Here is a 53,696-nt window from a genome sequence, read left to right on the forward strand (position 1 = left end):
GAATTAGGAAGAAAACCCCAAAACTTAGAATAAAAAAGCCTAGCTGGGATCTGGGTTGGTTTTTGGTGTGTCCTCCCCTGCCCCGGGGTGTTTTTTTTTCCCTGGTCCCAGCTGCTCCATGAGGCAATGTTGATCGCCAATGTTTGGACAGGGGTTCGGCTCGGGCCTGGGTTTTCACAGGCAGGGTGATTTTTTCCAAGGCTCCCGGGAGCGGCGTTCCTCTGGAACGCTCCCCTGGAACCTGGTAATTGCCAGTCAGCACAGGGAAATATGTTGTTCGGTGGACGGTGTTTGGAAGACAGTTGAGGATTTTGTGGGCGAAGGGTGGGGGGAGTTGGACTAGATGGCCAGCGTGGAGTAGGCCAGGGTTGTGAAGTGCGTGACTGTAATTGTATTTGTCTGTGGTAGGTTCGTAAAATATTTGGTTGCTCTTTGTAGCTTGTGATGTAAATATATTTTTCAATTTCTGGTTTTCTGTCGAAGTGTGGAAGTGGACGGTCTGTCAAGATGAGCAGAGCTCCCTTGTTTGTTGCCCGGGAACGGGGATCGTGCAGCTAATATCACCTGAGGGAGTAAAGCTTCTGGATGTGCAGCGATGGATGTAATGGGAACAAGGAATGTGGAAAAGACCACTCCGTAGAGAATTGCAGGTACTGAATAGCAGCATTTCTTCTTAAGGTAATGCTAGATTTTTGGAGTTTACATGTATTTGTAAAAATAAGGATTAAAAGACGACTAGAACTAATAGTGTCAAATATTTGACGAGTGAGGCCGTAAAGTCTTTTCTATATATTGTAGAAAAAGAAGGTTGTAGAATTGGACTTTAAATACTGACATAGCTGAAAGTATGTGGAATGAGTAATGGACCAAATGAAGCACTAACAACAAAAATGAAAAAAATGTAATTAGGTCTCGCTGTGAGAATCACAGTACTAATGTCAATCAGAAAGGCAAGTGCAGAGCGAAGCATGTGTCCATAGGTAAACTTAGCTGTTGAAGTAAGTGAAAGTGTCTGTTGGAATTAGGCATCCAAGGGCGAGTTGTAGATACCTTGAGGTAAATGTAGCTGCTGCTGAGTTAATGGAAAGGGGGTGCATTCCTGGCTCTAGTGATTGCACAACTTTGAAATTGGTTCTGTAGATCCATAACTGTGATAGGGGCTTGGGTGCGGTGTGGCGCCGAAATGGGCTTGGGCATCCTGTAAGTTTGAAATTTGCTCGGGTTCTGTGTGCTGCCGAATAGGGCTCAGTCAATGTGTTACTTTTCTCAAAGTGGCTGAGGTACTGTATAACTCTGAAATGGGCTTGATTACTGGATAAGATGTTTATAATATGTGTGTGTGGGGTTTATTCGGTATCTCACTGTCCCCATTGTCCTTCCTGTTCTTCTCTTTCTCTGACCCTTTGTGGTGCTCCCTACTCTTTTCATTCATGCCTTCTCTCTCTCTGCAGGGGTCCTAATGTCTCTCTCCCCCCTCCCCATCCTCCTGTGTTTTCCATAGTCTCTCTCTATCTCTTGTCATTATTATCATCTGTTGCTCTGTGTTATTTCCTGTCCCATCGTATCATGTTGTATCTATTCCTCTTGCTTTTTTCTCCATCTGTCCAGATCCCTGTCCCTCTTTTCTTCTATTGCTGTCCCTCTGCCCTGCTTCCTCTTGCCATCTTTTCTGTATTTCTCTCTGTTCCCTTCCCTCTTCCATCCTTTCTAACTGTATCCCCCTCTCCAGCTAGCTGTCCCTTCTCTTTTCTCTCTTCCTCCATATCTCTCTCACAGCCTGTCAATCACAGTTGTTTTTTCCTCCAGTGCTGTCCTGTTCTGTCCCTTGTTTCTCACTCTCGTTCTGTCATGCTCCCTGTGTCTTCGTTGAACTCCTCCATCTCTGTCCTGTAGCCTATCATTATTTTTTTCCTCTGTCATCCCTTTGTTCTTCTTCCAGTCTTTGTGTCTCTCTCCCTTTGTTCTCCCTCCCTTCCTTTTTTTCCTTTCTTGCTACATCTCTCTTCTGTACCACAAAAGCACAGAGGGTGTTTAGTAACAGAGAAGAAGGATATAGGCAAAGGCAAAGGAAATTAATGGCTGTTATTCGGGAAGAAAGAGGAAGAGGGCCTAGACGAGACTTGCCCCGACTGGGCAAGGATCAATGCGCTTTGTGTAAGAAATTCAGTCATTGGAAAAGGGAATGCCCAAGGAACAAGGAGCATCAGAGGGCTCAAACAGGAAGAACGGTAGCCTCTGTGAAGGGAGACTGACGAGAACCTGGGGAATCTACCCTAGCGGATCCACTGGTTATAATTAAGCTAGGGAAAACAGAACAAGAGGTAGAATTTTTGGTAGATACAGGAGCAACATACTCGGTTTTGAATCAGGCTTTGATGCCCCTGGGAAATGATTATGTCACGGCGAAAGGAGCGACTGGCCAAAGTGAAAAGGCATAATTTTGTAAACCTTTAGAATATAAATTAGGAAAACAGTGGGGCATTCATAAATTTTTATATATGCCCAACTCCCCAAAGGCACTTTTGGGAAGGGACTTGTTGGAAGCATTGGGAACAACAATTGTGTTCAAGAAGGGAGAAATTACTCTGGAGGTAAAAGATCAGCAAAATATTCAAATATTGAGCCTAACCTTAACCAGTCTCCCCCTAGAAGAAAGCATTAATGAGGACATCTTAAAGCAAGTGTACCTGGGGGTATGGCCTACCGATGCACCTGGAAGAGCAAAAAGTGCTCCACCTGTTGAAGTTAGGATCAAGGAAGGCCAAAAGCTGGTAAGAATTAAACAATATCTCCTAAAGAAGGAAGACAGAGAAGGAATCCGGCCGGTGATAGAAAAATTTTTGTAGTTGAGACTATTAAAAGAGTGTGAGTCTGAATTCAATCCCCCTATATTACCTGTTCGGAAGCCCGATGGGTCATATCGGGTGGCCCAAGACTTACGGGCGGTGAATAAGATAACTGAAGATCTTTACCCGGTAGCGGCCAACCCATATACCCTGTTAAGCGTACTAACACCTGAATTGACTTGGTTTAGTGTTTTAGATTTGAAGGATGCTTTCGTTTGCCTCCCTCTCCATGAAGCCAGGCAAAACTTACTTGCATTTGAATGGGAAAACCCCAAGAGCGGTCGAAAGACCCAGCTCACTTGGACGGCCTTGCCACAAGGATTTAAGAATAGGCCTACCGTTTTTGGCAATCGGTTTGCGAAAGACTTGGAATCCTGGGAAGCCCCGTCTGAGGAGGGGAAGCTGTTGCAGTATGTGGATGATATCCCGATCACCACCAAAACAGAGAAAGATTGTATGACGTGGGCGGCGAGTCTGTTGAATTTCCTGGGACTTCAGGGGTACCGGGTATCCAAGAAAAAGGCACAGGTAATGCAAGGCAAAGTGAATTATTTGGGCTATGAAATTAGTGCGGGACAAAGAACTTTGGGACAGGCCCGTAAAGAGGCAATATGTCAAACTGGGAGACCTCAGACAGTAGAAGAGTTATGGACTTTTCTGGGAATGACAGGGTGGTGCTGATCGTGGATCGATAATTATGGATTGCTTGTTAAACCACTGTATGCGTTGACAGCCACTGAGCAGAAACACGTTGAGTGGAATAAGGAGACCGAACGAGCCTTTGAGCTACTGAAAAAGGCTTTGATGTCGGCCCCGGCCTTAGGACTCCGAGATGCGAGTAAGCCGTTTCTTCTTTACTCCCATGAGAAGCAGGGCATTGCCCTGGGACTATTAGCACAAAACCTGGGCCCGTCTCGACGGGCAGTTGCCTATCTCTCTAAGCAGTTAGACACGACTGCAAAAGGTTGGCCTGGATGCCTGCGGGCGGTTGCGGCTGTGATACTAAATACAAAGGAAGCCCGAAAGTTTACTCTGGGCCAGAAGATGACTGTTCTGGAGTCTCACGCAGTATCAGCAGTACCGGAAGCAAAAGGCAGACGCTGGCTCTCTCCACAGAGATTCCTGAGATATCAAGCTATATTGGTAGAGCAGGATGACGTGGAGATTGTAGTCGCTAACATTGTCAACCCAGCTTCTTTTCTCAGCGGGAACCCAGGAGAGCCGGTACATCGTGACCGTTTGGAATCGATCGAAGTAACACGCCAGTCGCCCAGACCTGAAAGACGGCCCCATGGAAAACGGGGAAACTCGCTTCACAGACGGAAGCAGTTACGTCCTAAACGGTAATCGACACGCGGGATACGCCGTCACCGCCAGCCAAGAGGTAATAGAATCGGGGGCTTTGCCCACGAACACCTCCGCACAGAAGGCAGAAATAATTGCTCTAACCCGCGCCCTGGAATTGGCCCAGGGCAAAGTTGTGAACATTTATACAGACTCAAAATATGCCTTTGGAGTTGTACACGCACATGGAGCAATTTGGAAGGAGAGAGGACTAGTGAGTTCTCAAGGGAAAAATATCAAACACGCAGAAGAAATTCTGAAGTTACTGGAAGCTGTCCAGCTCCCTAAGAAAGTGGCAATTTTCCATATTAAGGCACACCAGAAAGCGAGCTCAGATTTGGAAAAAGGGAACGAGCTGGCGGACAGAGAGGCAAAACAAGTGGCCAAAACACAGGTAAAAACAGAAGGGGCCTTAATTCCTGATAGGCGGATTTCCCTAGAAGGTAAGCCAGAATACACTAAGGAAGATCAAAAGCTCATTACAGGTTTAGAAGGGTCATATAATGAAGAGGGGTGGGCTCATACCCCACAGGGAAAGCTAATCGTTCCCTCTTGCTTAGTATGGCATTTGATACGGGAGGAACATAGGAAAAGACATTGGGGAACAGAAGCTCTGTATAATCATTTGATAGGAGAAATTGTGGCTAGGAATTTATACACCACGGTGAGACAGCGTGATCACACGACAGTGTGATCTTTGCCTCCAGACTAATCCTAAGAGCACCCCCAAGCTGGAAATGGACCAGATTAAAAAAGGCAATGGGCCTGGACAACAATGGCAAATTGATTTTACAGACCTTCCAAGAAAAGGGGGGGTATCGATATCTATTGGTATTAACTGATACCTTTTCAGGTTGGCCAGAAGCATTCCCAACAAGAACGGCTAAAGCTCGGGAGGTAACTAAAATACCAGTACAAGAGATAATACCACGTTTTGGGGTTCCAGCAACTGTATCCTCTGACAGAGGACCACATTTTGTCTCAAATATAGTACAACAAATTAGCCGCCACTTGGGTATAGGTTGGCAGCTTCATACTCCATATCACCCCCAGTCGAGCGGTCAAGTGGAAAAAATGAACCCCTTAATCAAACCGCAAATTGTGAAATTAGGACAAGAAGCAAATTTGACATGGCCTCAGTCTCTCCCTTTAAGCCCTTCTGTGTATACGAATGAGACCAAGGGCGAAAGGAGGACTGAGCCCCTTTGAAATTCTGTATGGACAACCCTATGGGATACAGAGAGGGGTGTCTGTACAAGCGGGGGATGAAATTATGACTTCTTACATGGTGGCGTTAGGTAAGCAACTTAATAAAATCAGGAAGCATGCGGTAGGGTCTCGAGGGAGAGGTTTGGATGGGCCTGTGCATAATATACAACCAGGAGATTATGTGTATATAAAGTCTCTTACAGAAAAAACTCTGGAGCTGCTGTGGGAAGGACCATTTCAAGTACTACTTGCCTCCTTCACCACGATTAAGATCAAGGAACGGAACGCCTGGATCCATCACGCTAGGGTGAAGAAGGCACCCAAAGGTCAATGGACTTCACAAGAAAAAGGACCTTTGAAGCTCAAATTGGTGAGACGTTGATTGTTACGTTCCCGAGTTGGACCTTGTGCAAGGGGCAGGCTTGGGATCGAAATACTTGTTTAAATATGACAGAGAGTATCTTGATGGTACTAAGCTGTTGGGAATTGGCTTGATGAAGAAGGACACGGGTCTACAGAAAAGTTGTGCGAGCAGAGTTCTGTGTGAAAGAATGTCAGTTTGAGCAGCAAGACTAGGCCTTGGCCGAAAATAGCTGGCTTTGCTGATATCAGGAGAAAAACAACAGCTGGTCTTGCTGTTATCAGGAGAAAGACAGGGACGGTGTGACCTTGGCATAACTTCATAAGTAACTTTTGAAGAAGTTCCCATGAGAATGTTACGGAACACGCATAGCTGCAAATCACAAGTGGGTGTGTTTTAGTAATGAATAAACATTAGCAATGTACCAATCATATTAGGACTAGTAGGCATAATTATCGCAAACTGTATAAATATGAGCTATCCGTGCAAATAAAGTTGAATCACTTCTATCACTCATATTGAGTCGACTTATGTGCATTCCTCCGCCGCTCCAACAGCAGCGGCTGTAAGTCTGTATTTGTAATACCACAACAAGGTCGAATCCACTGTAGGTCTCCATTTAAATCTTTCTCCCTCTTTTTGTTTTTGAGCAATCCAGGCTTGCTTAATAACTTGGGATGCCATTTTCCTTAATAAGCTGAACAAGGTAAAACTATTACAATAGCTAAAATCACAGTAACTACAATAATGCCCATAATTCTTTGAGCCAACCCGTTACCCCTAATGACCCAGACCATGAGGACTATGAGGAAAATGAACCATTCATACATTCTTGTGTCATCTTGCTCCACGAACTCAGCCCAGCAATCGGTAGGTGCCAGCTTTCCGTGGGCATCCCCACAGAGGCAACGATGGCCTCACCGTACACCAGCCCGATGCTCTTCGGAAAATCCCAGTATTTATACATTTGCAGAGGAACGGGTTTTAGCACACGTGGCCAGCGGGTGCCAAAAGTCCGCCTCTGTTGCAATCTATGACGCATGCGCTCGCTGGCCAGGCGCGCTGCAGGAGTCATAGCCATCTTGTCTATTGGTTCGTGGGCTTTATGATACAGTTGCAATGCACAGAGAATCTTGACCTGTTATGTTAGCCAAGGTGACCTATACATTAGTTTTTGGCTGAGGTAGTATTCATATTGCCACATCATCTATGATGCTCCAGATGATGATGGTCGTGCAAATCGAACAGGAGTCCGTTGTGGGCCTGTATCTGTGGAAACACAATGAACCTCGTTCCCAGGTTATTAATGGAAATAGACCTTACCCCTAATTTTGGCTTTAACTAACTTTTACATTTACCCCACACTGTCTTCCCGTAATCACACTATGTTTAATCAAATTATGCTTTACACACTTTTTACCTAAAGCAAGTTCTATATACAATAAGGCATGCTGTTCTAAAAACCTGTCTGAAGGACTCAGTGTCCGCTAGTAATACTCTATTAGTTAGAATCTGTCGGATCAGTGGCTTCAGCACCTGCCAGTGCCGTGCCAGTTGCCATTGGGACAATTCCGGGTCCAGCGTCAATGCGAAGCCATGGCTTGACCCACTTAGCCGGGATCTCCCGGTAAGTTTTACTTCTGCTGATCCGCACCATTTCCCGGATTCTGGGTCCTTATACGTTACCATGATTCCTGTACTTTGTCATGTCCTTTCTGCCTGTAAAAGAACATGATGCACTACCATTGGGGGGTCTTTGTGATCACCTGTCAATCTAAGATAATTTAGCACAAATAAGGCTTTGGCCAATCGTTCCTCTGGGAGTAAGCCCTGGGTTCCCCCCTTTTGTTTTTGCAGCATGTTCTTTTAGGGTTTGGTTGGCCCATTCGACAATAGCCTGTCCTGTGGGAAGATGTGGAATACCGGTACCATGGTGAATTCCCCACAAATTACAAAATCGAGCAAATCGTGTAGAACCGTAGGCTGGGCCGTTGTCCGTCTTAATTTCTTTAGGCACACCCAGTACTGCAAAAGAAGCATGAAGATGTCATTCAATATGTAAGGCCTTTTCTCCAGTTCGGGCCGTGGCCCACATGGCAGCAGGATAGGTAGCAATACTCACATGCACAGAACGCTTTGCACCAAACCACATGACATGGGTGAAATCCATTTGCCACAACTGCAATGGCAAAAGACCTTGTCGGTTAACCCCACAGCCCAAGCCGAGCCCCTCCTTTTGACAATCAGGGCATGCTTTAAAGATACCTTGGGCATCAGTAAGCGGTAAGTCAAATTGCTTTGCTAACATCCTAGCGGATTGGTGCAAGAACGCATATGATTGCTGTGCTTTGTTGAAAACGATTCCCTGGAGGAGGCTCCCATGGCGCTGCAACCAATTGGTCAGCTCTGTCATTTCCCGTTTCTCATCTGCACAGTGTTCTCATACCCAAGAGTTCTACCAGAGGGGTCATATTGCCATTAGTGATACCGCAAAGATTCCACACCCACTGGCTATCTCCCACAAGCTTCTGGACATCATGTAACGTTGAAATTTATCATGTTATTTGAACCTTCTGAGGTTTAACATTGCTAGCATCTATGTGCCACCCCAAATACTTCCAAGGTGCTGCCTTTTGCACCTTTTCAGGAGTGATTATTACTCTGTGATGGCTTAAGATGTCCTGCAATTAAGTTAAAATTTCATCCTGTGCAAGTTACTGAGGTAACTGCTTTCTTACAGGCTCTGATGCCCAGGCCACATACACCTGACACATCGTGGGGGAATTGCGCATTCATTGCGGTAACACGACCCAATGGTATCTCTTATAGGGTTCTGCCTTGTTAATCGATGGTACCGAAAAGGCGAACCGTTCAGCGCCATCTGGGTGCAATCTTTTAGATTTTTAATTAACAAATCCCATTCTTCTGGAAGCATAACTGGAGAAGGCAAACCTGGCTGCAGGGCTCCCATACTGTCCATCACCGCATTCACAGCTCTGAGATCATGTAACAGTCTCCATTTCCCACTTTTCTTGGGAATGGTAAATATTGATGTATTCCATGGACTAGTAGAAGGAACAACATGTCCCGCTCTCAATTGGTCCTCAACTAACCCTTGTATTTTTAGCAGCCTTTCAGAATTTAGCGGCTACTGATCAATCCAAACAGGCTCATCTGTTTTCCAGCTAATTTTCAGGATTGGCTACCCCTCAGTGACCACTCCTAAAAAGGATGCGTCACTAACATTGCCTTCGTTTGGCTCAATAAATCACGGCCTACGAGGCCAAACAATTCAGTTGGGGTAGTCATGACATACGGACACGTCGTAATGTGTTCACCATCGGGGAACACAAATGTAATCAGTAGCTGACTTACTAAGGTGGCTTGTGTGCCCCCTATCCCAGCAATACCAAAATTTGGATTGATCGATGGCCATGATGGAGGCCAAATGCATCGTGAAATAATCGTAACATCAGCTCCTGTATTGATTGTCATCGGTTTCTTGACGACAACTCCATCGGGCCCTTCTAATTGCACTACCTTTTCTGGTTTACCTCTTGTTGTGTCCATGGCAAAGTATACCTGCGGTTTCCCTGTGGAGCCGAATCCACCATCTCCACGTTGTACTTCACCTGGGTTCGGAACGCACGACCTGAATGGAACTAATTGTGCTATTCTGGTACCTTTAGGAATAGAAACAGGAGGGATTACAACATGAATCATAATTTTCACAGTCCCACAATAATCTGCATCCATAAGCCCTGGGAGCACCAGAATTCCTTCTAGAGCTGTTGAAGATTGCCCCATTAAAAATGCACTAAGTCCAAACCCCAATGGTCCCTTTATGTTGACTGCGGTTTCCACATCCACTCTGGAGCTTCCTGCGGTGGCGGATCTGGTGGTTGCGAGGCTGCCTGAGGGCTGGCAGCTCAAGCCCCTTGCATTCGTGTCGTCGTGCGAGGGGTCTCCGCGGTCGGTGTAAAGTTTCCCTTCTTCCTCTATTCTTGGTGGTATGGTTATCTTTCTTACACTTGTTGCAGCACTTACTGTTAACAGTACCTGTACATTTGCTCCTAATGTGTCCACGTTTGCCACAGTTAGAACACTTGACCAAGGGTGTCTTACTGGCCTCGTGTTTCTTTGTAGCTCCTTGGAGAGCTGTGGCAGCGTAGGCTACTTTCTGTGAGTCCACTGATCGATCCACGTATTCTATCATATCAACGACGTCTGCATTTTTCGGCAAATTACACAATGCTTTGTGTGTCTTTTCAGCAGCATTTTCAAAAGCTGAATATTTTGAACATGTTTTCTTTTATGCCCTCGTTCATGTCAGGGTGGTCGTAAATTGTATTCTCCTGTTTCACCTGGGTAAAAGCATGGCTGTACATATTGTCTGGTACGGTAAGAAAAGCTTGATACGCCAAGATCTGTGATAGATGATGAACCTCAGTGATACATTGTAACTGAGCGTTCCCTGATGCGAAGGGTCCAGTACCCATCGGCATCTGCGTGGTTACTCCCCATAGGGGATCTGTTTGTTGTCGTGATGTTGCTTGTTCCCTATCACAGAACGTCTCCCACTGCCGGAAAAACACTAACATTTGGGCGGGTGTCAAAATCAATTGTGCTAGCTGTTTAATATCTTGAGGTATCAGCGTATCAGCAGAAAAAATGAATTGCAGTATTTGGTGAGTTAACGCAGATTTGATTCCGTACTGACTCACAGCATTCCTTAATTTCTCAATAACCTTCCAGTCAAACGCCTCCCATTTTTTCTGTCCATTTGATGCAATAACTGGGAATGCTTGGAGCATAGTCCCTTCTATAATGGCATCTTTTATTACATCCCTCCAATGTCTCTGCCTTTCTTCTGCAGCGGCTATTACAAGCGGCTCCGTGTCTATCACGGGCGCGGTTGGTTTCCCCGTCTCTTTTCCACATTTCCTTTAACAATTCTAACATTGTCTCTTTTTGTTCTATTATTAGAGTAGCCAAGTCCTTGTTTGCATTATTTGAATCAGGGTGTATGCTAGGTATAATTTGTTCATGTTGAACGGTGGTATCTGGGGGCTGTGTTTTCGTAGGCAGATTTTTACTCACTCCCTGATTCTGTAGGGTTTCCTTTAATCGTACGGTTAGGGAGGCTTGGGAACTGTCGGATGGCTGATTAATATCGGCAGTCCCAGGGAGTGGAGCAGAAGTCAAGGGCACAAGAGCAGGCGAACAAGCTCCAAAAAGTCTCTCTCGCTGCATTATGTTTTTCTCCCCGCTTTTCCCTTTCGCTTGCGGTTGGAGAGAGCGAGCAGCAAAAGCAGACGCAGACGCTTTACGATCTGCTTTCATTTCTTACAGAGTTGTCTTAATCAATTTCCATAAAGTTGCAAGACCTTTAACTTCTTTGGACCCGTCACTAATTTCATCCCATAGGGAGGTTCCGATAGCATTCCAGGTACTAAGCTCAAAAGCTGTACCCACACTAATTGAAAGGTTTCTGTCCTTGCTTCATTAATTTTTTAGCTGATTTATCATCGTCAATTACCATATCCCATGATACGTCTCCTAATCTAGACCATTCACTCTCCTCAAATAATAAATCCGGATTCTTAAAGCATCCCTTAACACGACCTAAAGCAACTAATCCCAAAACTTGCTTAACGCAATTTACCCCCCGCTTTTCTAAAAAGCACAGTAATAATTTTAGGGCTACCTCTTGATCCATTGCCGGCCGGCTTCTTGATACTCCTGGGTGCTACCTTGATTAAGGCACCTCGGTTAAAAAGTCTTTGCAGCCTTTTTCCAGTAGCCCTCACTGACGGCGAACCCCTTTTGGACGGTCCAGGCATGAGAGTTAACACACCAACCAAGACGATCAGCGTTCGGTTAATCTTTTGCCCCCCGGTCGCTGCTACCGGTGCTTCTCAGTGTCCGTCGCTCCAATTCCCCTTTCTTCGGTCCCCGTTCGGGCGCCATTTGTTGGAGCGGCAGAGGAATGCACATAAGTCGACCCAATATGAGTGATAGAAGTGATTCAACTTAATTTGCACGGATAGCTCATATTTATACAGTTTGCGATAATTACGCCTACTAGTCCTAATATGATTGGTACATTGCTAATGTTTATTCATTACTAAAACACACCCACTTGTGATTTGCAGCTATGCGTGTTCCGTAACTTTCTCATGGGAACTTCTTCAAAAGTTACTTGTGAAGTTATGCCAAGGTCACACCGTCCCTGTCTTTCTCCTGATAACAGCAAGACCAGCTGTTGTTTTTCTCCTGATATCAGCAAAGCCAGCTATTTTTGGCCAAGGCCTAGTCTTGCTGCTCAAACTGACATTCTTTCACACAGAACTCTGCTCGCACAACTTTTCCACAGGCCCATGTCCTTTTTCAGCAAGCCACTTCCCAACACGCTGCTGGATTTATCGCGGGGCAGCGATAGCTTGACTTCTACAAGACAACTAAGTGCACCGGGACGGCAAGCCTTGGCAGCAATTGGACAAAAAAAAAAATCACATCATCCATGTCTGGCAGATACGTTCCTGATTTACCCATAAATCTGAAACCTTATGCTGAGATTGATATGGAACACACTGATTGTAGTAAGCAGCATGACAGTGACACCGGTGATTGATCTACATCGGTTAATGCCGTGGGACAGTAAGAATGTTTGTGTGTCACTAGCTAAAGCTATTAATCAAATCTCTTTTTTTGTGTCATTGGCATTACCTGAACAGTCTTTTATTCTTATGTATTTTATTAGGTATAATGTTGGTTTTACTGTGTTTAATTAATTGTGTTCATAGATCTTTGCAAAGCGCAATACAGCAGGTGTTAAAATTTTACCTCAATCTATACACAAACAAATAGATTGGCTGAAAAAACATACACAAAAGATCCAGCAAGAAACTAGTTGGTTTGATGGGGTGTTACAGTCAATATTCGGCGGGATAACACCATGGCTAATGGCATGGATTAAGGAAGCCTTACGATGGTTAGGTATATTGATATTAATCTGACTAATAGTCAGGATTGCGTATGGGTACATGATGAGAGGAGTCTCAAGGCTGACACACCAAGCTCTAATCGCACAAAAAGAAAAAGGGGGAATTGTTGGGAATTCGCTTGATGAAGATGGACATGGGTCTATAGAAAAGTTGTGCGAGCAGAGTTCTGTGTGAAAGAACGTCAGTTTGAGCAGCAAGACTAGGCCTTGGCCAAAAATAGCTGGCTTTGCTGATATCAGGAGAAAAACAACAGCTGGTCTCACTGTTATCAGGAGAAAGACAGGGACGGTATGACCTTGGCATAACTTCATAAGTAACTTTTGAAGAAGTTCCCATGAGAAAGTTACGGAACACGCATAGCTGCAAATCACAAGTGGGTGTGTTTTAGTAATGAATAAACATTAGCAATGTACCAATCATATTAGGACTAGTAGGCATAATTATCGCAAACTGTATAAATATGAGCTATCCGTGCAAATAAAGTTGAATCACTTCTATCACTCATATTGGGTCGACTTATGTGCATTCCTCCGCTGCTCCAACACTAAATTTATCAGATTGTTGGGTACGTAATCCCCTTCCTCGGGGGAACATGGAACTCCCCTTTTTAGGAATCCCGACCGCAAATTGGACATCTCTTCTTAAAGATGGGCCAGACAGGAATGGATCATGCCCTCATGGAAAAGGAAACACCCAACAGGGACCCAACTTTGATCTGGAGGTGCCCAACCCTAAAGAGCTCTTACTTACTGTCCGTTGCTTAAATATTACTGATAATATTTGGGGAGACGTGGATAATTGTAGCCTTGCGGAAAATCTGGGAACTTTTGATAAAGGAAAATTAGGATGTCTTGGGCTAAACTCAAGTATCAGTTTCTGTTATATCCGGAAACCAAAGGGTGGGCCAGGGAAGAAGGGGCAAGAGCAAGACAGAAGGGAGATGCATCTCGGTCCAAGATGCAACACAGGGCCAGGCTACTGGTGGCTCTGTGGGGATGGCAGGGCCAGAAAGAGTTTACCACCCCAGAACTGGAAGGGACACTGTGTTCAAGGATACCTTGCACCTCAGGCCGGTATATTCGAGGGAGCTTCGCCTCCCCGAGGGTTTTTGAGAACGCCTTGGCTCCGTGTAAAATGGGCTGAAAACCCACTAGGTATTCGAGGTACTGGGTACCATAGTTTTGTCCGATGGTTAATCCCCTCTTTAGGGGTGAGCGAGTTGGAGAAAGCTGTCGTGAATATATCTGCTACGTGAGAGACTGTAGAAAGTGCTACAATTGATGCAATTTGAGGGTTGCAACTGGAAACGCAATCCCCAAGTAAAGTAGTGCTCCAAGAGAGAATGGGATTGCACATGCTTTTAGCAAAAGAAGGGGGCTTATGTGTAGTTATCAACCAAACTTGCTGTACCTATATCAATCAAACCAACGAATTGAAACAGATCTTGAGGAGATATGGGAAAGGACTAAAATACTACATGAAGTTTCCCAAGATGACGCTTCTTGGGGCTCGACAGGCATATTAGAAAAACTAACCTCCTGGTTGCCAAATTTGACGTGGTTAAAGCATTTGTTTGTCACTGTAATAATCATCATTCTCTTGTCAGTGGTCCTTTGCATAGTGGTTCGATGTGGCCTCTTGTGCTGTAAGAGTACAGGAGACTCTTACAGTGAATGGAAAAAAGAATCAGTTACGACGAGGACTCGAGACCAACAAATACTTTGAGAGGTTTCTAGATAGGGAAATAATGTGTTAGAAGTACTAGGATTAAATATAGTAAAAGAATTTACTATTTTCTAGAAAAGGGGGGACTGAGACAAGGGGAGTCAAAAGAATCTTAGTAGACATAATCAAGGGGGGTGAAAGTTAGTGCTTACATCATTGAAATTAGCTGAGGTAGAGACAGTCCTTGATAAGAAGAGCTGGTCCCAAGAACCAGCCAATGAGGTAAAGACAATCCTTGGTAAGAAGCAGGAGCAGGCCCCAAGAGCCAGGTAAGACTGGTCTTGCGGCTTGGGTGAATACCAAGAAATCGCTGAGTCTACGCAAGGGAAGAGGTTACTAGCGGTGACAAGGAGGAGTCATCCATCTTCATCTCTGTGACCACCAGATGACCACCATAAAGAGGCCCTGCGCAGGCGCAATTGGGAGGGGACTATGGAAATGACCTCTCGGAGCTAATTTTAATATGAAGCGGGGATAGGTCATGCATATGTATAAGCGTATTGTAAATATGTAACACCAGACGGTATAAACTTGAGGCGAACCGCCGAGTCGGGCGCGCATGACTTTGGTGGGACTACCCCCCGTGCCGCCCAGCGCTGAATGCACATACCTACTTTACAGTCTCGCTGATTGTGGAGTCTGTTTTCCGCACGTCAAACTTACCATTGCGTCTGCTGGCCTCGCCGGTGACTGATGTGATTTTAATAACTACATTGTTATTGCATTTAACGAGCTAATTTCGTACCTAGTTTAGAGACACACGTATCTCTTTCTGTCTACGCCTCAGAAAAATCAAGATTAACTCCTTAGCTGGTCACGTTGCCGATGCAACAGTTGTAGCTGTAGTACAGGAGCAGGTACCGTAGTTGCCAGTAAGTGTTGCTTTCTCTGTTCAGGGTCTCATTTGCTGTAAATTTAAGGCAGGTGAGGACAGTGCTGCTGCCCCTCCAGCTGCCTTTATAACTGCTGGTGGTTTACCCTTCCCCTTTCCCAGGGGATTGTGCTAAGGGTGGTGGGCGGAGGCTCGGGGCTATTTGAGCCACAGCCTCTGCTGAGGGAGCTCATTGTGCTCCTGGGTTTCTCTGGTGTTGGTGCTCAGCTCTTCCTTGAGTGCTTTGCAGCTTTTGAGCTGGCTCAGCCCTTTGGGAAGAGGTATCTGCCTGAGGTAAGAGCTTCAGGACCAGTCAAGGTTCAGCAGCATGTGTGGTAGAAAGTAACACTTTGTCCTGGGTTCAGCTGGGATAGAGTTAATTTTTACAGGAACCTGGGATGTGGGGGGCATAGCTGGGGCAGCTGATCTGAACTAGCCAAGGAGCTATTCCATACCATGTGACATCGTGCTCAGTATATAAATGGGGAGCGGGCCCGGGAAGCGCTCGACTTTCGGTGGGGGAAGCGGCGGAGCGTCAGGTTCCGGGTGGTGAGCATTTGCACTGTGCATCACTCTTTTTGTTTACTGTTTTCTTAGTACCGTTGTTGTTGTTGCAATTTTGTTTTGTGTTGTCCCAGTAAACTGCCTTTATCTCAGCCCTCGAGGTTCCTTTTTTTTTTTTTTTTCCCTTTTCTCTCCTCTGTCTCCTCCCTATTCCACCGGAGGGGGGCAGGAGGAGTGAGTGAGCAGCTGCGTGGTCCTTTGTTACTGGCTGGGCTGAAACCATGACACACTTGTATGCAGCTTTCCCCCCCCCCCCCCCCCCCCCCCCTTCTTTTTTTCAGGTCAGTAATTTTGTTTCGAGTGTTCTGTTTCTCAAAATGAGCAATCGGCGATGGAGTTAGGTATTCTTTATTGCAGCGCTGGAAGCACGGGGGATCGCTCCTCCAAACGTGCTTCCTGGCTGGGACTAATTATATAGGTTAAATACGTGCCTTGCATACATATTCATAAAATTTCCGAGAAATAATATACATATTCATTGATTTTTTCCGAGAAGTCATTAGCATATGTAAATGTCCTTTATGCATGTGTGTTGAAGGTCTTCGGTGGTCTTCTGGAGTCCTCTGGTGGTCTTCCATAGTCTTCGTCACTTGTCCGCTGTTTGGACTTTGTTGTATGAGTTTGCGCAGTATGATCCCCTTCTGGGCCCCACAAACAACTTCTCTGCTTATCACCTAGCTTTTGGCTCAGTCATCACAAGAGACAACATATTTTCTTATCAAACAGAATACCTCCTCAAAGAGGGCATGTTATTTTGTCTTACATTACAGACACGGGAATCCTGTGCTTTATGTCCTTGGCTTGTCTACGTAAATCAACTTATGGAGGCAGTTGTTAACCTTCTAACAAATTCCTGAGTCTTTTATTTAGCAACACACTGAGTCTAAACATACGTTCTATTTCTACATCTACTAGGCCTAGTGTCAGTCTCTGCATCAGTTCAGGGGGAGAAAGATGGTTTAATAGTATGCATTGGTTTTGTTTTTGTTTTTTTATTCTTCATGCATTGTGTTTTCCTCAAATTCCCAACTTTACTGAAGAAGGAACGTTGGTTTTTTTTTTCACCAATTCTGCTGTGTAAGTTGTTGATATCTCTCTTAACGAGACCGATGGTGATATTGTTTAGCAGGGGTTAGGGTGAGCATCTTGTATGTATTTGTATACGGAGTTTTAGTATTTCTGAAGAAAGCAGAGGGGCCATGAGGCACAGTGCCCTTCAGGGTTTGGGATGCCTTTCCTCATTGCCCACAGAATGCCACGTTGTCCCAAGAATCTTTGCAGCTGGTGGCAGGCCCCTCGTAGATTACAAGCCTTGGGACTTGACTTTATTTTGTGGGCATGGAGCAGAGCTCGGAGTCTCCGGGGAGCTGTAGGTTAGGAGGTGCCCCCAGAATTTGGGATGTGGCTCAGAAGAGCGGCTCCTGAGGAGTAGCCACTGAAGGGGGTTCAGGGTTGCAAATTGAGGGCAGGAGGTGTCAGGAAGCAGTGGGGTTCCTTTCCTGACAGTTGAGGAGAAGAAAAGGGGTTTCTTAAGTTTTGGGACTGCGGGGGAAAGGGAGGAGGGTTCACCAGCCCTTCTCAGAGGAGTTTTGCAGTTGGATTTGAATGTCATAGAATCATAGAATGGTTTGGGTTGGAAGGCACCATAAAGATCCTCTAGTTCCAAGTCCCCCAGAGACACCTTCTGCGAGACCAGGTTGCTGAAAGCCCCATTTGACTTGGCCTTGAATGCTTCCAGGGAGGGAGCATCCGCAGGTTCTCTGGGCAATGCGTTCCAGTGCCTCGCCACCCCTAGTGAGAAACGTCTTCCTAATGCCTAAATGAAATGTACCCTCTTTAGGACTAAAGCTGTTACCGCCTTGTCCTATGGCTGTACACCCTTGTAAAAAGTCCCTCTACAGGTTTCTTATAGGCACCCTTTACGTACCGTGAAGTCTGCTATAAGGTCTCCCGAAAAGCTGCGTGCCGGTGAGCGGTCCGAGAAGGTGAGACGGTCGTCGGCCGGGTCGGTGTTGAATAGCAAAGTATTATGGGGCTGCTCGGTTCAGCGTTTACCTTCTGTTGTGGAGGTGCTGTGTGGGCTGTCTTTGAATTGGATGAGCGTTTGAGGTGAGCTGTGGATTAGCGAGGAGGAGCATGGGGCCTATGGCTTCTCATGAGTGCCACGCTAACGTGGTTTCTCTCGGTACCTTAGGTACCACGAGTGACGACGGCTGCAGGGTCTGAGTCTGGAATGAGCGGGGAAGCGAACACGGTGGCACTCGTGAGGAGGGGGGAGTTGGGGAAGTAGTTGTCGTTGGCCAGCGGGATGCTTACTCCCTTTTCTGATTTGTTTGTGTTTGTTTTTTTTCGTTGCAGATGTTGAAGCGCAATGTGTCCCCTTGAGGAACATCCCAGTTAGCCCGTGTGGTTTTGTGGAGGCTGGATTTGGACCCTTGGTCCTCTGAAAGCTAAGTTGAGGGACCAGGCTGGGAGGAAGGGACAAAGCTGGGACTTGCAGGGAGGAGTTTTAAAGTTAGCACAGGAGAGAGGGCTGTCCCAAAGCAGTCGCCTTTGTGCAGGGAAAGGGAGCGGGTTGCTTTCCAGTACGAGACCCGTGTGTACCGGACCGGGCAGTTCCAGCCCGTGTCCGCGGTGGCGTGTAGTTTGTGTAGTCTGTCTTGTGCGCTTAGACCTTCCTCGGGTCTCGATGTCCTTGTCGCGCTTTGCGCCGGAGGAGCAAGGCATGCGCTTCGGGTGCTGTCCCTAGGGTTTCGAATGCTCTTGCTCATCGGCCCGGTGCCAATCGGGTGCTTCTTTTCTTGTGCTCGGAACTCTAAAGCATGGATCGGTCTCGGCGGGTTCCGGTCGGTGCTCTACAGCAGCATTATTTCGGGCTGCATCGGCAGCTCTGCTCTCTAGCTGTCTGTTTTCTCAGACTGGGACTTCTTCCCCGCATCCTGACATCCTTAGGTCCCGACGCCAGGCTTCTGGCGCATCTGTCGTCTGGGTTTTGACAGTGCTGTCTTGTAACGGGCCGTTCCATTTGACTCCTCTTCTCTAGGTCTGCCGTGGAGCCTCCTGGCCTCGCGGTTGCGGCCCCGTAGGTCATCTTGCCTGACGGCGCCTCCCGTCCGGGGGTCATTCTTCTTGCCGAGAGTTTTCTCTCTCTTTGAATCACCTCGTTGGTAGCGTTCCGCGTGGTGACGTTCTGCACACGGTGTGCTTGGCTTGGAGCTGCTCTGCCCGGGGATGTAGAGTCAGGGGTAGGTGGAACAGCGATAAGAGTCTACGGGTGAAACGTTGATGTGCCTAGACCGTTTAGGTGAGGGTTGTACAGTCATCTGGGCTCGAGTAGCCATCAGCAGGCTGTGCGGACAGCCGTGCCGATAGTGTTTCACGGAGACGATTGGAGCCATGTGGCAGGGGCTGTTGAGGGGCAGTGAAGCAGATTTGACTCTCTAAGGTGTTAAGACTTGCACGTGATGGGCTCCAAGTTTGGCCCTGATTATTTTTTTTTGGTTGGTGGGGTGTAGGGTTTAGGGTTACTCCGTGTGGGACCCGGATGATAGAACACCAGTATGATGATTAAAGTCGCCCCTTTATTGAGCTTAGCTGATCATTCTTATACAATTCTCTAAGTTGTTTAGAAGCTTTGATTGGCTGCTGCACACAAGCATGTGGTGTCCACACGCACAAGCGTAAGCAGTGATTGGTTACATCGATACTGTCCACGCGTATAAACCTAAGATACAGTTAGTTATACTCGCTCTGTACACGCACATACACACAGGATGTAACTGGCGATGTTAGAGCATGCAAAACTTGTCTTAGTCCAATCGGTCGAGATAAGCCCCTGAATTGAGGTCGGTTGTGCCAAGTCCCTTTATCGCGGAATGTGCACCTGTGTTTTTCTAATAGGGATCTTTCTTCTTCTACCTTCTTGTTTGTTTTGTTCAGGGCCTGGAAAGGTGTCTGGAACGCTCTTGCAACCATGAGCTACTTTCAGGCCCAGCAACTAAGTTCCATATAATTGAACCCTACAGTGGGGGGTGGGGGGGGGGTGGGTTGTTGTTTGTTTGTTGGGTTTTTGGTTTTTTTTGTTTGTTTTTCAATGACAGGCTGTAGCTGGACTCCAGATGGACTTTGTAGATGGAATCAAGACCTCTGGAGTTGTGAAGCTCTTGCTCTGCATCCAGGTGACTCGTTCTATATGTTTGTGGGTTTTTTTTTTTTCCAGATGTGGAGGGACAGGATGCGTCCCACAGAGTGATGGGGGAAGGCAGCAGAGCGCTGTAAGGAGGTGGGTCCGTGAGTGGACTCTGAAGGAAGATGGGTCCGGTGGCTCTATGAGACTGCTTTGCTTTGCTGTGTTTTGCAGTTTTCTTGCATTGTATTGGTCTGTATTTGCCTTTGCCTTGTGTTGTTTTGTTGTGTATTTGTATTGACTGTCATGTGAGACTGTCTCGCATTGCCTGGCCCTGCATTGTGTTTTGTATTGCAGTGCTCTGTACTTGTATCGATTGCCACCTGAGACTGCCTTGCCTTCTATGGTTCTGTATTGGTTTTGTATTGTTTTGGTCTGTACTTGTATTGACTGTCATGTGAGAGTCTCTTGCATTGGCCCTGTTCTGTTTTGTCTGGTATGGCAGTGCTCTGAGTTGTTTTGCCTTGACCGAGGTAAGAGTACTGCCTTGTATGGCATTACATTTGCATGTGAATTACATGGCTCTACGTTCGTGTGTGTCCTGTATGGCATTGTAGAGGCAGCGTAGAAGGTTTAATGACTTTGGGCTCTTTGCATGCAAAGAGTTGTGGGGATCGCAATTGGGCTGTGAACTAGCATTGAGTAAGGCAGGAACTGGGCAATGGTGTTCGTCTTGTTTATGCGGATGCTTTGTGGCAGGTCTCTAGAACTGGTCAAGGCCTTGAGGTCTGAGTAGCAGCGTGATGGGTCCTGGAGCGATCGGTAACTTTGGGAGAGCTCTGTGTTTGTGATGCTCTGTTTTTTTTTCAAGTGCCATGGAGGACACTGGCTGTAAGGATGTGTTATTTTTGGAATAGGTGGGAAGCAGGGTAGGGGAGCGGTGGAGGACTTGACTTCTCTCTCAAGGATGAAGTGTCTGTTGACAAGCTTTGTGTGTTGTTTTTGCAGGTGATGACAGGGCACAAGAGGTGCTTGAAGGAACCTTGCATTTAGGTGACATGGCTGCTACGGAGGTTGGACTGTGACATGTGGTACTGTGAAAGCTCAGTATCGGGTTGAACATGAGTGGATGGTGGAGATGATGGTGCGTGTTGAAACATTGGTGTAACGGAAGGGCAGTTTGTGGGGAGGTTGGAAGGAGGTTGGGCTGGGGCCCGGGGTTTTGCAGGTAGGGCAATTTTTGAGGCCCCTGCTGCTGCAGGCACAGGGTGACGGCCTCTCCAGGCCTGGGGGCGGTAGGATAGATGAGGTGAGAGTGCGGGCTGGCGTGCGTGTTGTCTGAATGAGTGGTGTGTTGTGAATGTGTCTAACCTTGTAGGGTTATGTGGTTTAGCGTTTTTGGGTTTTTTTCCCTTTCAGGTTGGATGTAGAGTTGAGATGTTTTTTCAGGGAATTAGGAAAAAAACCCCAAAACTTAGAATAAAAAAGCCTAGCTGGGATCTGGGTTGGTTTTTGGTGTGTCCTCCCGTGCCCCATTTTTTTTCTTTTCCCTGGCCCCAGCTGCTCCATGAGGCAATGTTTATTGCCAATGTTTGGACAGGGCTTTGGCTCGTGCCTGGGTTTTCAAAGGCAGGGTGATTTTTTTCAAGGTTCCCGGGAACGGCATTCCCGTGGAGCGCTCCCCTGGAACCTGGTAATTGCCAGTCAGCACAGGGAAATATGTTGTTCAGTGGATGGTCTTTTGGAAGACAGTTGAGGATCTTGTGGGCGAAGGGTGGGGGGAGTTGGACTAGATGGCCAGCATGGAGTAGGCCAGGGTTGTGAAGTGTGTGAGTGTAAGTCTATTTGTCTGTGGTGGGTTTGTAAAATATTTGGTTGCTCTTTCTAGCTTGTGATATAAATATATTTTTCAATTTCTGGTTTTGTGTCGAGGTGTGGAAGTGGATGGTCTGTCAAGATGATCGGAGCTCCCTCGTTTGCTGCCCGGGAACGGGGATCGTGCAGGTAATGTCACCTCAGGGAGTAAAGCTTCTGGATGTGCAGTGACAGATGTAATGGGAGCAAGGAATGTGGAAAACACCGCTCCGTAGAGCACTGCAGGTACTAAATAGTGGCATTTCTTCTTCAGGCAATGCTAATTTTCTGGAGTTTAAATGTATTTGTAAAAATAAGGATTAAAAGAGGACTAGAACTAATAGTGTCAAATATTTGACAAGTGAGGCCGTAAAGTCTTTTCTATATATTGTAGAAAAAGAAGGTTGTAGAATTGGACTTTAAATACTGACATAGCTGAAAGTATGTGGAATGAGTAATGGACCAAATGAAGCACTAAGAACAAAACGAAAGAAAGACAGGTAATTAGGTGTCCTTGTGGGAATCACAGTACTAATGGCAATCACAAAGGCAAGTGTGGAGCGAAGCATGTGCCCATAGGTAAACTTAGCTGTTGAAGTGAGAGAAAGTGTCTGTTGGCATTAGGCATCCAAGGGCGAGTTGTAGATACCTTGAGGTAAATGTAGCTGCTGCTGGGTTAATGGAGGGGGTGCATTCCTGCCTCTAGTGATTGCACAACTTTGAAATTGGAGCTGTAGCTCCATCAATGTGAAATGGGCTCGGGCGCGGTGCGGCGCCGAAATGGGCTCGGGCGCGGTGCGGCGCCGAAATGGGCTCGGGCGCGGTGCGGCGCCGAAATGGGCTCGGGCGCGGTGCGGCGCCGAAATGGGCTCGGGCGCGGTGCGGCGCCGAAATGGGCTCGGGCGCGGTGCGGCGCCGAAATGGGCTCGGGCGCGGTGCGCCGCCGAAATGGGCTCGGGCGCGGTGCGCCGCCGAAATGGGCTCGGGCGCGGTGCGCCGCCGAAATGGGCTCGGGCGCGGTGCGCCGCCGAAATGGGCTCGGGCGCGGTGCGCCGCCGAAATGGGCTCGGGCGCGGTGCGCCGCCGAAATGGGCTCGGGCGCGGTGCGCCGCCGAAATGGGCTCGGGCGCGGTGCGCCGCCGAAATGGGCTCGGGCGCGGTGCGCCGCCGAAATGGGCTCGGGCGCGGTGCGCCGCCGAAATGGGCTCGGGCGCGGTGCGCCGCCGAAATGGGCTCGGGCGCGGTGCGCCGCCGAAATGGGCTCGGGCGCGGTGCGCCGCCGAAATGGGCTCGGGCGCGGTGCGCCGCCGAAATGGGCTCGGGCGCGGTGCGCCGCCGAAATGGGCTCGGGCGCGGTGCGCCGCCGAAATGGGCTCGGGCGCGGTGCGCCGCCGAAATGGGCTCGGGCGCGGTGCGCCGCCGAAATGGGCTCGGGCGCGGTGCGCCGCCGAAATGGGCTCGGGCGCGGTGCGCCGCCGAAATGGGCTCGGGCGCGGTGCGCCGCCGAAATGGGCTCGGGCGCGGTGTTACTTTTCTTAAAGGGGCTGAAGTACTGTGTAACTCTGAAGTGGGCTTGATAGTGGATTATATGTGTGTAATACGTGAGGGTTTTTTTTTTTATTCTGTATTTCACTGTCCCTGTTGTCCTTCCTGTTTTTCTCTTTCCCTGACCGTTTGTGGTGTTCCCTACTCTTTTTATTCATGTCTTCTCTTTCTCTCTGCAATCTCCTGTGCTTTTCATAGTCTCTCTCTATCTCTTGTCATTATTCTCATCTGTCATGCTATCTTACTTTCTGTCCCATTGTATCACGTTGTATCTATTCCTCCTGCTTTTTTCTCCATCTGTCCAGATCCTTGTCCCTTTTTTCTTCTATTGCTGTCCCTCTGCCCTGCTTCCTCTTGTGATCTTTTCTGTATTTCTCTGTTTCCTTCCCTCTTCTATCCTTTCTAACTGCATCCCCCTCTCGAGCTAGCTGTCCCTTCTCTTTTCTCTCTTCCTCCATATCTCTCTCACAGCCTGTCAATCACAGTTGTTTTTTCCTCCAGTGCTGTCCTGCTCTGGCCCTTGTTTCTCACTCTCGTTCTGTCATGCTCCCTGTGTCTTTTTTGAACTCCTCCATCTCTCTCCTGCAGCCTATCGCTATTTTTTCCCTCTGTCATCCCTTTGTCCTTCTTCGAGTATTTGTGTCTCTCTCCCTTTGTTCTCCCTCCCTTCCTTTTTTACCTTTCTTGCTACATCTCTGTTCTGCTCCCTACAATGGAATCAAATCCAGCCAGTTTTTCACCCAGCAAAGAGTACGCTTGTCTAAGCCAGGAGATGACAGCTTCTCGAGGAGTATGCCATGAGAGACGGTATCAAAGGCCTTGCTGCAGTCAAGGTAGGTAACATCCACAGCCTTTCCCTCATCCACTAGGTGGGTCACCTGGTCACAGAAGGAGATCGGGTTGGTCAAGCAGAACCTGTCTTTCATAAACCCACGCTGACCAGGCCCAATCCCCTGCTTGTCCCACACTTGCCACATGAGCGCTCTAGGCAAACTGTTCCATAATCTTCCCCGGTACCAAGGTCAGGCTGACAGGCCTGTAGTTCCCCAGATCCTTCCTCCAACCCTTCTCGTAAATGGGCATCATACCGGCAAGCCTCCAGTCCTCTGGGACCTCCCCCATTGACCAGGATCACCAATAGATGATGGAGAGCAGCTTGGGAAGCACCTCTGCCAGTTCCCTCTCCCCTCTTGGATGGATTCCATCTGGTCCCATGGATTTGTGAGCATCTGGATAGCGTAGTAGGTCACTAACTATTTGCTCCTGGATTAACGGGGGGGGGTGTGTGTGTGTGCATATATTCTGCTCTTCATTCTCACCTTCCAGCTCAGGAGGCAAGAGTACCCTGAGGACAACTGGTCTCCCTCTTAAAGACTAAGGCAAAGAAGGCACTAACTATCTCAGCCTTTTCCTCATCTCTGGTGGCAACGTTCCCTTCTGTATCCCTTAAAGGATAGATATGCTCCTTGGGATTCTTTTGACCGTTAATGTGTTTGTAAAAACATTTTTTGTCGTCTCTTATGACAGCGGACAGATTTCCTTCTAGCTGAGCTTTTGTCTTTCTAATTTCCTTTCTCTATGACCTAACAGGATCCCTGCACTCCTCCCAGGTTGCCCACCCTTTCTTCCAGAGATGATAGATTCGCCTTTTGTTTCCTGACTCCTAGCAAAAGCCCCCTGTTCAGCCAGGCCTGTCGTTTTTCTCGGCGATTCGACATTGTGGCACGGGGGAATAGCCTGGTCCCGAGCTGTTAAGATCTCCTTCTTAAAGAATGTCCGTCCTTCCTGGACCCCTTTGCCCTTCAGGACCATCTCCCAAGGGACTCTCTCAACCAGTGCCTCAAAGAGGCCAAAGTTTGCCCTCCGGAAGTCCAGAGCACTGGTTTTGCTACCCCCCTTCCTTGCCTCACCAAGAATTGAGAATTCTGTCATTTCACGGTCGCTAAGCCCAAGATGGCCTGTGACCATCACACCTCCCACCAGTCCTTCCCTGTTCGTAAACAATAGATCTAGCAAGGCTCCTCCCCTGGTCGGCTCACCTACCGCCTGTGTCGGGAAGTTATCTTCCACACGCTCCAGGAACCTCCTACACCGTTTACTCTCTGCTGTGGCATATTTCCAGCAGACGTCTGGACACTTGAAGTCCCCCACGAGAACAAGGGCACGCGATTCTAAGACTACTGCCAGCCGCTTGTAGAACGATTCATCTGTCACTTTGACCCGGTCGGGCGGTCTATAACAGACTCCCAGCACAATATCTGCCTTATTGGCCTTCCCTCTCATACTTACCCATAAGCGCTCCACCTTGTCATTGCACTCGGGTAGCTCTGTACGGTCCAAACCCTGCCTAACATAGACAGCCACCCCGCCACCTCTTCTACCTTGCCGATCCCTTCTGAAGAGCTCGTAGCCATCCGTCGCATCACTCCGCTCACAGGAGGCGTCCCACCATGTTTCCGTGATGGGGAGTAAGTCATATGTATCCTGCCGCGCAATGGCTTCCAGCTCCTCCCGTTTATCGCCTGTGCTGCGTGCGTTGGCATAGATGCATTCGAGCTGGCCTATCGAATCCACCCCTAACGTCGTCACACGCTGCCCCCAGGCTCACCTCTGGTGCACCTAGTCTTATCCCTTACCTGCGGAGAGTTGCGAGCAGGGAAGACGCAGAACACTCAATATGAGATCCTGCAAGTGTCTTCAATCTTTATTTCTAACAGGGTTCTTTTATATGATTTCTATAACATATGCCTACTAGTCATTCTCTTATTCGTTACATGATAAAAAAGTTACACTCACATACTGCACATACTTACGGTTACAGGCTACTTATTTTTACATTTCTTCAACCACAACTTCTCTTCACAAAGTTCCTTGCTTTCGCCACTGTCTTGTCGAAGCAGAAATCTTCTTGCTTGCACAACGCCTCTGCAGACTTGTGACCCTGTTCCATTTAGCATTCCTCAACACTTACCCCCTTCAACCCTAGTTTAAAGCCCTCTCTCTGAGGCCCACCATCTCACGAGCGAGGATTCTTTTACCCCTTTGAGATAGCCGGATACCATCTGTCACTAGCAAGCCCGGTGCCGTGTAAACCTCCCCGTGATCAAAAAACCCCAAACGCCACCGATGGCGCCAGCCTCTGAGCCACGTCATCACCAGGTGTGGTTTCCTGTTCCTTTCAGTATATTTCCCTGCCACTAAGGGATTGAGGAAAACAGTACCTGTGCTCCTTCCACTAATCGCCCCAGTGCCCTGCCAGCCGCTTGTAGAATGGTTCATCCGTCTCTTCAACCTGGTCAGGTGGTCTGTTACAGACTCTCAGCACAATATCTGCCTTATCAGCCTTCCCTCTCCTCCTCAACCTGTGGGATGGGTCAGGACTGCATATTGGGCCCTCTGTCCCCCTCAGAAGGGACTCGCCTATGACAATTACCCTCCTTTTTCTTTTTTTTGGGGGCTTTGGGAACGCATGGGGCTGCCCGACTGAGCCTGGGCACCTCCCTGGATAGGGCTTCACCTACACCCTGATCTTCATTGACCTGGTCCTCAAGTTCCAGAGCCACGTTCCTGTTCCGTAGGGGCAACTGGGAAGGTGAGGGAGACCGGGAGGGGACTCGCCTGCCTCCCCGAGCAGGGACCTGTATCCATTCCCCTGCATCTCTTAGGTCCCCTCCTGCCCGGTGGCGAGGGGGCAGGGGAACCTCCGCTTCTCGCGGAGCCTCCATCCGCTGCCTCTGCCCCAGGGATGGTAGGGTGTGGGTCCACCAATCTATCTCCCTCTCATGCTCCTTGATACTCCTCAACCTTTCCACTTCCTCCTTCAGCTCTGCCACCAGGCTGAGCAGATCATCTACCTGGTCACATCTCACACAAGAGGTGTCCCCGCTGCCCTCCAGCATCAGTGATAGACTGGGGCACTCCCCGCAGCCAGATACCCGGACAGCTGCACGTTTACATGGGAGCTCAGTCTGCGTCACCACATTTTTCCTAGCGATGGCTTTCACCTCAGTGGCAGCGATACTGGGGTCCCCTTCTGAGGACGATGCCCACCGCTTCAGTAGCCTGCTTGAGCTGGGGGGGGGGGGGGGAGGCTGCGCCCTGCCCTCACGAACTGCAGCGCAAACTGCCGCACCACGGCACACCTGTCTGACGCACCACGCGCTGCTTCCTGTGCTCCTCAGGGCCATTTAAATCTCCCACAGTTGCCCCTGGCAATGCCCATGCCGCGGCAGCCTGTCTCGTGAGAGCTGCCTGCTCTGCACGGTCCCTCTGCTCTTCCCCGGGGCTCCTGGACCTCAGGAACCTCCCGGTCTGCCTCAATCTATCGCTTAGTTGCCAACTTACCATTGCGTCTGCTGGCCTCGCCGTTGACCGATGTGATTTTAATAACTACATTGTTATTGCATTTAATGAGCTAATTTCCTACCTAGTTTAAAGACACACATGTCTTTTTCTGTCTACATCTCAGAAAAATTAAAATTAACTCCTTACCTGGTCACATTGCCGATGCAGTAGTTGTAGCTGTAGTACAGGAGCAGGTATTGTAGTTGCCAGTAAGTGTTGCTTTCTCTGTTCAGGGTCTCATTTGCTGTAAATTTAATGCAGGTGAAAACAGTGCTGCTGCTCCTCCAGTTGACTTTATATCTTCTGGTGGTTTGCCCTTCCCCTTTCCCAGGTGATTGTGCTAAGGGTGGTGGGTGGGGGCTCAGGGGTATTTGAGCCACAGCCTCTGCTGAGGGAGCTCATTGTGCTCCTGGGTTTCTCTGGTGCTGGTGCTCAGCTCTTCCTTGAGTGCTTTGCAGCTTTTGAGTTGGCTCAGCCCTTTAGGAAGAGGTGTCTGCCTGAGGTAAGAGCTTCAGGACCAGTCAACGTTCTGCAGCATGTGTGGTGGAAAGTAACACTTGTATGCAGCTTTTTTTCCCCTTTTCTTTTTTTCAGGTCAGTAGTTTTGTTTTGAGTGTTCAGGGGTAGAAAGACAGTTTAATAGTATGCATTGTTTGTTTTTGTTTGTTTTTTTTTTCTTTTAATTCTTCATGTATTGTGTTTCCCTGGAATTTCCAACTTTATTGGAAAATGGAGCCTTGTTTTTTTCACCAGTTCTGCTGTATGCTGTGTAAGTTGATGATATCTCTCTTAATGAGACCGATGGTGACATTGTTTAGCAGGGGTTAGGGTGAATGTCCTGTATGTATTTGTATATGGAGTTTTAGTATTTCTGAAGAAAGCAGAAGAGCCGTGAGACACAATACCTTTCAGGGTTTGGGATGCCTTTCCTCATTGCCCACAGAATGCCATGTTGTCCCTAGAATTTTTGCAGCTTGTGGCAGGCCCCTTGTAGATTACAAGGCTTGGGACTTGACTTTACTTTGTGGGCATGGAGCAGAGCTCAGAGTTTCTGGGAAGCTGTAGGTTAGGAGGTTCCCCCAGAGTGGAACTGCTGTTGCAGATTATTCCAGATGAGTTCACCTACTGTGGATTACCTAGGTGGAGCCCCTGGTGAAGGTAAACCTTATGCATGACCCCCCCAGCATGTGCATGTTCTTGTGCATGTATCTTACCACTGCGAATTATCCATCTAACACACCTTCCTTGTGAGTTTTTTCCCATGCTGATTGGTGGGGGTGTCACACCCTTCTCCCCCACCTGCTGTGTATCCCTGAAGTTCCATGTATTCTTGGTGTTATTTGTGGCTGCTGTCCTGTCTGTGTTCCCCCCCCCCCCCCCCAAAGTGCAGGGGTGTGGCTTCAGCTGAGCATTTCCTGCATGACTGCAGGGGGTGTTGTTGCCCCCCTGCCCTTCTGGGACATGGCTGCTCCTTTTCCCCCCATGTATTTCCATGCCCCTCCATGGAAAGGAGCATGAACATGTGGTGTCTTTTGTGCTTTGGGGCTCTTGTACCTCTGTTAAGGGAGTCAGGTGGAGACATGCTCAGGGGGACTCTGCATCATTGGCTATTCACAGTAAAGAATTTGTTTTGCAACCAGAGATATTTTGGAGATGGAATTCTTAAGGGATCGAATTCTGCTCTTTGATTCATTCCTATCCAGAAGGTAGTTCTGGTAGAAGTAAGGTGGTATGCACAGCTTTGCTAGAAGTGAAGCATAACCCCAGAGTGTTTTGGGTTTTTTTTATAGGAAACTGAAGCACATCATTTTTGGTAACAACAACAGTGTCATTGCATTTAATGAGCTAGTTTCTTACCTAGTTTAGAAGGGCATCTTTTTTTTTTCTATCTACACCCCAGACAAACTAAATTTAATTTCATACCTGGTCCTATTGCTGGTGCAATAGGTGTAGCTGTAGCACAGGAGCAATTAGTGTCCTTTCCTGGGGGAGTTTACTTTCTCTGTTCAGGGTCTCATTTGCTGTAAATTTAAGGCAGGTGAGGACAGTGCTTCTGCTCCTCCAGCTGACCCTATAACTGCTTGTGGTTTGCCCTTCCCCTTTCTCAGGTGATTGTGCTAAGGGTGGTGGGTGGGGGCTCGGGCTAATTGAGCCGCAGCCTCTGCTGAGGGAGCTCATTGTGCTCCTGGGTTTCTCTGGTGTTGGTGTTCAGCTCTTCCTTGAGTGCTTTGCAGCTTTTGAGCTGGCTCAGCCCTTTGGGAAGAGGTGTCTGCCTGAGGTAAGAGCTTCAGGACCAGTCAAGGTTCTGCAGCATGTGTGGTAGAAAGTAACACTTTTATACAGCTGTGCTTTTCCCCCCCCCTTTCTTTTTTTCAGGTCAGTAGATTTGTTTTGAGTGTTCAGGGGTAGAAAGATGGTTTAATAGCAGGCACTGTTTTTTTTAATTCTTCATGTGTTGTGTTTCCCTGGAATTCCCAACTTTTTTGAAAATGGAACCTTGTTTTTTTCACCAGTTCTGCTGTGTGCTGTATAAGTTGATGATATCTCTCTTAACAGGACTGATGGTGACATTGTTTAGCAGGGCTTAGGGGGAGTGTCTTGCATGTGTTTGAATATGGAGTTTTAGTACTACTGATGAAAGCAGAAGGGCTGTGAGGCACAGTGCCTTTCAGGGTTTGGGATGCCTCAATGCCTTTCCTCATTGCCCACAGGATGCCATGTTGTCCCTAGAATCTTTGCAGCTGGTGGCAGGCCCCTCTTACATTACAAGCCTTGGGAATTGACTTTATTTTGTGGGCATGGAGCAGAGCTCAGATTCTCTGGGAAGCTGTAGGTTAGGGGGTGCCCCCAGAATTTGGGATGTGGCTCAGAAGAGCGGCTCCTGAGGAGTAGCCACTGAAGGGGGTTCAGGAGTGCAGATTGAGGAAGCAGTGAGGTTCCTTTCCTGACAGTTGAGGAGAAGAAAAGGGGTTTCTTAAGTTCTGGGACTGCTGGGAAAGGGAGGAAGGTTCACCAGCCCTTCTCAGATGAGTTTTCCAGTTGGTTTTGAATGTTATAGAATTGTAGAATGGTTTGGGTTGGAAGGCACCATAAAGATCCTCTAGTTCCACCCCCCACCCCCCCCCCCCCGGGACACCTTCCGTGAGACCAGGTTGCTGAAAGCTGTATCTGACCTTGCCTTGAATGCTTCCAGGGAGGGAGCACCTGCAGGTTCTCTGGGCAATGCGTTCCAGTGCCTCACCACCCCTAGTGATAAATGTCTTTCTAACACCTAAACTAAACGTACCCTCTTTAGGACTAAAGTCGTTATGGCCTTGTCCTATTGCTGTACTCCTTTGTGAAAAGTCCCTCTGCAGGTTTCTTATAGGCACCCTTTACGTACCGTGAAGTGTGCTATAAGGTCTCCTGCGAAGCTGCATGCTGGTCCGAGAAGGTGAGGCGGTCGTCGGCCGGGTCGGTGTTGAATAGTGAAGTATTATGTGGCTGCTCGGTTCAGCGTTTACCTTCTGTTCTGGAGGTGCTGTGTGGGCTATCTTTGAATTGGGTGAGCATTTGAGGTGAGCTGTGGATTAGTGAAGGAGGAGTGTGGGGCTGATGAATTCTCATGAGCGCCATGCTCACTTAGTGTCTCTCGGTACCTTAGGTAGCAGGAGTGACGACAGCTGCAGGGTCTGAGTTGAACAAGTGGGGAAGCGAACATGGTGGCACTTGTGAGGAGGTGGGAGTTGGGGAAGTAGTTGGTGTTGGCCAGTGGGACGCTTACTCCCTTTTCTGATTTGTTGTTTGTTTGTTTTTTAAATTGCAGATGTTGAAGAGCAATGTGTGCCTTTGAGGAACATCCTAGTTAGCCTCTGTGGTTTTGTGGAGGATGGATTGGGACCCTCAGCCTTCTGAAAGCTATGTTGAGGGACCCGGGCTGGGGAGAGGCTGGGAGGGAGGGACAGAGCTGGGAAGTGCCGGGAGGGGTTTTAAAGTTAGAGTAGGAGGGCAGGAGCCGTCCTGTGTGGGCAGGCGAAGGGAGCGGGTTGCCTTTCAGCATGAGAGCAGTGTGTCCCGGGCAGGGCAGTTCCAGCCTGTGTCCATGGTGGCGTGCAGTTTGTGTAGTCTGTGTTCTGTGCCTTAGGCCTTCCTCAGGTCTCGATGTCCTCATCGTGCTTTTTGCCGGGGGAGCGCGGCATGCGCTTTAGGTGCCGTCCCTAGGGTTTCGAATGCTCTTGCTTATCAGCACAGTGCCAATCGGGTGCTTCTTTTCATGTGTTCGGAACTCTAAAGCATGGATTGGTCTCGTCATATTCCAGTCGGTTCTTTTTGCGTTGCTCTTTTGGGCTGCTTTGGCGGCTCTGCTCTCTAGTCGTCCGTTTTCTCAGACTGGGAGTTCTTCCCTGCCTCTTGATGTTCCTAGATCTTGATGACAGGCTTCTGGCGCGTCCATGGTCTCGGTTTTGACAGTACCATCTTTTAACAGGCTGTTACGTGGGACTCCTCGGGGGTCTGCCGTAGAGCCTCCTTGTCTTAGTGTTTTGGACACTGTAGGTCATCTTGCCGGATGGCACCTCCCATCTGGGAGTCATTCTTCTTGCTGATAGTTTTCTCTCTGAATCACCTTGTCTGTAGTCTTCTGTGTTGTGTTGGTCCGTGCACAGGTGTGCTTGGCTTGGAGCTGCTCTGCCCGGGGCTGTTGAGTCAGGGGTAGGTGGCACAGCGATAAGAGGGTTGTACTGGTTTTTAAATGGCTGGTTGTAGCTGGAGTACTGGTATTCCTAGATGGAATCAAAGTCTCTGGACTTGTTAAGCTCTCGCTCTGCATCCAGGCTGATTCATTCAATATGGGGCTTTATTCAGATGTGGAGAGATGAGATGTGTGCCCCAGAGCAACGGAGGAGGGGAGCGGAGTGCCATAAGGAGGTGGATCTGTGAGTGGAGTGGGAGGGAAGATGTGGCTGGTGGCTCTATGACTAGCTGATAGGGATTTCTTTTTTCTTTTATTAATTTTCAGTTGTGAAGCAAGGAGTGAAGCGGCCATGAGTGCTGGAGGTGTCTCTGGCAAGGTGAGCTCTGACTACTGGGTTAAAGGAACTGTTCCTTTGGAGGTGTTGCATTGTTGGTAAAGTTGGAATCACCCCTTGTTTGACTTTGCAGGCAGTGCGCATGCTTTGATGTGGCAAGCTCTTGATGACAGAGCGGGGTATTTGAGTGGCCAAGGTAGAGGAGAGGGAGTTGGGAATCGGTCCAAGCAGGCTAAGGTTTCAGGCGGCCTCTCAGCATGCGTCTCCCGCTTTGTTTTTTCCACGTGGGGCACGCAGCCTCAGAGGAGCCATGCCGCAGGCCAATGAGGTGTTTGAGGAGGTGAGGTGGTTGTGGGCTGGGTCGGTGTTGAATATCGAAGTATTGGGTGGTTGCTCGGTTAAGCATTTACCTTTTGTTTTGCAGGCGCTATGCAGGCCAGCTTTGGAATGGCATGAGCCTTTCAGGTGAGCTGTGGCTGATGGAGGAGGAGCATGGGGCTGGTGATGTCTAGCGACTGCTGTGCTAATTCTGTGCCTCTTGCTGTCTCAGGTACCCTGAGAGATGATGGCCGCAGGGTGTGACCCTGGAAAGAGCAGGTAAGTATAACACTGTGGTGGGGGGGTGTGTGTGTGAGATTGTGGGCTTTTGAGAAATTAGCTCGTGTTTGCTGATGGGTTGGTTACTGCCTCTTCTGATTGTGTTGTTGGTGGTTTGGTTTTGTTTACTCTTTTCACTGCAGATGATGAAGAGGAACCTGGCGACTGCCAGATGGTCCCAGTTAGCCAATGTGAGTTGTGCGGAGGCTGGATTCGTACCGTCGGTCCACTGAAAGTTAAGTTGAGGCACGCGGGCTGGGGAGTGGCTGGGAGGGAGGGAGGGACAGAGCTGGGAATTGCCGGGAGGGGTTTCAAAGTTAGAGTAGGAGGCCAGGAGCTGTCCTGCGTGGGTAGGTGAAGGGAGTGGGTTGCTTTTCAGCCTGAGACCAGTGCGTGCCAGGCAGGGCAGTTCCGGCCTGTGTCTGTGGCGGTGTGTAGTTTGTGTAGTCTGTCTTGCGTGCCTTTGACCTTGTTCGGGCCTTCACACAGTCATCAATCTTTGCGCTCAGGGAGCGTGGCGTGTGCTTTGGCAGCACTCCCTCGGGTCTCGAATGGCCTTACTCATCGGCACTGTGCCAATCGGGTGCCGCTTTCTTGCGCTTGGAGGTCTGAAGCATGGTTTGGTGTCGGAAGGTTCCCGCTGGTTCTCTTTTGCGGTGCTCTTGTGGGCTGCTTTGGCAGCTCTGCTCTCTAGGCGTGCGTTGTCTTGGAACGGGAGTTCTTCCCTGCCTCTTGACGTTCCTAGGTCTTGATGACAGGCTTCTTGCGCATCCACTATCTCGGTTGTGATGGTACCATCTTGTAACGGGCCGTTCCTTTTGCCTCTTCTTCTTTGGGGCTGTTGTCGAGGCTCCTGGCTTCGTGGTCTTCGACGCCGTAGGTCATCTTGCCGGCTGCCAGGTCCTGTCTGGGAGTCATTCTTCTTGCAGAGAGTTTTCTCTCTCTCTTTGAATCGCCTCGTTGCTACGTTTTGTGTGGTGTGCGTGGGTGCGTTTGGCTTGGAGCTGCTCTGCCCGGGGATCTGGAGTCAGGGGTAGGTGCAACAGCAATAGGAGCGTATGGGGGAGGTGGTCAAATGTCATGGGGTCAGGGTCAAAGGTCAGCATGGTCAGTGGTCAAAGCTCACAGTGCCTGCCTAGGGCCAGACTTCGTGGGGGTCAGGTGTCAACAGTCACAGGTCAGCTGTCAAGGCGTTAGGATTAGGTTGTCAGTTTAGGTTTAGAGCTTAGGGTTAGGGAGTCACGTCAGGGTTGGGGTGGAGCCGCAGGCCGATGTGTGGTCTGAGGAGGTGAGGTGGGTGGGGGCTGGGTCCATGTTAAATATCAAGGTATTAGCTGGTTGCTCAGTTAAGCGTTTCCCTTTTCTTTTGCAGGCGCTGCGCGGGCCATCTTTGGAACGGGACGAGCGTTTGAGGCGAGCTACGCCTTAGGGCGGAGGAGCGTGTGGCCGGTGCCTTCTCGTGAGGGCTGTGCTAATTCTGTGCATCTTGCTTTGTCAGGTACCATGAGAGAAGGTGGCCGCAGGGTGTGACCCTGGAAAGAGCAGGTAAGCGTAACGCTGTGGTGTGTCTGTGAGAACTGGGCTTTTGGCAAAGTAGCTGGTGTTGGCTGATGGGTTACTTGCTGCCTCTTCTGCTGGTGGTGGTGGTGGTTGTTTTTTTCACCGTCTTCACTGCAGATGACGAGGAGGAACCTGGTGACTGCCGGACGGTCCCAGTTCGCCCATGTGATTTGTGCGGGGGCTGGATTCGTACCCTTGGCCCTCTGAAAGTTAAGGTGAGGGACGCGGGCTGGCGAGCGGCCGGGAGGGAGGGAGGGACAGAGCTGGGAAGTGCTGGGAGGGGTTTCAAAGTTAGAATAGGAGGGCAGGAACCGTCCTGTTTGGTAAGGTTTAATGGAGCGTGTCGCTTTTCAGCCTGAGACCAGCGCGTGCCGGGCAGGGCAGTTCCGGCCTGTGTCTGTGGCGGTGTGTGGTTTGCGTCATCTGTCTTGCGTGCCATCCACCTTGTTCGGGTCTCGACGCTGTCATCAGTCTTTGCGCTCGGGGAGCATGGAGTGCGCTTTGGAAGCAGTCCCTAGGGTTTCGAACGGCCTTCCTCATCTGCACCATCCCAGTTGGGTGCCGCTTTTCTTGCGCTCGGATGTCAGAAGCGTGGATCGGCGTCGGAAGGTTCCCGCCAGTTCTCTTTTGCGGGGCTCTTGTGGGCTGCTTTGGCAGCTCCGCTCAAGCTGTGCGTTGTCTCGGAACGGGAGTTCTTCCCCGCCCCTTGCTGTTCCTAGGTCTCGATGACAGGCTTGTTGCGCGTCCACGATCTGGGTCGTGACGGTACCATCCTGTAACGGGCCGTTCCTTTTGCCTCTTATTCTTCGGGGCCGTCGCGAGGCTCCCGGCTTCGTGGTCTTGGACGCCGTAGGTCATCTTGCCGGCTGGCAGCTCCCGTCCGGGAGTCATTCTTCTTGCGGAGAGTTTTCTCTCTCTCTTTGAATCGCCTCGTTGCTACGTTTTGTGTGGTGTGTGTGGGTGCGTTTGGCTTGGAGCTGCTCTGCCCGGGGATCTGGAGTCAGGGGTAGGTGCAACAGCAATAGGAGCGTATGGGGGAGGTGGTCAAATGTCATGGGGCCAGGGTCAAAGGTCAGCATGGTCAGTGGTCAAAGCTCACCGTGCCTGCCTAGGGCCAGAATTCATGGGGGTCAGGGGTCAACAGTCACAGGTCAGCTGTCAAGGGGTTAGGATTAGGTTGTCAGTTTAGGATTAGAGCTTAGGGTTAGGGAGTCACGTCAGGGTTGGGGTGGAGCCGCAGGCCGATGTGTGGTCTGAGGAGGTGAGGTGGGTGGGGGCTGGGTCCATGTTAAATATCAAGGTATTAGCTGGTTGCTCAGTTAAGCGTTTCCCTTTCATTTTGCAGGTGCTGCGCGGGCCATCTTTGGAACGGGACGAGCGTTTGAGGCGAGCTGCGCCTTAGGGCGGAGGAGCATGGGGCCGGTGCCTTCTTGCGAGTGCTGTGCTAATTTTGTGCATCTTGCTTTCTCAGGTATCCTGAGAGAAAATGGCCGCAGGGTGTGACCCTGGAAAGAGCAGGTAAGCATAACGCTGTGGTGTGTCTGTGAGAACTGGGCTTTTGGCAAAGTAGCTGGTGTTGGCTGATGGGTTACTTGCTGCCTCTTCTGCTGGTGGTGGTTGTTTTTTTCACCGTCTTCACGGCAGATGACGAAGAGGAACCTGGCGACTGCCGGACGGTCCCAGTTCGCTGATGTGATTTGTGCGGAGGCTGGATTCGTACCCTCGGCCCTCTGAAAAGTAAGTTGAGGGACGTGGGCTGGGGAGTGGCCGGGAGGGAGGGAGGGACAGAGCTGGGAAGTGCTGGGAGGGGTTTTAACGTTAGAGTAGGAGGGCAGGAGCCGTCCTCTGTGGGCAGGTGAAGGAAGCGGGTCGCTTTTCAGCCCGAGACCAGCGCGTGCCGGGCAGGGCAGTTCCGGCCTGTGTCTGTGGTGGTGTGTAGTTTGTGTAGTCTGTCCTGTGTGCCTTCGACCTTGTTCGGGTCTCGGCGCCGTCATCAGTCTTTGCGCTCGGGGAGCGTGGCATGCGCTTTGGGAGCAGTCCCTAGGGTTACGAACGGCCTTACTCATCGGCACCGTCCCAGTCGGGTGCCGCTTTTCTTGCGCTCGGAGGTCGAAAGCGTGGATCGGCGTCGGAAGGTTCCCACCGGTTTTCTTTTGCGGCGCTCTTGTGGGCTGCTTTGTCAGCTCTGCTCTCTAGCCGTGCGTTGTCTCGGAACGGGAGTTCTTCCCCCCACCTTGACGTTCCTAGGTCTTCATGACAGGCTTCTTGCGTGTCCACGATCTGGGTCGTGACGGTACCATCTTGTAACGGGCCGTTCCTTTTGCCTCTTATTCTTCGGGGCCGTCGTCGAGGCTCCTGGCTTCGTGGTCTTCGCCGCCGTAGGTCATCTTGCCGGCTGGCAGGTCCTGTCTGGGATTCATTCTTCTTGCCAAGAGTTTTCTCTCTCTCTTTGAATCGCCTCGTTGCTACGTTTTGTGTGGTGTGCGTGGGTGCGTTTGGCTTGGAGCTGCTCTGCCCGGGGATCTGGAGTCAGGGGTAGGTGCAACAGCAATAGGAGCGTATGGGGGAGGTGGTCAAATGTCATGGGGTCAGGGTCAAAGGTCAGCATGGTCAGTGGTCAAAGCTCACAGTGCCTGCCTAGGGCCAGACTTCAGGGGGGTCAGGCGTCAACAGTCTCAGGTCAGCTGTCAAGGGGTTAGGATTAGGTTGTCAGTTTAGCATTAGAGCTTAGGGTTAGGGAGTCACGTCAGGGTTGGGGTGGAGCCGCAGGCCGATGTGTGGTCTGAGGAGGTGAGGTGGGTGGGGGCTGGGTCCATGTTAAATATCGAGGTATTAGCTGGTTGCTCAGTTAAGCGTTTCCCTTTTCTTTTGCAGGTGCTGCGCGGGCCATCGTTGGAACGGGACGAGCGTTTGAGGCGAGCTGCGGCTTAGGGCGGAGGAGCGTGGGGCCGGTGCCTTCTCGCGAGGGCTGTGCTAATTCTGTGCGTCTTCCTTTGTCAGGTACCCTGAGAGATGATGGCCGCAGGGTGTGACCCTGGAAAGAGCAGGTAAGCATAACACTGTGGTGGGCCTGATGAAGCGGGCTTTTGGCAAAGTAGCTGGTGTTGGCTGATGGGTTACTTGCTGCCTCTTCTGCTGGTGTTGGTGGTGGTTGTTTTTTTCACCGTCTTCACTGCAGATGACGAAGAGGAACCTGGCGACTGCCAGATGGTCCCAGTTCGCCCATGTGATTTGTGCGGAGGCTGGATTCGTACCCTCGGCCCTCAAAGTTAAGTTGAGGGATGCGGGCTGGGGAGCGGCCGGGAGGGAGGGAGGGACAGAGCTGGGAAGTGCTGGGAGGGGTTTCAAAGTTAGAGTAGGAGGGCAGGAGCCGTCCTGTTTGGTAAGGTTTAATGGAGCGGGTTGCTTTTCAGCCCGAGACCAGCGCATGCCGGGCAGGGCAGTTCCGGCCTGTGTCTGTGGCGGTGTGTGGTTTGCGTCGTCTGTCTTGCGTGCCTTCGACCTTGTTTGGGTCTCGACGCCGTCATCGGTCTTTGCGCTCGGGGAGCGTGGCGTGCGCTTTGGAAGCAGTCCCTAGGGTTTCGAACGGCCTTCCTCATTGGCACCGTCCCAGTCGGGTGCCGCTTTTCTTGCGCTCGGAGGTCGAAAGCGTGGATCGGCGTCGGAAGGTTCCCGCCGGTTCTCTTTTGCGGGGCTCTTGTGGGCTGCTTTGTCAGCTCCGCTCTCAAGCCGTGCGTTGTCTCGGAACGGGAGTTCTTCCCCGCCCCTTGCTGTTCCTAGGTCTCGATGACAGGCTTGTTGCGCGTCCACGATCTGGGTCGTGACGGTACCATCTTGTAACGGGCCGTTCCTTTTGCCTCTTCTTCTTCGGGGCCGTCGTCGAGGCTCCTGGCTTCGTGGTCTTGGCCACCGTCGGTCGTCTTGCCGGCTGGCAACTCCCGTCTGGGATTCATTCTTCTTGCCGAGAGTTTTCTCTCTCTCTTTGGATCACCTCGTTGGTACGTTTCGCGTTGTGTGTGTTGCGTGCGTGAGCGCGTTTGACTTGGAGCTGCTCTGCCCGGGGATCTAGAGTAGAGGAGTAGGTGCAACAGCAATAGGAGCGTATGGGGGAGGTGGCCAAATGTCACGGGGTCAAGGTCTAAGGTCAGCATGGTCAGTGGTCAAAGCTCACAGTGCCTAGGGCCAAACTTCATGGCGGACAGGGGTCAACAGTCACGGGTCAGCTGTCAAAGGGTTAGGATTAGGTTGTCAGTTTAGGTTTAGAGCTTAGGGTTAGGGTGTCATGTCAGGGTTGGGGTGGAGCCGCAGGCCGATGTGCGGTCTGAGGAGGTGAGGTGGGTGGGGGCTGGGTCCGTGTTGAATATCGAGGTATTGGGTGGTTGCTCAGTTAGGCGTTTCCCTTTTGTTTTGCAGGTGCTGCGCGGGCCATCTTTGGAACGGGACGAGCGTTTGAGGCGAGCTGCGCCATAGAGCGGAGGAGCGTGGGGCCGGTGCCTTCTCGGGAGGGCTGTGCTAATTCTGTGCGTCTTCCTTTTTCAGGTACCCTGAGAGACGATGGCCGCAGGGTGTGACCCTGGAAAGAGCAGGTACATGTAACACTGTGGTGGGCGTGATGAAGCGGGCTTTTGGCAAAGTAGCTGGTGTTGGCTGATGGGTTACTTGCTGCCTCTTCTGCTGGTGTTGGTGGTGGTTGTTTTTTTCACTGTCTTCACTGGAGACGATGAAGAGGAACCTGGCGACTGCCGGATGGTCCCAGTTCGCCCATGTGATTTGTGCGGGGGCTGGATTCGTACCCTCGGCCCTCTGAAAGTTAAGGTGAGGGACGCGGGCTGGGGAGCGGGAGGGAGGGAGGGAGGGACAGAGCTGGGATGTGCCGGGAGGGGTTTCAAAGTTAGAGTAGGAGGGCAGGAGCCGTCCTGTGTGGGCAGGGGAAGGGAGCGGGTTGCTTTTCAGCCCGAGACCAGCGCGTGCCGCGCAGGGCAGTTCCGGCCTGTGTCTGTGGTGGTGTGTAGTTTGCGTAGTCTGTCTTGCGTGCCTTCCATATTGTCCGGGTCTCGACGCCGTCGTCAGTCTTTGCGCTCGGGGAGCGTGGCGTGTGATTTGGGAGCAGTCCCTAGGGTTTCGAACGGCCTTACTCATCGGCACCGTGCTAGTCGGGTGCCGCTTTTCTTGCGCTCGGAGGTCAGAAGCGTGGATCGGCGTCGGAAGGTGCCAGCCGGTTCTCTTTTGCGGGGCTCTTGTGGGCTGCTTTGTCAGCTCTGCTCTCTAGCCGTGTGTTGTCTCGGAACACGACTTCTTCCCTGCACCTTGATGTTCCTAGGTCAAGATGACAGGCTTCTTGCGCATCCACGATCTTGGTTGTGACGGTACCATCTTGTAACGGGCCTTTCTTTTTGTCTCTTATTCTTCGGGGCCGTCGTAGAGGCTCCTGGCTTCGTGGTCTTGGGCGCTCTAGGTGATCTTGCTGGCTGGCAACCCCTGTCCGGGAGTCATTATTGTTGCTGAGATTTTTCTCTCTCTCTCTTTGAATCGCCTCATTGGTATGTTTTGTGTTGCGTGCGTGAGCGCGTTTGGCTTGGAGCTGCTCTGCCCGGGGATCTAGAGTAGAGGAGTAGGTGCAACAGCAATAGGAGCGTATGGGGGAGGTGGCCAAATGTCATGGGGTCGAGGTCTAAGGTCAGCATGGTCAGTGGTCAAAGGTCACAGTGCCTAGGGCCGAACTTCATGGCGGTCAGGGGTCAACAGTCATGGGTCAGCTGTCAGAGGGTTAGGATTAGGTTGTCAGTTTAGGTTTAGAGCTTAGGGTTAGGGTGTCATGTCAGGGTTGGGGTGGAGCCGCAGGCCGATGTGCTGTCTGAGGAGGTGAGGTGGGTGGGGGCTGGGTCCGTGTTGAATATCGAGGTATTGGGTGGTTGCTCAGTTAAGCGTTTCCCTTTTGTTTTGCAGGTGCTGCGCGGGCCACCGTAGGAACGGGACGAGCGTTTGAGGCGAGCTGCGGCTTAGGGCGGAGGAGCGTGGGGCCGGTGCCTTCTCGCGAGTGCTGTGCTAATTCTGTGCATCTTCCTTTGTCAGGTACCCTGAGAGATGATGGCCGCAGGGTGTGACCTTGGAAAGAGCAGGTAAGCGTAACGCTGTGGTGTGTCTGTGATGAAGCGGGCTTTTGGCAAAGTAGCTGGTGTTGGCTGATGGGTTACTTGCTGCCTCTTCTGCTGGTGTTGGTGGTGGTTGTTTTTTTCACCGTCTTCACTGCAGATGACGAAGAGGAACCTGGCGACTGCCAGATGGTCCCAGTTCGCCCATGTGATTTGTGCGGGGGCTGGATTCGTACCCTCGGCCCTCTGAAAGTTAAGGTGAGGGACGCGGGCTGGCGAGCGGGAGGGACAGAGCTGGAAAGTGCTGGGAGGGGTTTCAAAGTTAGAGTAGGAGGGCAGGAACTGTCCTGTTTGGTAAGGTTTAATGGAGCGGGTCGCTTTTCAGCCCGAGACCAGTGCGTGCTGGGCAGGGCAGTTCCGGTCTGTGTCTGTGGTAGTGTGTAGTTTGTGTAGTCTGTCCTGTGTGCCTTCGACCTTGTTCGGGTCTCGACGCCGTCGTCGGTCTTTGCCCTCGGGGAGCGTGGTGTGCACTTTGGGGCAGTCCCTAGGGTCTCGAATGGCCTTACTCATCTGCACCGTGCCAGTCGGGTGCCGCTTTTCTTGCGCTCGGAGGTCAGAAGCGTGGATCGGTGTCGGAAGGTTCCCGCCGGTTCTCTTCTGCGGTGCTCTTGTGGACTGCTTTGTCAGCTCCGCTCTCTAGCCATGCGTTGTCTTGAAACGGGAGTTCTTCCCCCCACCTTGACGTTCCTAGGTCTTGATGACAGGCTTCTTGCGCGTCCACGATCTGGGTCGTGACGGTACCATCTTGTAACGGGCCGTTCCTTTTGCCTCTTCTTCTTCGGGGCCGTCGTCGAGGCTCCTGGCTTCGTGGTCTTGGCCACCGTCGGTCGTCTTGCCGGCTGGCAACTCCCGTCTGGGATTCATTCTTCTTGCCGAGAGTTTTCTCTCTCTCTTTGGATCACCTCGTTGGTACGTTTCGCGTTGTGTGTGTTGCGTGCGTGAGCGCGTTTGACTTGGAGCTGCTCTGCCCGGGGATCTAGAGTAGAGGAGTAGGTGCAACAGCAATAGGAGCGTATGGGGGAGGTGGCCAAATGTCACGGGGTCAAGGTCTAAGGTCAGCATGGTCAGTGGTCAAAGCTCACAGTGCCTAGGGCCAAACTTCATGGCGGACAGGGGTCAACAGTCACGGGTCAGCTGTCAAAGGGTTAGGATTAGGTTGTCAGTTTAGGTTTAGAGCTTAGGGTTAGGGTGTCATGTCAGGGTTGGGGTGGAGCCGCAGGCCGATGTGCGGTCTGAGGAGGTGAGGTGGGTGGGGGCTGGGTCTGTGTTGAATATCGTGGTATTGGGTGGTTGCTCAGTTAAGCGTTTCCCTTTTGTTTTGCAGGTGCTGCGCGGGCCATCTTTGGAACGGGACGAGCGTTTGAGGCGAGCTGCGCCTTAGGGCGGAGGAGCGTGGGGCCGGTGCCTTCTCGCGAGGGCTGTGCTAATTTTGTGCGTCTTGCTTTCTCAGGTATCCTGAGAGAAGATGGCCGCAGGGTGTGACCCCGGAAAGAGCAGGTAAGCGTAACGCTGTGGTGTGTCTGTGAGAACTGGGCTTCTGGCAAAGTAGCTGGTGTTGGCTGATGGGTTACTTGCTGCTTCTTCTGCTGGTGGTGGTTGTTTTTTTCACCGTCTTCACTGCAGATGATGAAGAGGAAGCTGGCGACTGCCGGACGGTCCCAGTTCGCTGATGTGATTTGTGCGGAGGCTGGATTCGTACCCTCGGCCCTCAAAGTTAAGTTGAGGGATGCGGGCTGGGGAGCGGCCGGGAGGGAGGGAGGGACAGAGCTGGGAAGTGCTGGGAGGGGTTTCAAAGTTAGAGTAGGAGGGCAGGAGCCGTCCTGTTTGGTAAGGTTTAATGGAGCGGGTTGCTTTTCAGCCCGAGACCAGCGCATGCCGGGCAGGGCAGTTCCGGCCTGTGTCTGTGGCGGTGTGTGGTTTGCGTCGTCTGTCTTGCGTGCCTTCGACCTTGTTTGGGTCTCGACGCCGTCATCGGTCTTTGCGCTCGGGGAGCGTGGCGTGCGCTTTGGAAGCAGTCCCTAGGGTTTCGAACGGCCTTCCTCATTGGCACCGTCCCAGTCGGGTGCCGCTTTTCTTGCGCTCGGAGGTCGAAAGCGTGGATCGGCGTCGGAAGGTTCCCGCCGGTTCTCTTTTGCGGGGCTCTTGTGGGCTGCTTTGTCAGCTCCGCTCTCAAGCCGTGCGTTGTCTCGGAACGGGAGTTCTTCCCCGCCCCTTGCTGTTCCTAGGTCTCGATGACAGGCTTCTTGCGCGTCCACGATCTGGGTCGTGACGGTACCATCCTGTAACGGGCCGTTCCTTTTGCCTCTTATTCTTCGGGGCCGTCGCGAGGCTCCCGGCTTCGTGGTCTTGGACGCCGTAGGTCATCTTGCCGGCTGGCAGCTCCCGTCCGGGAGTCATTCTTCTTGCGGAGAGTTTTCTTTCTCTCTTTGAATCGCCTCGTTGCTACGTTTTGTGTGGTGTGCGTGGGTGCGTTTGGCTTGGAGCTGCTCTGCCCGGGGATCTGGAGTAGAGGAGTAGGTGCAACAGCAATAGGAGTGTATGGGGGAGGTGGTCAAATGTCATGGGGTCAGGGTCTAAGGTCAGCATGGTCAGTGGTCAAAGCTCACAGTGCCTGCCTAGGGCCAGACTTCAGGGGGGTCAGGCGTCAACAGTCTCAGGTCAGCTGTCAAGGGGTTAGGATTAGGTTGTCAGTTTAGGTTTAGAGCTTAGGGTTAGGGAGTCACGTCAGGGTTGGGGTGGAGCCGCAGGCCGATGTGTGGTCTGAGGAGGTGAGGTGGGTGGGGGCTGGGTCCGTGTTGAATATCGTGGTATTGGATGGTTGCTCAGTTAAGCGTTTCCCTTTTCTTTTGCAGGTGCTGCGCGGGCCATCGTTGGAACGGGACGAGCGTTTGAGGCGAGCTGCGGCTTAGGGCGGAGGAGCGTGGGGCCGGTGCCTTCTCGCGAGGGCTGTGCTAATTCTGTGCGTCTTCCTTTGTCAGGTACCCTGAGAGATGATGGCCGCAGGGTGTGACCCTGGAAAGAGCAGGTAAGCATAACACTGTGGTGGGCCTGATGAAGCGGGCTTTTGGCAAAGTAGCTGGTGTTGGCTGATGGGTTACTTGCTGCCTCTTCTGCTGGTGTTGGTGGTGGTTGTTTTTTTCACCGTCTTCACTGCAGATGACGAAGAGGAACCTGGCGACTGCCAGATGGTCCCAGTTCGCCCATGTGATTTGTGCGGGGGCTGGATTCGTACCCTCGGCCCTCTGAAAGTTAAGGTGAGGGACGCGGGCTGGCGAGCGGGAGGGACAGAGCTGGAAAGTGCTGGGAGGGGTTTCAAAGTTAGAGTAGGAGGGCAGGAACTGTCCTGTTTGGTAAGGTTTAATGGAGCGGGTCGCTTTTCAGCCCGAGACCAGTGCGTGCTGGGCAGGGCAGTTCCGGTCTGTGTCTGTGGTAGTGTGTAGTTTGTGTAGTCTGTCCTGTGTGCCTTCGACCTTGTTCGGGTCTCGACGCCGTCGTCGGTCTTTGCCCTCGGGGAGCGTGGTGTGCACTTTGGGGCAGTCCCTAGGGTCTCGAATGGCCTTACTCATCTGCACCGTGCCAGTCAGGTGCCGCTTTTCTTGCGCTCGGAGGTCAGAAGCGTGGATCGGCGTCGGAAGGTTCCCGCCGGTTCTCTTCTGCGGTGCTCTTGTGGACTGCTTTGTCAGCTCCGCTCTCTAGCCATGCGTTGTCTTGAAACGGGAGTTCTTCCCCCCACCTTGACGTTCCTAGGTCTTGATGACAGGCTTCTTGCGCGTCCACGATCTGGGTCGTGACGGTACCATCTTGTAACGGGCCGTTCCTTTTGCCTCTTCTTCTTCGGGGCCGTCGTCGAGGCTCCTGGCTTCGTGGTCTTGGCCACCGTCGGTCGTCTTGCCGGCTGGCAACTCCCATCTGGGATTCATTCTTCTTGCCGAGAGTTTTCTCTCTCTCTTTGGATCACCTCGTTGGTACGTTTCGCGTTGTGTGTGTTGCGTGCGTGAGCGCGTTTGACTTGGAGCTGCTCTGCCCGGGGATCTAGAGTAGAGGAGTAGGTGCAACAGCAATAGGAGCGTATGGGGGAGGTGGCCAAATGTCACGGGGTCAAGGTCTAAGGTCAGCATGGTCAGTGGTCAAAGCTCACAGTGCCTAGGGCCAAACTTCATGGCGGACAGGGGTCAACAGTCACGGGTCAGCTGTCAAAGGGTTAGGATTAGGTTGTCAGTTTAGGTTTAGAGCTTAGGGTTAGGGTGTCATGTCAGGGTTGGGGTGGAGCCGCAGGCCGATGTGCGGTCTGAGGAGGTGAGGTGGGTGGGGGCTGGGTCCGTGTTGAATATCGAGGTATTGGGTGGTTGCTCAGTTAGGCGTTTCCCTTTTGTTTTGCAGGTGCTGCGCGGGCCATCTTTGGAACGGGACGAGCGTTTGAGGCGAGCTGCGCCATAGAGCGGAGGAGCGTGGGGCCGGTGCCTTCTCGGGAGGGCTGTGCTAATTCTGTGCGTCTTCCTTTTTCAGGTACCCTGAGAGACGATGGCCGCAGGGTGTGACCCTGGAAAGAGCAGGTACATGTAACACTGTGGTGGGCGTGATGAAGCGGGCTTTTGGCAAAGTAGCTGGTGTTGGCTGATGGGTTACTTGCTGCCTCTTCTGCTGGTGTTGGTGGTGGTTGTTTTTTTCACTGTCTTCACTGGAGACGATGAAGAGGAACCTGGCGACTGCCGGATGGTCCCAGTTCGCCCATGTGATTTGTGCGGGGGCTGGATTCGTACCCTCGGCCCTCTGAAAGTTAAGGTGAGGGACGCGGGCTGGGGAGCGGGAGGGAGGGAGGGACAGAGCTGGGATGTGCCGGGAGGGGTTTCAAAGTTAGAGTAGGAGGGCAGGAGCCGTCCTGTGTGGGCAGGGGAAGGGAGCGGGTTGCTTTTCAGCCCGAGACCAGCGCGTGCCGCGCAGGGCAGTTCCGGCCTGTGTCTGTGGTGGTGTGTAGTTTGCGTAGTCTGTCTTGCGTGCCTTCCATATTGTCCGGGTCTCGACGCCGTCGTCAGTCTTTGCGCTCGGGGAGCGTGGCGTGTGATTTGGGAGCAGTCCCTAGGGTTTCGAACGGCCTTACTCATCGGCACCGTGCTAGTCGGGTGCCGCTTTTCTTGCGCTCGGAGGTCAGAAGCGTGGATCGGCGTCGGAAGGTGCCAGCCGGTTCTCTTTTGCGGGGCTCTTGTGGGCTGCTTTGTCAGCTCTGCTCTCTAGCCGTGTGTTGTCTCGGAACACGACTTCTTCCCTGCACCTTGATGTTCCTAGGTCAAGATGACAGGCTTCTTGCGCATCCACGATCTTGGTTGTGACGGTACCATCTTGTAACGGGCCTTTCTTTTTGTCTCTTATTCTTCGGGGCCGTCGTAGAGGCTCCTGGCTTCGTGGTCTTGGGCGCTCTAGGTGATCTTGCTGGCTGGCAACCCCTGTCCGGGAGTCATTATTGTTGCTGAGATTTTTCTCTCTCTCTCTTTGAATCGCCTCATTGGTATGTTTTGTGTTGCGTGCGTGAGCGCGTTTGGCTTGGAGCTGCTCTGCCCGGGGATCTAGAGTAGAGGAGTAGGTGCAACAGCAATAGGAGCGTATGGGGGAGGTGGCCAAATGTCATGGGGTCGAGGTCTAAGGTCAGCATGGTCAGTGGTCAAAGGTCACAGTGCCTAGGGCCGAACTTCATGGCGGTCAGGGGTCAACAGTCATGGGTCAGCTGTCAGAGGGTTAGGATTAGGTTGTCAGTTTAGGTTTAGAGCTTAGGGTTAGGGTGTCATGTCAGGGTTGGGGTGGAGCCGCAGGCCGATGTGCTGTCTGAGGAGGTGAGGTGGGTGGGGGCTGGGTCCGTGTTGAATATCGAGGTATTGGGTGGTTGCTCAGTTAAGCGTTTCCCTTTTGTTTTGCAGGTGCTGCGCGGGCCACCGTAGGAACGGGACGAGCGTTTGAGGCGAGCTGCGGCTTAGGGCGGAGGAGCGTGGGGCCGGTGCCTTCTCGCGAGTGCTGTGCTAATTCTGTGCATCTTCCTTTGTCAGGTACCCTGAGAGATGATGGCCGCAGGGTGTGACCTTGGAAAGAGCAGGTAAGCGTAACGCTGTGGTGTGTCTGTGATGAAGCGGGCTTTTGGCAAAGTAGCTGGTGTTGGCTGATGGGTTACTTGCTGCCTCTTCTGCTGGTGTTGGTGGTGGTTGTTTTTTTCACTGTCTTCACTGGAGACGATGAAGAGGAACCTGGCGACTGCCAGATGGTCCCAGTTCGCCCATGTGATTTGTGCGGGGGCTGGATTTGTACCCTCGGCCCTCTGAAAGTTAAGGTGAGGGACGCGGGCTGGCGAGCGGGAGGGAGGGACAGAGCTGGGATGTGCTGGGAGGGGTTTCAAAGTTAGAGTAGGAGGGCAGGAACCGTCCTGTGTGGGCAGGGGAAGGGAGCGGGTTGCTTTTCAGCCCGAGACCAGCGCGTGCTGCGCAGGGCAGTTCCGGCCTGTGTCTGTGGTGGTGTGTATTTTGCGTAGTCTGTCTTGCGTGCCTTTCATATTATTCGGGTCTCGACGCCGTCGTCGGTCTTTGCCCTCGGGGAGCGTGGCGTGCACTTTGGGAGCAGTCCCTAGGGTTTCGAATGGCCTTCCTCATCGGCACCGTCCCAGTCGGGTGCCGCTTTTCTTGCGCTTGGAGGTCTAAAGCGTCGATCGGCGTCGGAACGTTCCTGCCGGTTCTCTTTTGCGGCACTATTCTGGGCTGCTTTGTCAGCTCTGCTCTCTAGCCGTGCGTTGTCTCGAAATGGGAGTTCTTCCCCGCACCTTGACGTTCCTAGGTCTTGATGACAGGCTTCTTGCGCATCCATGATCTCGGTCGTGACGGTACCATCGTGTAACGGGCCGTTCCTTTTGCCTTTAAGTCTTTGGGGCCGTTGTCGAGGCTCCCGGCTTCGTGGTCTTGGACGCCATAGGTCATCTTGCCGGCTGGCAGCTCCCGTCTGGGAGTCATTCTTCTTGTCGAGAGTTTTCTCTCTCTCTTTGAATCACCTCGTAGCTACGTTTTGTGTTGTATGCGTGGGTGCGTTTGGCTTGGAGCTCCTCTGTCCGGTGACCTGGAGTCAGGGCTAGGTGCAACAGCTATAGGAGTCTCTGGGTGTTACATTGATTTGCCTTGATTGTTTAGGCAAGGGTTGTCAAGTCATCTGAGATTGGGTAGCTGTCGGTGGGCTTTGTGGACGGCCACATTGACAGTGTTTTACAGAGGTGATTGGAGCTGTGTGGTGTGGGCTGTTGAGGTTTAATGAAGCAGATTTGAGTCTCTGAGGTGTTATGTCTTGCATGGGAAAGGCTTAAAGTTTTGGCCTTTTCTTATTTTTTTTCTTTTTCTCACAGGGCAGGCTGTAGTTGCACTCCAGATGGTCTTCGTAGATGGAATCAAGACCTCTGGAATTGTGAAGCTCTTGCTCTGCAGCCAGGTGACTCTTTCAATATGGGATTTTTTTCAGATGCCGTGGGATAAGCTGTGTGTGATGGAGAAGGGGAGCGGAGCATAAGAAGGTGGGTCCGTGAGAGGAATCGGACGGAATATGTGGCTGGTGGCACTAGGACTAGCTGAGCGGGTTCTTTTTTTCTTGTATGTGGAAGGTCGCAAGCAAGGAGCGAAGCGGGCCATGGGTAGTGGAGGTGACTCGGGTAAGGTGAGTCGTGACTGCTGGGTTAAAGGAACTGTTCCTTTAAAGTGTCCTGTTGTTGGCTGAGTTGAAAGCATCCCTTGTTTAGAAGGTCATCTACCTAATTTAGAAGGCCATCTATGGGTTTTTTTATCTACCTCTCAGACAAGTTAAGTTTAATTCCTGACCTGGTCCCATTGCTGATGCAATAGGTGTAGCTGTAGCACAGGAGTAGGAGTAATGCAATTTCCTGGGGGGGTTACTTTCTCTGTTCAGTGTCTCATTTGCTGTAAATTTAAGGCAGGTGAGAACAGTGCTGCTGCCCCTGCAGCTGAGTCTATAACTTCTGGTGGTTTGCCCTTCCCCTTTCCCAGGTGATTGTGCTAAGGGTGTTGGGCGGGGCCTTGTGGGTATTTGAGCCACAGCCTCTGCTGGGTGAGCTCATTGTGCCTCTGGGTTTCTCTGGTGTTGGTGCTCAGCTCTTCCTTGAGTGCTTTGCAGCTTTTGAGTTGGTTCAGCCCTTTGGGAAGAGGTGTCTGCCTGAGGTAAGAGCTTCAGGACCAGTCAAGGTTCTGCAGCATGTGTGGTAGAAAGTAACATTTGTATGCAGCTTTTTTTTTTCTTTCTTTTGTTCAGGTCAGTAGTTTTGTTTTGAGTGTTCAGGGGTAGAAAGATGGTTTCATAGTAGGCTTTGTTTGTTTTCTTTTTTTTGTTTTTAATTGATGCATTGTGTTTTCCTGGTATTTCCAACTGTAATGAAAATGGAACCTTGTTTTTTCACCAGTTCTGCTGTATACTGTGTCAGTTGATGATATCTGTCTTAAGAGGAATGATGGTGACGTTGTTTAGCAGGGGTTAGGGTGAGCATCTTGTATGTATTTGTATATGGAGTTTTAGTACTACTGAAGAAAGCAGCAGGGCCGTGAGGCAGAATGGCTTTCAGGGTCTGGGATGTCTCATGGCCTTTCCTCATTGCCCACAGAATGCCAAGTTGTCCCTAGAATCCTTGCAGCTGGTGGCAGGCCCCTCATAGATTACAAGCCTTGGGACTTGACTTTATTTTGTGGGCATGGAACAGAGGTCCGAGTCTCTCTGAAGCTGTAGGTTAGGGGATGCCCCCAGAATTTGGGATGTGGCTCAGAAGAGCGGCTCCTGAGGAGTAGCCACTGAAGGGGGTTCAGGAGATGTCAGGAAGCAGTGGGGTTCCTTTCCTGAGTGTTGAGGAGAAGAAAAGGGGTTTCTTAAGTTTTGGGACTGCTGGGAAAGGGAGGAGGGTTCACCAGCCCTTCTCAGAGGAGTTTTCCAGTGGGATTTGAATGTCATAGAATCATAGAATGGTTTGGAAGGCACCATAAAGATCCTCTAGTTCAACTCCCCTTCCCTTCAAGGGACACCTTCTGTGAGACCAGGTTGCTAAAAGCCGTATCTGACCTTGCCTTGAATGCTTCCAGGGAGGGAGCACCCGCAGGTTCTCTGGGCAACGTGTTCCAGTGCCTCGCCACCCCTAGTGCGAAACGTCTTTCTAATGCCTAAACTAAATGTACCCTCTTTAGGACTAAAGTCGTTACCGCCTTGTCCTATGGCTGTACACCCTTGTAAAAGTTCCTCTGCAGGTTTCTTATGGGCACACTTTATGTACCGTGAAGTGCACTGTAAGGTCTCCTCCTAAGCTACGTGCCAGTCCGAGAAGGTGAAGTGGTCGTTGGCCGGGTCGGTGTTGAATAGCAAAGTATTTTGGGGCTGCCCGGTTCAGCATTTACCTTCTGTTCTGGTGGCTATCTTGCTCTTGCAAGGAGCGAAGCGGGCCATGGGTAGCAGAGGTGACTCGGGCAAGGTGAGTCCTGACTGCTGGGTTAAAGGAACTGTTCTTCTGGGGGTGTTGTATTGTTGGCAAAGTTGAAAGCATCTCGTTTGTGTTTTTTGCAGACGGTACGCATGCCTTGACGTGGAAATTTCTTGATGACAGAGCGGGGTAGTTGAGCAGCTAAGGTAAGGGAGAGGGAGTTGCGAATCAGACCGGGCAGGCCGCAGTTTCGGGCAGCCTCTCGGCATGCATCTCTGGTTTTTCCAGGTGGTGCATGTAACCTCAGAGGGGTGAAGACGCAGGCAATGTACAGCCTGAGGAGGTGAGGTGGTTGTCGGCTGGGTCCGTGTTGAATATCAAAGTATTAGGTGGTTGCTCATTTGGTTCTTTACCTTTTGTTTTGCAGGCACTGCGCGGGCCAGCTTTGGAATGGGACGAGTATTGTAGGCGAGCTGTGTATTCGAGAGGAGGAGCGTGGGGCCGGTGCCTTCTTGCGAGGGCTGTGCTAATTCTGTGTGTCTTGCTTTGTCAGGTACCCTGAGAGATGATGGCTGCAGGGGGTGACCCTGGAAAGAGCAGGTAGGCATAACACTGTGGTGTGTGTGTGATGAAGTGGGCTGTTGGGAAAGTAGCTGGTGTTGGCTGATGGGTTATTTGCTGCCTCTTCTGATTGTGTTGGTGGTGGTTTGGTTTTTTTTGACTGTCTTCACTGCAGACGGGGAAGAGGAACCTGGCGACTGCCAGATGGTCCCAGTTAGCCGATGTCAGTTGTGCAGAGGCTGGATTTGTACCATTGGCCTTCTGAAAGGTAAGGTGAGGGACATGGGCTGGGGAGCGGCCGGGAGGGAGGGACAGAGCTGGGAAGTGCTGGCAGTGGTTTTAGAGTAGGAGGGCAGGAGCAGTCCTCTGTGGGCAGGCGAAGGGAGCGTGTCACTTTTCAGCTCTAGAGCAGCGCATGCTGGGCAGGGCAGTTCCGGTCTGTGTCTGTGGTGGTGTGTAGTTTGTGTACTCTGTCTTGTGTGCCTTCGACCTTGTTCGGGTCTCAACGCCGTCATCAGTCTTTGCGCTCGGGGAGCGTGGCGTGTGCTTTGGCAGCAGTCCCTTGCGTCTTGTATGGCATTGTTCATAGGCACCGTGCTAATCAGGTGCTGCTTTTCTTGCGCTTGGAGGTCTGAAGCGTGGATCGGCGTCGGAAGGTTTCCGCCGGTTCTCTTCTGCGGCGCTCTTGTGGGCTGCTTTGTCAGTTCTGCTCTCTAGCCGTGCGTTGTCTCGGGACGGGAGTTCTTCTCCGCCCCTTGCCGTTCCTAGGTCTCAATGACAGGCTTCTTGCGCGTCCACGATCTCGGTTGTGACGGTACCATCTTGTAATGGGCCATTCCTTTTGCCTCTTCTTCTTCGGGGCCGTCATCAAGGCTCCTGGCTTCGTGGTCTTGGACACCATAGGTCATCTTGCCGGCTGGCAGCTCCCGTCCGGGAGTCCTTTTTCTTGCCGAGAGTTTTCTCTCTCTCTTTGGATCACCTCGTTGCTACGTTTTGTGTGGTGTGCGTGGGTGCGTTTGGCTTGGAGCTGCTCTGCCCAGGGATCTAGAGTAGAGGGGTAGGTGCAACAGCAATAGGAGCGTATGGGGGAGGTGGCCAAATGTCATGGGGTCAAGGTCTAAGGTCAGCATGGTCAGTGGTCAAAGCTCACAGTGCCTAGGGTCAAACTTCATGGGGGTCAGGGTTCAACAGTCATGGGTTAGCTGTCAAAGGGTTAGGATTAGGTTGTCAGTTTAGGTTTAGAGCTTAGGTTTAGGGTGTCATGTTAGGGTTAGGCTGTTGGTTTAGGGTGTCTGGTTAGGATTACATTTCCAGGTTAGGGTAAGGGTGTTCTGTTAGGGGTCAGGGGGAGTGCGTCACCCTAGGGTTAATGTGTCGGGTTAGGGGTTAGGGTGTGGGATTGAGCTGTCAGGTGAGGGTCATTAGGGTCAGGGGTTTAGGGAGTTAGGGGTTAGGTTCAGGGTCATTAGGGTTAAAGTTAGGGGTCAGGGTTAAAGGTTAGGGCTGTTACGGTGTTGGGTTAGGGTGTTGCCCTAGGGTTATGGCGTTGCTTTAGGGTGTTGCCTTAGGGTTAGAGCGTCGCCCTAGGGTTAGGGTGTTGGGTTAGGGTATTGGCATAGGATGTTGCCTTAGGGTTAGCGCATAGCCTTAGGGTATTGCCTTAGGGTTAGGGCGTCGCCTTACGGTTAGGGCGTCGCCTTGGGTTGTTGATTTAGGGTTATGGCCTTGCCTTAGGGTGTGGCCTTAGGGTGTTGAATTAGCATTAGGGTGTGGCCTTAGGGTGTTGAATTAGTGTTAGGGTGTGGCCTTAGGGTGTTGAATTAGTGTTAGGGTGTGGCCTTAGGGTGTTAAATTAGTGTTAGGGCCTTGCCTTAGGGTGTTGATTTAGGGTTAGGGCCTCGCCTCTAGGGTGTTGATTTAGGCTTAGAGTGTTGGGTTTTGGTGTTGATTTAGGGTTAGGGTGTTGTCTTAGGGTTAGGGCCTTGGTTTAGGGTTATGGCCCTGCCTTGGGGTGTTGAATTATGGTTAGAGTGTCGGGTTATGCTGTTGACTTAGGGTTAGGGCCTTGCCTTAGGGTGTCGCCTTAGGGTTAGGGCCTTGCCTTAGGGTGTCGCCTTAGGGTTAGGGCCTTGCCTTAGGGTGTCGCCTTAGGGTTTTGACTTAGGGTTAGGGTGTCGCCTTAGGGTTTTGACTTAGGGTTAGGGTGTCGCCTTAGGGTTAGGGCCTTGCCTTAGGGTGTCGCCTTAGGGTTAGGGCCTTGCCTTAGGGTGTCGCCTTAGGGTTAGGGCCTTGCCTTAGGGTGTCGCCTTAGGGTTAGGGCCTTGCCTTAGGGTGTCGCCTTAGGGTTAGGGCCTTGCCTTAGGGTGTCGCCTTAGGGTTAGGGCCTTGCCTTAGGGTGTCGCCTTAGGGTTAGGGCCTTGTCTTAGGGTGTCGCCTTAGGGTTAGGGCCTTGCCTTAGGGTGTCGCCTTAGGGTTTTGACTTAGGGTTAGGGTGTCGCCTTAAGGGTTAGGGCCTTGCCTTAGGGTGTCGCCTTAGGTTTAGGGCCTTGCCTTAGGGTGTCGCCTTAGGGTTTTGACTTAGGGTTAGGGTGTCGCCT

At 51.1% G+C, this 53,696-nt stretch overlaps 1 long non-coding RNA gene across 1 annotated transcript; it reads right to left on the reverse strand.

Moving 5' to 3' along the window:
- Positions 1–6,883: 6,883 nt before the first annotated feature.
- On the reverse strand, positions 6,884–11,769 carry LOC126051322 (uncharacterized). Its single transcript, XR_007509797.1, has 3 exons — positions 11,468–11,769; positions 9,315–9,443; positions 6,884–7,029 (listed from the first exon to the last, which is right to left on the reverse strand). It is a non-coding gene; the product is annotated as an uncharacterized LOC126051322 (long non-coding RNA).
- Positions 11,770–53,696: the final 41,927 nt, after the last annotated feature.

Source organism: Accipiter gentilis, chromosome 27 (genome assembly GCF_929443795.1).
Source record: "Accipiter gentilis chromosome 27, bAccGen1.1, whole genome shotgun sequence".
In the NCBI taxonomy this organism is placed as follows: Eukaryota; Metazoa; Chordata; class Aves; order Accipitriformes; family Accipitridae; genus Astur; species Astur gentilis.